Raw genomic sequence first — 72089 nt, forward strand, 5'->3', positions numbered from 1 at the left:
CAAAACTGAAGAAGAGCTTTGTGTTAGTTTTTGGTCATATTGTCTTCATATTGGAAAATTCTTTCCGGAGTTGGACTCGGGCGTCCAAATCAAAGCAGAGGTTTGGGAAGTTTGGATTTAGAACCTGCGGTAATGCCCATTCTTAATGTTTATGTAGATAAAACATTCTTAAAAATGAAATAAATGTAATGACATTTGAACAGCCTCATAGAAACATTTTTCTCCTTTTATATATTTAATATAATTCCCAAACTAGCACCCTCCCCCCCCCCAGGCTAGTTTTGGTTCGGAGATTGACCTCTTAATTTTTAACAAGTAACGTTTGCTTAATAGCTCTTAACAAATGCAGATTTATTTTCATAATGTTTCTTTTTGGTGTAAATACCACCATTTCACCTTGTCAAAAAGCACAAGCCCAAGGCAGGACCAAAAGGAGCCACACTAAAAAATACTCATCCGTTATTTCATAACTGAATAATTTTCTACCCAACTATCACATCTCCGGCGGGACAAACGTTTTCTATCTTCTTTGTTTTATGTGGCAGGAAATCGTGTTTTACCCCCGAAGCTATTAGAAAAATGATTTTGACATTTTTAGCTAAGTTAACAAGCGTGTGAGAATGGAGTTACCTAGGTTAAACACAATTATCTTTTGTTCTCCAACGTAATTGTACATGATGCAATCATGCCTAAGAAATATATCAAGAACTGTGGTGTGTGGCCTGAGAAAAGCAGAGTTCACACTACGTAATGGGGCATGATTCACATGGGCATTTAACACCTCAGAAGTGCCCTCATCTGAAACCATATATCCTATTTCAAAGTGCCCATTTGCATTCATATTATAGATGGCAATTTCCTAAATGTAAAATGAGTATTTCATGTTTCTATTACTAGAGAAATAAATTACTTGCATTTGTACTAGTTTAAGAAAAAAATATGTTAGCTACTCCACTTCTAGAATGGATAACAGGTCTCTTCAACACTCAGAGAGTTAATTGTGCGAGCAGTCTAAGGGCCACATATATGAAGAAGTGCAGAGCTATAAAACATTTTACCATGATTTCCCTGGAATTGGTTGTAAGGTGTTTGTAGGGTTATCATTAAGGTTGCAAGGTGGCTTCTCCAAAAATACAGGACACAATAGTGAAAGGTCTGACGTGCTCAAGACAAGTACACACCCCTCTCACCTCTCTCAACTCCATGCAGTTTCCTCCTCCCCTTGGTCCCACCCTCAGACTCCTGACATCTCCTCCTGATTGACGGCTGCAGGGTAATGCAGCCAATCAGAATGGAGGTAGCTGCCAAGCCCCCTAGCAACAGCCCTGCTCTGGGAAATCCCACGGCCCCCCAAGCCGGTCAGCTCACAATGTCCAGAGAGGTAATACCAGACACGAACATGGAATAGAGGACTTGTAGTATGCTTGAGGGGAGTGTGGGTGAGAGAAGCGGCTGTAGGCATGAAAGACATGAGAGAGAGGAGTGTGAGTGGGCATGAGAGGACTGGCTGTGGGAGTGTGAGAACAGGAGGAGGAGTGGAGGGCTGAGAGGTGAGGTCAGGAGATCGGGAGAAAGTTAAAAGGCCTAGAGGGGCTCAGGCAAAGCCAGAGGTAGGGGGGTCCAGTAGGGGCTTGCGGGACAGGGTCCAGATAGAGGGTTCAAAGAGGAGAATGCAGGGAGCACAAGACAGTCAGCAGCACAATTCTGGAGGCTCAGCTCTGCAGTCTTCTTCTGCTGCATTACCAGCTGTGTCACATCAGGGTCTGTCAGGGGTGCACAACATCAGATTCACTGCGGAAGAGAATGAGACCCTTGTGGAGCATGTGGTCCAACATTATGACCGCCTGTTTGGGCGTCTCTCAGGTAATAACAGCAATAACAAAAGTACACTGTTTAAAATATGCTTGACATACAAAATAAAAATAAAATATTTGTTTGTAAATCTTTTTGATGTTGCAGTGGTGCTGAGAAAGCTGTACTCATATGACTTTTAAACTGCATGGAGACTGAAACTGTAAATATATGATTAAACTTATTGCAAACAGTATTGATAAACCGTTATCTTAACAACCTTGTTTTATTCTGGACAGTCATATCAACATTGTAGAACTTATCATTCTATCATATATTTACCTTGCTCAATGGTGTACAAAATGTATGTATTGGAATAGGTTTTTTCCCAAATTTCCACAAAATTGTTTAATAATCTAAACCTATAGTAACATCGTATCTACACTTATGCTCCTCTTTGCAGCGAGGACAAGAAGCTCAGAGAAGATTCAGATCTGTGGCCAGATCTGCTATTACTTCTCCAGCCTGGGAGTGGCCCTGAGAATTGTAAGAAATGATTTTCCAACATCAAAAGTAAGGGCAAGGAGAAAAAGGCATGCTGATGGGACAGGAGGAGGTCCACCAAGACCACTGCAGCTGACCCCCATGGAGGAGAGGTTGAGTTCTATCTGTCTCGGGAGACCAGGAGAATTACACCAATCAATCCCCTAGACCAGGGGTGCGCAAACTTTTTCCCCTGTGCCCCCCTGCCTTTTGTCCTCCGGTGCTCGCACCTCCCCACCCACCCCTTCGCTCTGTATGGCATCAAATGACGCTCGGGTCATGTCGACGTCACGTGACCCGCCTTGTCATTTGATGCAGCATTGTTATGGCAACGCACATGTGACATCATGCCGCATGACCCCGTGGCATCATTTGATGCTGTGTTGTCATGGAGACGCTTCCAGATGCCGGCTGAAGCAAGGAAAATTTAGGTTCCAGAGACCTCACGCGATCCCCCGTCATTTAATTTTAATGCCTTGGGGAAGAGCGCGTTGCCTCTGCAACCGCCCGCGGTTCCCAGTTTGCGTACCCCTGCCCTAGATAGAACTGCAGAGTTGAACAAAAGTGAATTTATTGGAAAACATATTCCACTAACCTCCAGTATGTAAGACCCACACAAACTCACCAGATGCCCTGCATTTGGTTCTTGAAAATAAAAAATCTGCTGGAAGTTCCGGAGAGACAGACCTCAGCAACAGGGAAAATTGCTACCACTAACAGAGATGAGCACCATTTTAAAAGATGGCAATGTTGTAATTAGTGAAGACGCTCCATGCTGGCAAGAAACCACAACGAGTTACCGAAATGCTGGAAATAGCTATGCAGAACATAACACTCCCATCTACTTCCAGATTGGAACCATGTACATGAGGAGGAGCCAGGCAAACACCAAGATTGCAATCAAGAGTCCCACCACCAGCTCCCCCATCAGCACCCAAAAGGAGTAGGAAAAAATAATACAATTCAATACTGGAAGTAACATGATTACAGTAAATAATTAGGTAAAGATTTTGCGTTTGTATTATATTTAGCCAAACAAGCCATTGATTAAAAACAAAACAACTGTTAAACAACATAAACTGCTGCATATTTTTATTAAATTATAATCCTCAAATCACATTCATATTGAGTCTTAAATTGTGTCCAAAAATGTCAACCTGACAATCAAACTGAAAAAGGTAAATTAAGTAATTGGTGATCCCCTCTCCCCCCCCTCATGTTCTCTAAATATGTTATTACATTTAAAGAGATTGCTTCCATCACCTACAACATTACAGAATAACACAACATTATGAACTGAAATAGCAACACATTTTACACTTACGTTTAAATGGAGCATGTCAATTGATAATGATGTGCAAAGATGTGGTCAGTAGGTTCTTCATAGCTAATCTGCAACCTGAAATATATCATAACTATATATATTTATATACATGTATGCACAAAATATGGATGAGTAATATAGCTAAATAGATGCTTTTAACAATCTAATCTACAGTATTATAGACTCCTAAAAAATGCATTATTATCCAAAAAGAAACAGTTTACAATTATGTTCATTATTACTTCATGATGCCGCATATATCGCAAGTTACAGCTCCAAAAAGAATAGCTGTTAAAAATTCTTTGGTGTTTTAGTGCACCAAGGGGATGAGGTGACTATTGATAAATCATGTCAGACCATCAGACTAGGGCCTTAAGCTTTGGTAATAATACATGGCAGTGATTGAGTGAGTCTCTGTAGGTGTTTTTTTGCATAGAAATAACACATACAGTAAATACTGGGCTTTCTATCCTTTCAACACATACATGTGTCAAACATTGTTTTTAATACCTATTGATAATGACATACAATGGTTACCAATGTCCTTGATGGATTACTGTACATTGTGTGTACTTTCTAAAGTGTGCAGTATTCCTTGCAGAAGGTGATTATTTCAGTTATGCCCTTAAATATTTTAATAATGAAAATTGAGGTAACATGAAGCCCTCACATTCTATTGCAAGATGGTGGATATGATCGAGTTCTTAGAAAAGGAAATTGTACAGGGCAGAAAATGTACTGCCTGTGCAGTAGCTATAGCATAGACTGCAGTGTCCTCTATGAGGAAAGAACATATACATAAGTGTTATATACATCCATTGTAATGACCCAACTATTTTAATTTTGAATTGGCAACATAACTTAAATGCAATGAATTGCTACATCACATGGTTCCGTGCCTGCTACCCGTTGGGTGTGTGCTCCATAACCCATGCAGCGGGTACGTGAAGATCGACTTCCAGATTCTCGTCTATGTGGTTTAGGTACAGTGCAATGCTGTGCAGAATGCATCATGAAAGGACTATGTCGGCAACCTGACCTCTCAGGTTTTGTATTTTATTTAAGCTGTCATTTCATAGTAAGGGAATCAAATAATACTCTGAGATGACATCTCATCTAAAATAAAAAAAAAAAAGGTTTCTTGATGTACCATGTGATTCCCACACTTTAGTCTGAGAAGTCATTTTCAGACAAAAGTGAGAGACCACATGGTACATTAACCAATAGGATTTAATGTTTACCATAGAATTGAATGTTTACCATGTGACTGACTTGTGACGTCCCTGGCCCTATATAAAGCTTGGGACATTTCAGAAGACCTAAAGAGGTACACCACTTCCTGTGGCTGAAAAAAGAAGAAATATCACTTGAGACTGCTCTTCTAGCAATGGAGGATCCATGGCATCGGGTTAGGTTGATCAACCAAACTTCCTACAGCCAGGGTGGACATGGAATAGAAATAGGCCACCGGGCTTGGATTCATTTTTACTGCTTTTGTGTTTGGTTGTTTTCAACTTTGCCATATGACTTGGAATCATTATGCTTTTCGGTGGGCAAAAGCCCTATTAGCCACATTTGGCAAATAGGGATATTGCCATTAAACTAGTGTAGGTAGGGGGTAGGTTTACTCGGGGGGGGGGTAGAGGCAGGTGAGGTGGGTTATGGGGGTATGTGCCCAGGGAAGGGAGGTTAGGCCACCTGGGGGGGGGGAGTTACATAGAGGGGGGGGGGCTGTTAACCACTTGTATGCCACATTGGTTGTTCTGCTATGACATACAATGGATTGCATGATAGTTAGCGCATTTGTTGTAACCTCTTGTTTACCTTGCCCTGATGGCCACTATTGCTTCCTAAGGGGTTAATAAGCATATTTGTATTGTGAAGGCAGATGGCAGGTGTTTATTGCCTTGCAATATATACCTGGCATCTTCATAGCATATGGCGAGCCAGCCTAACAGTCAGTTAGTGCCGGAACTGTCTTATCCCGGGTTTAGCTGGCTAAAGCTGGTCAGCCATATACAAATAAGCTTTTGCATGTATATAGCTCTGAGGATACCCATTAAACCCAGGGAAACTAATGGATGTAACCTATCTACTGTAGGTAACATCCCATAAGTAGCCCAGATTTAACGGGCTTGAGGATCTACCCCTTAAGTCTTAACAGTTCTTTTTTGTTGGAAGTAGTTATAAAGAAAGCTATCACTATATCCAATGTTTCTATTTCTCACCGTTACACCACTGGTCTCCTGACACACAAACAGCCGTTTTAGAATATATTGCGTAGATGATAACAAGGTTTATTTATGGCTAATTTATGTTTAAAAAGAGCAGATACAAATGATGGCACAATGACAGATTTTTTTTTTTACTTGTAAAAATCTACAACTCTTTACCAAAAAAGCTTTATACTGTACACAGCCTAATGTGCAATTGCTTGAGGCATAATTATATTCAGGCACATTTGTCTATTGAAGAGGAAATGGACAATGTTTCAGCAGTCACTAACTCAACGCTGGCACTTTGATGAATTGTACCCCTAGTTTCCTAGGTTTTCTGATTGAAGGTGCATGTGAGCTGTTTGTAATTGGTATTAACAAGATTGGGGAATGCTATTCCGGTGCATAGAACAGCTGTGATTCAAAAACACAACACAGATCATGCTTAGCGCTGAAATGTAATAAAAACATCAAATTAATTTCAGGAATGTTTACCTTAATATGCAGCTATAACAAATTCTTATTTTTAACATGTTTTTATAGATCTCTCTTGATGGAAAACAAATAGTAAGTTTGCCAACGCAGCAGAATAAAATGATACGTTTTAAAATGATAGTTCAGTGAATGAACAAATAAATGTGTGATTGACACACTGAACAGTGTTTCTAACCTTTTTTTGTTTGAGCAACCCTATAATTATATTGTGACCTTCTGAGGAACCCCAACACTCTCTAATAGCGAATCTGAGATCAGATGCATTGTCAGGGACCCCAACCCTCTCAAATAGTGCGTCTGAGATCAGATGAATTGTAAGGAACTCCAACCCTCTCTAATAATACTTCTGAGATCTGATGAATTGTAAGGAACCCCAACCCTCTCTAATAACGTGTCTGAGATTATATGCATTGTAAATTATTGTGTATTTGGTACTATTTTCAAATGACCTGAAGATTGCTGGTAACCCTCTAGGGATGCTTAGGAGAAACCAAGGATTCCTAGGAATCCCTCTTGAAAAACACTGTTTTAGAGTATTGCATGTGTACATACTATAGCCTTATTTGAGGCTTGTAACAAAAGATTTGCTGGGACTATTTACAGATTCTACCATGTCCACCAATTCTCATATGTTGTGCTCTAAAATGTGATTACAATGTAATTGGAAAAACTGCTCAATATCAATGCTTTATATTTATTTTTATTATATAGTCACAGAGCTTTAATCGCTTTACTTAAAGCATTAATCATAGGGGGTGTAAGGGAGTTAAACTCCCTTTTACAGGGCAGGAGACTGAACTAGGTGTCGGGTTTCCTGCAGGTGATATGCAAAACTCCTTATTGAACAGGGGATAAAAGGCAGGAAGTAAGTGCTTTTCAGAGTCCCTGTTGGAGGCTCTGTAAGAGGATCACAAACAACAGAGCTCCCGCCTGCATGGATCCAGGCTTGTTGACCAGAGGATTTTGCCTGGCAACAGTGGGGAACTCAAAGCCCCACATAGCAGAGAAGTCTGCATGGATAGGGAAAAATACGTTCCTGGGAGCAGCAAGACTTCAAAGCTTGCAGCTGGAGAAATCGGAGACGCAGGACCAGCATCAGTCAGATAAGACTATATATTGTTCCCTAATATTGTGTTTATAAGTTTTGGACTGGGAACTGGCCTACCCAGCCAGTCAGATAGAAAGGGCCGGGGTAATGTTTATTTAGTCTCACAATATGGAGTAGGTGTTTGTTTTATGATTTTGCCTTAAAAGGGCAGTAGCCCCAATGTTTTAGTTGCTGTTTTGTGGAGAAATAAAACCACTCAATGTTTGGTTTACCCTAAAAATTGCATGTGTGTAATCTTGTCTGACCTCACCTACAGGCCTCTCCATCACAGGGGTTATTCATTAAACTCTAATGGTGCCGATCAGGGCACAATCACAAATAAACGTACATTGACTTAAATGACCCAAGAGTGTGGTATCACCATTCATCACATTCAAATTGCTGCATACTGGCCCTTTACCTGAGACAGAAGTTGTGCTTCTGATTTTCTCTTTAATGTCAGTAACGAGACTGCTGTTATCCTAGATGCGAAGTCATTATTCGCTAGCGAACTTTGGGAATTTGACCTTTTTTTGTTGAAAAAAATAACAGTTTGCTGTGATCCAAAGTTTCCATTACGCTACTAGTTAATAGGCATTGCATGTCGGAGTCATTTAGATTATTTTCGCTTTCGAATCTCAATAGAACTTAAAAAAACAAATACAATTAAGCCACAGGGATTCTATTGCGCCATTTTAAAAGCAAAATAGGGAATTTTGAACAACTGGAACATTTTCCTAGAAACTTTAGCGCCAAAAGATTGATCAAAATTGTCATGGGTTTTGATATTTTTGGAAAGTTCGATCGAAAGAGAATCAATTTTATAACTGACATAACCTGTGTAAAAGTCACATTATCTTAGTGCCTTGGGAAGCTTGGAAATGTTGTTAAATGTTACCCATTTTATTGTATTTAGAGTTAAACTGCTGTATTTAGAGGGGGTTCTGGCTGTCATTATGTTACAGTTTAGCATATTATGTGTCAATATTATAGTATTATAGTCCAACTTATTTTTATGTTCTTTGCTTCATAATGGAACTGAGTTTTTCCAGTCTGTTTTTACATCTCCTATCAGTATTGAGCATTTCTCTGGCTGTGGTCATGTGATGGTGGCAGGTTTTTAATTTGCAATGTAGTCTGGGAGAATGCAGTGTGTCTGGGACAGCTACGATTGGACAATGGGACATTCTTTATTGTGGCACACTTAAAAGAGTAGCTCCACTTACTCCATCCTGGTTTACCTGCAGTTAATTTCCCATTTATAATTTGTTCAATGCTTTTTAATTCAGTCATCATAGCTACACTATTTCCAGTACAATTTTGCTTATTGTTGAAAATGTATTAACCATATTTAGTTTGGTAGATAAAATGTTACATGATTGAATGCCTACATTTAATTGCTGCTGAGTTACTACAGTATGTGGAATGGTACCCTGGAAGGTTGTAGCTAGAGAGGATGGTATATAAGGTGATAAGTTTTAAAGGAAAATCAATAGTGACATTTTAAGATGAGGACTTGTTGAAGAGTTTGAGAGAATTTCAATGCTTGTCTTTAACTTTATTGGATTAGTGAACATGTACAAAGCAGACCTCTTCTTACAACAGCCTCTTTGCAGGAATTATCCATTTATTAAGGAACAGTGCAGTCTGCAATGTTTCAGGTCCAACATGGACCTTCCATTAAGTGATGAAAGGTCCATGTTGGACCTGAAACATTGACCTAAACTATTCCTTAATAAGTGAAATTACTGCAAAAAGGCTGTTGTAAGTAGAGATGAGCAAAACTGTCAAAATCCATTTCCCAGAACTACCTGAGCTTTCCATTCAAAATCTGTTCCGCGGTGTAAAACCCATCAACGGATTGTTCCAGTTTTGATCCGTGTGGATTCATCCAAAATCACCATTGGATACAATCCGCTAGTGGATTTGACCAATATAATCAGTGGATTTCCGCAATCCCCTGTTGGATTTTAAGAATGCAATCTGCTGATTGGATTATCATTGATAAAAAGAAAATCGCCCTTTTTGAGACTGATTCATGGAAATCCGCCGACCAAAGGAACCGGCGGATCCGATGCAGATCAAATCAGCAAAAATAATTTGCCCATCTCTAGTTGTAAGTAGAGCTTTACTTTGTACATTTTGTGAGGAATCCTGTTTTCATTGTTGACTGTGTTTATTGTGTTGACCACATTGCAGGTTGGTCCACCAATTTTTGTCCTCATATTTTCGGTGTAAATTAGTGAATATTTTCCACATGTACTGTAAGCCTCGGTACCTTCCTTCTCCTGGATGAAAAAGATAGTGAATAAGAATTAAGAGATGTAACAATTAGAGGTGGGCAATTTTAGGGGGCGAATTCAGATCCGCAGTCGATCAACCGGTCCCTTTGGTCCGCCGATTTCAGCGGATCAATCTCAAACAGGGTGATTTGCGTTTTGGGGATTTTTTTATTATTATTGCCAATACACTCCGCAGATTCCGCAACTTGTCAACGGATTTGTAGAATCCAATCTGTGGAGTCAGCAATACGTTGGCAGATTCTCAACAGATCGCGGATTGGATTCTACAAATCCGTCCATGGGTTTTATCCGATGGCAGGATTCGCCAATCTCTATTAATAATCAGTTGCTAGTAAGTGCAAATCTACATACACTACTTACCAATTTGTCACAATCTACTTTTGACAATAAGTCACTGATCTGTCACCCTTTCTCAAAGTATATCTCTTGGTTTTCCCTCTGGCAAGGTCTTTCTACTACAACCACTAAATTCATACTGTAACATGAATGCTAAACACCCATTATTTTATACTTATTTTTGTACATTTTTCATACATAGTTCATTGTCTTCTTGATTGTTTTTTTTATATACAGTATAAAATTCATATTTTATTTTTATTGTGGCAAACATTGAAATCTTTACCACTGAATATAACTTGCCAATTAAGTAGAAAAAATAGAATTAGAGTCATATAATATTTCTGCCCCAATACAATTCTTAGAGTTCCTGGTTGAACTTAACTTAAGGTTTTGTTGTTGTTGTTAAATTGAGCAGAGTGAAATTGACAGGTAGTTAAATGCATCTTTTTGAAAGCTCGATTTCATAACAATAGAAGGAATAAAATTATATCAATCCAAAATGAAAGGGTTCCTGTTGAGAAAATAGGTTAATTTATTCATATATTCAGTAATACTGCAAAAAATGACAATTGCTTTGTTTGCATTGCTTTCATTAAACACTGAAAAGTAGTCATTATCCAAAAGATATATTTAGCTGACAACAGAAAGTTTGAATAAAGTGGGCTGTAAATGATTTAGAACTATAAATCTTCAATTCAAAGTCGTATATGTATAAAGGCAGGAGTTTTTAAGCTTTATAATATGTCTGAGAGAACAATGGGCCTTAAATGTTTTGCAGTGCTACACTGCATTAAAAAAAAATTGTCCTCTCGCTATCTCTCTTGTTAAAGTAGTGTCAGTAAAATCATTTGTTCCTCAATTTTGCAGTGAATCTGTTCACTTCAGGTTGTGAGAGTAATCTTTATCTGACACTAGAAGTACATATTGCTCTTAACATGAATCACAGCAGGAAATTGAAGAATGTTTTTCTTCTCAGTGTACAGAAACTGTGAAACTGTGAAACTGTGAAACTGTGATTGGTTTCAGTCTTTGTCATTTCTACAGTATCTTGTTTTACTTGGAAAGGGAAATACACATGACTGGTTCTCTAATGAGCGTGAGATTGTGTTAAGGCTTAGTAAATGTTCATGTACCCTTGTTTGTAAAACAGTGAATAGTTCTATGAAATGGGTTTGTAGAATAAACTGTATTATACCTGTTCACTGTGTTTATAACAGTGCTGTTGTTGCTCTGTTTCTAGAGAGAGACCCCTCCACTTCAATTCACTGGGGTCTAATTGCGATCATGTGGTCCAGTAGTGAAAGGGTTAAAAGATGTAAAGGACATCTGTTCCCACTCTTTACAAATCGAATCATACTTCTGGGCACTCATTATTCTTGAAGGGGTTTTGGTTTTTATTGTGAAAACTTGGATGGGTTTAGAACAGCTTGAATGAGTTTGAGTTACAGAATCTTGTGTTAACACACTTGTGGCAAAGCTTGCACTTTCATTTCTTCCAAGGATACTGTGCTATACATCAGAAGAACTGACAATGAACTGGCTAGCATACAATTAAAAAAATAGAGGAGGGTTAAGACAGTGATTGTATGTTCTTAATTACTGGTCGAATCAGACCTATTGATATGCATTTAATAAATCATGTATTTAAAGAGTTAAACAAATCATTAATGTGAATCAATGGATGTGAGTGACATAATTAAACTAGTGAATGCTGATCTATCTATCTACGCTCTCCTTCTAATACAGATATTGTTTTGAAATACTGTATTTCTACTTTAAACATTAGGAAGTTTACTTGGCTTAAAAAAACAAGAAACCCAACAGGATGGTTCCTCGTCTCCCACCTAGAAGGGGTACTAGCTTGTGGTGTTGGGGGAAATACTCTACCCAAGAAGAGTCTTTCATCAGAGACTGGACTAGGATGATCCTTTCTTAGGTTAAGATAACGGGGAGCTATCTCCTTATGGAATCTCTCTGGTCCCCTGCTGTCCTGTCCACCTGATGTATGGCTAGTCTTCTGGCCAGATTGACCTTGACTACCTCATGGAGGAACTGCTCTGGCTGGTCTGGTCCCTAGTTCATCTTCCAGGATCATAAACACTGCCAGAACTCTCTCTACTAAAGAGGTACTTCACTTTTTTACATACTGTATACAGGATGCTTTGTGCACACTTATTCAAAAATGTGACAATGACAGTTATTTTTCAATTCATTTGCACTTTCGACAATTGCACTGTGAAATCAATAGAATTTGTATCATTATACATTATATTTTTCTATTATATATTTTGTGCTCTTGTTTTTTTTTAATTACACTGTAAAACAAAGATATTAAAAACAAAATATAAATATTTTTTCCGTGTATTGTTGTGCATTAATAGTTGAGAATTGGCAGTCTTGTTATGCTTTATTTAAGCAGAAACAAACATGAATAGTTAGGATGATGGCTTTAACAATTAACTGTCTAGATTGTTGCACCTATTACTTTGTATTCACTGCAGCCTTAATGTTTTATAATGTTTGTTTTACTGAAAATGAAATTAGCATGACAGAGAACATTCAACACAGAATGTTGTGTTTGCAGATATAATAGCATATAATTTAACAGTGAAAGAATGCTAGACATTATTATGATTCCAGAGAGGAGAAATTATAAATCAAAGAAGGCATGTTAAGCTGTCCACTAAACAGCAGTAACTTTTTTGGTAAACTATGTCACGTGATTTAGATCAATGGATTCCAACTACTGGTGCATAGACTAGTTAGAAACTCAATTCTGTTCTGCTCTGATATTGTGAACAAAAAATAAAAATACCACTTGTGGTGCATTTGCATGTCTCAGATAGGTCAGCCACCCTGTCTTTCCCCCCCATTATTGCTTAGCAAACAGTGCTTCCACTGCAGCCAGGGATTCTGGGTAATGGCATGCAAATAAGCTCACATTGTCACTCTTTACTTGTCATCCATTTTAACATGGATCCTACGATCTTATGCCTGCCGCATTACACAGCTTTTCAGCACAGTCTGGGTTTAAGAAGTAAAGTACATAGGAATTCTGCAGTTTATCTTAGAGTAAGACTTGGGGGAGAGGGGCTGTAGTTTCTAGAATTCCTCGAGCTCACAAATTTGTCAATATGAGCAACGGCTTTTTTAAAGCAGCACTACACCCCCCCCCCTTTTTCCCCCCACCTTTTTATATGTAAAGCATGTGACAATGTATAATTTTACATTCTTATCTACACTGGCAATCGTTGGGTGCTCATGTTACAAATCAATAAAAATCCTGATTGTGCGCCTAACATAATGGCAACCTTCGGGGATGAAGAGACCCGTTACTGTGAGTTTCAAAAAGCATAGGACTTGTGGCACAGCGCGGACACCGTAGTAGTTGTGGTGACGTAAGCAGAGGTGCCGAGCGGAGCGGATTCAGAGGAGTCCAGATGGCAAGGCATCCCGAGAGGACTGATATCCAATACCTACCAAAGAGCGGTGAAAGGCGCCAGTGAAACCCATGCTAAGGCTCATGTCCTATTCACCTGTTGTGAGTAGGATTCCAATTTTTACATACCGGCGGAGCAGATATCCATTGAGTGCACTGAGCATTTGGTTTTATATTTTAATATTGTCATGTACTCATGCACATATTTTATGTAGATTGATGTTCAATCTTATTTCCATATGGAATATTAAATAGTTTCTGCCAGTAACGCTGCTAATCATTCAGTCAATTTGCCACTTGGGTAATACACTATAGTAGTGTTTTCCATGTTTTTGTCTCCCTTTTCCTTGAGGTTAATGGTCATCTGAAGATTTGGATTCATCGCTAGAGACATTCATTATATATTGCACATAGGTTGTGCATGTTTCTTCCAACCACAGCACCAGAAAGGTCTATTTAACATTATCTATTGTTACAGTTTACAGCTCAAATTTCTGGGAACATTGGCAACAAATGATCATAATCAGGAAAGTGTTGCAATCATCAAAGGATGCTTTAAAACTCATTAAAATGGCATTAAGAGTTGAATAATAATAATAATAATAATAATAGTCACTATCTAATACTACAGAACTGATTTTTTTTTTAATCCGTAAGATTTCACATTTTTGCTGCCTTAAATTATCAGAAAGGTTAGTTTTAATTATTTTAACATGCACATTTTGGCATCAAACGCTTTCAAAACTTGTTTTAGGTATCAGATGGATTTATTTTGGTCTGAAGGAGGACATTGTAGAGGAGAAACAGGGATATTTAAGGCTTGAAAGGAAAGGTTTGATTTATTGTTTAATAAATATATATGTAGAATATCCTCTTTGTAATACATTCAGTGATATAACATTTGTGTTAGGTCATCAAGTATTATATAAAACTGGGATATTAGTTTAGAAACTGTGTATAAATGGGGAACTTGCTTTTATATAATGGAGAACTAATGGCAAATTGTGGATGCAACATAGCAAAAGCAGTTTGCAAATTTTCACCCCCAAAAATGCAACAATTAGGTTATGGTACTTTGGGTAAAAGTGGGACAAACCCTCCTACTATTCACTGTGCAGCATGGAAAACCATGAATGTGTCTGCAAATCTTCCACCTGCTACATTCACCCTACTATCCCATGTCATCAGTGGTGAAGCTACAGTACTGTACAGTGAAGAATTATGGCCAGTGAAATGCAAATGAACCCACTGAAGGTGTAACTTTTAGATCAGATTTGATTTCAGTTCCTAGAGCTCTTGTGTACTGCATTATAAAGCCTTTACAGCTAAATCTTGGTAAAAGCAGTACAAAATCAGTGCTCCGATTTAAGGAAAAACAAATTATTCCTTTTGGAAACACCCCCAAATTGATTTTGGTCATTGAATGTAGATTGTTAAGCTGCTAGGAGTAATACAGCCAGGATATTTCCTCTGATTTGTAGTATAGGGGTGGGGTTTGGCCACTATTATGGCCACTATAGGGTAAATTTGATATAGCCATAATTTGCCATTTTGTGTCATTTTCAGACAAAAATCGACATAGACCTGTATGGGAATTGGAGCCGAAAATGGCCCTTAAACTGTTCTAAACTTTTGAGCTGTGGTGTAGTTCACGAAGTTTGAAGCTTTTCAATATTCTTGGCTACTGGCCTCCTCAATTAAATGAAACCATCTGCTCATCAAATCTATCTATATAATTCTTGAGCTGAGGAAACAAAGTAACAATTTCCTGAGGGCAACATTCTTGGGGGAAACATAACTGGAGAAGCATGACCAATCATTTAGCAACCACCAAATCTCAAGTGTTAACAGCAGCTGAGGTTCAGAAGAGAAGGATTTATTATATGGAGGACACGACTTGTTAAGAATGTTTTGTTAAATGGATACTAAAACTGATTGAGAAGAATTTTGGCAGGTGCATAAAATAGAAATAGGACATAAAAGCGGTTACTTTGTTATTTCAGCAAGGTCTAAAATTATTATGGGTGGGCAGCTTTGTTGGTGTTTTGGTTATAGTTAGAGATGGGTGAGGTTGGCACAATCTTGTTTTAGATTCTCATTTAGGTAGGAACACCTTCAGTTCTCGAGGGGGGGGGGGGGTTGATGGGGAGATTACTAGTTTTCCAAGTGCTCTCCTCATCAGCAAAATCCATATTTCAGGGACTGTTGGGAGCGAACACCACCTCTAGGTATGACCTAAATAACACCAGGAGAGAGATAATGTTGTTATTAGCTGTGTAAGAGACCTGTGCTGAGGTACACACAGGGAGCCAGTTTTGGGGGAAATTAAAACATTGCTATATTCAGCCTGTCACTTTAAACAAGGCAAAGCATACAAAAATAAACAAAATAAACAAACAGCCTATCCCTGTGTAAAGGCTAACACACTTCCCCAGTCCCTCTCTGCAAGACTGGGAGGAAAAGCCCCATACCAGCCTATCACCCCCAAATCTCCAGAGGTACCTCAATTCAGATGGCTTTTCATGTCAGTCTCTGGTACCGGGTGTGGCTAGTTGTCTGCTTGAGGGTCCAGCCTCTGCCAGGTTCCTGGGTCCTCTGTGTCCAGGCCCCTTGGTGTCTTGCTGTAAGCACACCGCCCTTCTGTGTGCTCACGACTCTCTTTGGGAGTCCCCAGCAATAGGTTTTTACCCTTGTCTGATTAGCTACTGTAGGTGGAGCTGGTTAATTGTCTAGCTGCAATTAACCAGCTCTCTGCTGGATTCCTCAGACCAGTAGAGGCTTATTTTGCAGCCTTATTTAAACAGGGATAAGTCCCTGTTACAAGCTGTTTATCACATTAGATCATGAATACACCATACAGTAGGTTGCAATGCTTTTTTGTTTTTACAGTTATTAAAGGGTTTAATTAACCATTAACAAGTGACAATAGCTATTATCAACCTGTGATTCAACTAATATAAAGAATGTGATATTAATGAGCAATAAGAGTCATAGCGTAGGCCCTGATATACAATTCCAGTCCAGTATTGGAAACAGTCCTTGGATAAATAGTAGATTGAGACAGTCCTCTGTTGAAACAGCACACTGACTCTGTGATGTTCACTAGAACTTCATGCTGTGTAGAGAATGAAAAACAAGAACAACATTGCGCAGTACATCTAGAATTAAGAGGCTCCCTCACCCCTGCTAACTACTTACAATGTATTGGTAGTCAGCATACATCAATTGGTATCTTTGGGGACTGGTCTCAGGGGTCTTCTAATGCTTCCTTCAGATGTGGTATGATTGTGTTGGGGAATGAAGACGCAACGTCGGTGGATCGGTGACAGGGGGGTGTGCAGCAGTGCAGCGGCTCCATCTGTCGTGGACTCCATGAACTTAAGTCTCATCAAGGACCAATGTGAACTAATTGCACTCTCAAGTTTGACAGGTTGCGGACGGCACATAGTAAGACGCGCCTTCATTCCCCAACACGTGAGTGCATTGTTTGGGGTTGTATTGTTGTTTTTTAATAAATTTTGTATTCGGTACCGCACATGGTGTTCTATATCATTAATTGTGAGGTACACCAGCGGAGACCAAGAACAGAGGTTACATTAGTGAACACGGGACCCCGCACTGGTGAAATCATACCACATCTGAAGGAAGCATTAGAAGACCCCTGAGACCAGCATGAAGTTCTAGTGAACATCACAGAGTCAGTGTGCTGTTTCAACAGAGGACTGTCTCAATCTACTATTTATCCAAGGACTGTTTCCAATACTGGACTGGTATTGTATATCAGGGCCTGCGCCTATGACTCTTATTGCTCATTAATATCATTGTCATTATTAGATTCTAGTGGAAGGATCTTTATTACATTGTTTGTAGGCTGCCATTCTGTTGCCTCTGATTTGTAGTTGGTCAGGATACTGATTGTGTTTAATTCCATGTATTAACCACACAGTTTTATTTTTATTTGTATCACTTTATTAGTTAGAGTGATTCACGGAGGTCACTGTTGATTATTCCACATATATGTTGTGTAGTCACCAATGTTAATTAAGGCGTCACTGTAAGCACAGTTAGTCACAATTTTGTTATATTAGTTGAGCGCTTTTCCAGTATTAGTTTTAGCTCTTTTAATCACAATATAAAGAATGTATTTTAAGCTACAATTACTTATTTTTTCCTCCACAGAATATCAGGATGTAATGTAACAACTTGTTGCGATTCCATTTTTTCATTTCATATGAAAGGAATACGCACATTACAGTGGCATGCAAATTAGTGAGAATATAAGTTATATTTATTTTCTTTTGATCACACCGGATAAAAAGGATATTAGAATTTGTACAGTGAGTGGATTTATTTATGATATGTTGCAGTAACTCCTTTTATCAGTTAAGTAGAAGTAGATATTTACTGAATTCTACAAGACTACCTTTCACATATAAAATGGTATTTTCCATTCTTACAGTATTATTAGTTAGATTTCTAAATTTGTATTTAACTTAACTAAATTATTCCAGTCAAAGTTGCCCTCGCCAGTAATACATTTGTCAGCAGCAGGGGCGAAGATATAGCCCGGGCAAAGTCCGGGGGCCCACACCTTGGGGTCTCGCTCTACCCCACCACCCCCCACCCCATCAGTGGTCCTGCTGACCATCTCTCTCTTCTCCCCCAGATAGAGGCAGGCGGGGTGAGATGATGGTACGCATCGGTGGCAGGCAGCCAGAGTGAAGCAGAGGAGCAGCTGGCAGAGGAGTTAGGAGTTGCATGGAGGCAGAGCAGGACGGCTGGTGAGGAACGCACTCCAGCGGTCCGACTTGAAGTCTTTCTTACTTCCAGTGTCTATGCTGCAATAGCGTTCTCCTCCCCGGCCGTCATGCTTTGCCTCTGAGCAACTCCTAACTCCTCTGCCGGCTGCTCGTCTGCTTAACTCTGCCACCGCCGTGTACCATCATTCCCCCCTGCCTGCCTCTATTACCACCCTGTACCACAGGTAGGCATGGACGAGGAGGAAGGGGAGAGCTGGAGGAGGGGGAGAGATGATGAGGAGAGATATCCTTCAATTTACATTGAGACAAAATTTTCTTCTGAATCTACAGAATACATTAACTTATAATGGGGCCCTGAACATTTTTTTGCCCGGAGGCCTGCGCTTTGCCCTGGACAGCAGCCATTTTTCTTTCCCCAACGCATTGGTACCAGATACCACAATAATTTAGTGAATGTAAGAACAGCGAGATCTTGATTATAGTTTGGATGAGTTGAGGAAAAACTTTAGGAGGTTGAACTTCTGCATGAAATCTGGAAATTAACTTTTTACACCAAATTTGCGACTGTGAGATACATGCTAACTGTATGTTGTAACTTTCTGTTCATGTGCAGAAGGTTTTTGCTGAGCATGTCATTTCATTTATACCAACTCAACATACAGTTGGCAGCATTCATGTTTTTTTCAATAAGGGCACGGCGCCTGTTCAAATAACTTAGTACAGATGCCGTGATAATGATGTTTTCTTTACGCTTTTTTGCACTCCAGGTGAAGGTGAGCATGAAAACCAGATGTTTCTACTAAAAATGAAATTCTAGTTATATGAACTAAAAAAATGCCATTTCGACATAACTTGAAAATCCATTGTGTGTTATACAGAAAAGAATATAAAGACATGGCAATAACTTATTTGTTGCTTCGGCAGATAAAGTGATCCTTTATTTCCCAATTTCACCAATTTCTTTGGTGTGCATTGTGTTAGTTCTTTGGGCTGACTATTAAAGAATGAGAGCTTTATCATGAATAGATGTCTTTGTCAGGACTGCTACAGTAAAAAGAAGAATCTCTTGGACATAACACTGAGTCGCCCCAAAATCGTCTGCCTCCCAATATGCTTTCACTGCCCCTGTCCACTAAACCAGCATGGGTGCGGTTAAGAGTATGAGGCAAAGAGACACTTCAAAGACCACCTGGAGCCCATTAGTCCCTTCCCCCTGCATTTCTGCCGTGGGGTGCAATACTGTGCTAGGCTACTGTTTCATTCTACATAAAAATCTGTGGGACATAACACCCGAGTCGCCCCAAAGGCGGCAGCCAAAGGGTGTCACTGTTTTCTGCTGTTACAGCTGCTTGATTATTGGATTGGGTAAAGTATTTCAGTTGCATATTGCATAATTTCCAGTCACACATCACCTGCTCTCACAGCCCTACCTCCTCATAATCTCACTTACTTCTTCCCCAACTCCAACTCCTTCAATTAACATGCAGTTGTCAGACATGCACCAACCTTCTCACCCCCCTATACCCAATGTTTTCACTTACCCTTCCTTATAGATTGTAAGCTCATTGGGACAGAGCCCTCCTTACCTACTGTAACAATGTATGTTAATGTTTGTTACTTATTGTTTTGTTGTCCTCCAACCCTATTGTACAGCGCTACAGAATACGTTGGAACATTATAAATAGATGATGATGATGATGATGATGATGATGATGATGATGATGATGATGATGATGATGATGATGATGATGATGATGATGATGATGATGATGATGATGATGATAATGATGATGATGATACTACCGTGTTTTCAAAATTGCAGCTGGAGTTCCATGTCACTTGGAGCCACTGGTCAAAATGTGTTCGTATTCACTCATCACTTTGGCAGAATGGGAATTGAATGGGATGTTTACTATCATAGAAGGTAAATCGTTCATTATTGTTTGCTATGTTTTGGGAAACACGAGCTCCACACAACATATAATGTGGAGAACACATCATGTATGTATCTGTCTCACCGTGGTATTAAAAGCAAGGGCTAGAGTGCAAGTCCTGAGTCCCAAAGATGTTTAGGGGAGAAGAACATGCTACACTTCTGCCACTTTTAATATAAACAAAGAATTTGATGGAAAATTAGAACAACTTTTCAGCACAGCCCCTGTTAACGAAATGCATAGCCCGTACACCCACTTATAGACAGCTGTCTAACCCTTTGAGTACCATAAGTGTAAGGTTGATTATACTGGCTTTGCAATTTGAAGCTGTAATAGGTGTCAGATTTAGGAGTGCCTTATGTCTATTCCAAGCCTTTTTTCATTCACTTGCTGCAGGGGTGGTCACCTCCAGTCCTCAAGAGCCATCAACATGTCAGGTTTTAAGGATATCCCTGCTTCAGCACAGGTGGCTCAATCGGTGGCTCAGTCATTCTGATTGAGTCACATGTGCTGAAGCAGGGATATCCTTAAAACCTGACCTGTTGGTGGCCCTTGAAGGCTGGAGTTGCACCTCCACCCCCTGCCTTACTGCGTTAGCCTTGGCCACCTATGCTGCAAAGCTTTTTCACAGATCCACTACGCTTTCCGTAAAGTACTTACTCACATTACCTGAGCCTGTCACCCTCCAGCTGCAGAGTATGACCTCTTGTTCTAGCACTTCTCTTTCTCCTGCTTTCCTCTTGTTGAAAGCCTTTAATGGTTTCTATCACATCACCCCTCTCACTTCTCTCCTCCAAACTGTATACAGTATATTGACTAGGTCCTTAAACTTTTCTGATAAGTTTTGATGTTGTCAATACACTATTTTAAGGCAGATCTCTAATTGCCAATATATCCTGTACAGTTCAAATGATGGTATAATATAATAACACCTAGCAATTTAATATTTTCTTTATTATTCTTAATGGCAGAGAGTACATTTTAAAACTTGTAATGCAGGCCACAAGTATTTGACCTCTACTCTGTCCTTGAAACTTTCGGATATTTCTGTTTAGTTTGTGTATATAGTGTGATGTAATGCAGTTATTTATTTCAATACGATGATGCTTATTATCAGTATCTTAAATTGAGTACACTATTGCCAGATCCACAGAGCACTTAACCACAATCCACAGTGCTAATAACAGGCAATTATTAAAATCATTAATGGACATTATTTTCCCTGAGGTCAACACATATCCATAAAGCAAATTATATGCAAAAACAATGGTCGTCATTTACGTTAGTTTCAAATAACATGACTTGTGTTAAGCCTGTCTTACCTATAGGTGGCGCTGCTCGCATCCAGACTATGAACTATGGGGAGAGGAGGGGGTGAGCTCTAATGTGTAAAGTCCCAAGTGAGTAATATACCTATACAATCACACCTTTAAACAATACTTGGAGAGATACCTGTGCACTAAAAGGAACACATCTGGGATATATACAAATTTAAATCACTTGAATATACTTTGCATATCCAAAATGATGATTGCATGAACTGGATACATACTGCAGAAGTCTAAAGTTTTGGGCCACAGTACAGTATGCATGGAGTTGATTTTTTATGAAGATTTTGTTAACATAAGGGTCGTTGAAAACCACTGATCTTTTTCATAGAAAAGGAAACTGATTTATAACTACACAAGAGCCAAGTCAAAATAAAGCAAAAAGAAGGTATATAGCTCATGGTGTATACAGAAACACAAAGTAAGATCAACATAATAGCACAACAATGTTACAATACACTATGGAAGCTTACACTCAGAGACAAAGCTAACTAATCCAAATGAGTTTCTTTCCGCACTTGTGTGGTGGTTTATTTATGCTTTGCAATCAGTATCCTCTTTGCCTCCTTATGTGTACCGCTCCTGTATACCAGCTTTAAATCCTGTATCTTCTATTTTTCTTTCAGTAATGCAGAGCTCACTGATAAGTATCTTCTTTGTTTCAGTTAGCTTTGTCTCGAGTGTAAGCTTCCATAGTGTATTGTAGTGTTGGTGTCTAAGGCCTCGGCCATGTTAAGTGCTTGCTGGCGGAAGCGCGCTGAGGCGCGCTACCGCTCAGCACTGAGCCCCTACAGCCGCAATTAGAGCGGCTTTAGTAGGGGCTCACCTGCGCTTCCGCGCGCTTGCGGAAGCGCAGGTCTTAGGGGAATTTACAATTCCCCCGCTTGCCGGCGAGACAGGCCGGTCACGTGAGCGGTTCGCCCAATGAGGGCGAACCAGCTCTGTGACGTTACTGGCCCACCCCCGGCCAGTGACGCGCCCGCCCCCGGCCCGCCCCCTGCAGGCCCGCTGATGGCACATGCGGTAAGCAACCGCAAGGCCAGGGAAAGCACCCGCTTTCCCTGAGCCTCAGCGCGCCTCAGCACGCCAGCAGGGAGCATGGACTCAGCCTTATGTTTATATTACTTCGGGTTTCTGTATACACCGTGAGCTAATATACCTTTCTTTTGCTTTATTTTGTCTTGGCTCTTGTGTAGTTATTCTCTATATGAGTGCGGGCTACTCATTTTGATTATTTTCATGGAATTTAGGGATTGAGGAGTCCCTCTGGTTGCCCTGCACCTTATCTCACACTATTCACTGCTACATCTAGATTGGAGGGCTGATTCTAATGTTGTGTAGCGGTCATGTAAAATGCCTACAGTCATCTCTCCTGTTGGCAGTAAGGCCTGGTAAGTGTGGGCATGCCAGCAGTAATTATGGAGGTTTCCCCTCACACCCTGGTGGGGTGCTCTGTGTATGGCTGGGACTGGTCACATGCTCTGACTCCATGGTTAGTGATGTCAGAGATGTGTCAGCCTCAGAAGCTTACATAAGGCACAGCACTGTGTTTAAAAGTTAGTTGCTGGAAAGTTCTACCTGAGTTGCTGAAAGAGTTGAGTCAGTTATGTTGTAATAACTCCATGGGAGGCTGTGTCCAGGGACCTGGCACAGGACAGTGATTCCTGCGGGAATAGTGAATCCCTGATCTAGGTGACATACCTAATTAAAGGGAGCACTGGCGAGATGAGCGGCTGAAGATACTCCTTGTGGAGGGCAGTTGCCCTGCCGTATCAATAAACATGAGTTCAGCCAGAAACCCTCTCGTGTATCTATCTGGAATGAGTGTACAGAGAGGAGCACCACGGAGGAGTTCCTCGCCAGGATCATCCCTTTGCGGACGCAGGGACCCTGGTGAGGTGGAGGCGCTGCACTGGAACTAGGTGAGACTCAGCACACTACCTCAGCTGCCTGTCTGACGGGTTCTCCCCACACACCATCATGCGGGAGACTCAGGAGTCCTGTAGCCAGCAGGTGCACCATATGACATATCCACACTGTAATGGGGTCCGGTTAGACCACAGGGGCCAATGTGAGATTGGGTGGGTCAGGCCGGGCCAGAAATACCGTTACAGTTGTATATATATATATATATATATATATATATATATATATATAATGAAACTGATTATGAAAAGTCCCATCATATTATTTATTATCATTGGAATTGTGCATGTGGATAGGGGGAAATGGAGAATATTAAAATAGTGTTGTCCTAAGTGATAAACTGGCTAGGCCTGAAAATGGACCATTTTAAGAGGGTTAGAATTGAAAATGGAATAGGGGAGGGTGGGGTCACTGACAAAACAAACAGACTGAGGTCCGGATGATATTCAAAGATATTGTTGTTGGGGTCTACAGCCACCTCCCCCCCCACTTACAATCTTAAGCCTTATTAGTTCATGAATGTGTTTGCCTTCCTCTGGATCAATATCTTGTAAATACAAATATAGGATAAAGCACCTGTCGTCTAAATTTAACATAGGTTGAACTCAATGGGTATATGTATTTTTTCAACCTCATCTGATACGTAACTATGTAGCAAATATTAATACTATCAATACATGTTTAGATTTATACTAAATAGTGTGTGTTAAAAGTCACTGGTATTTTAAGTAGAGATGGTCACATTTTTTTGGCAGATTTGGATCTGCCTCGGATAAACCGGTTTCTTTGTTGCGCGGATCAGTTTCAAAAAGGGAGATCCGCCTTTGGTTTTTCTATCATGGACAATCCACATGGTAGATTACTAATCCATGGTCAGATTGTTAAAAATTCTCACTCAGATCAAATCCTCTGCGTGGATTTATAACAATCCGGCAACGAATTGTGGAATTCGCATATTGGATTCTTTAACATGTGCCCGGATGGTATCCAAAGGCACTTTTCAATTCATTCGTACAGATTGAAACTGGAACAATTCGTCAACAGATTTTGAATAGAAAGCCCCTGAAACGGACCTTGAGAGTTTGGCCCATCCCTAATTTTAAATTGAATAGAAATGTTAGTAAACATGTTCTGAATGCCAAATCTTGTAGGGAATGAAACTTTTGCCAGAGTTTCTGAAACCTGAGTTTTCATGTCACTCGTATCATCAGAAGAAGTGTTCCAGCAAGGTTATCTTAAGGTCGAAGTGAAGGTTTTGTTTCTGTAATAAGATTAGCATATGAAGAAGGTATGTGGCATTGGGCTTTCCTGGCACATAATATCAAATATATGGTACCCTATTGCAGGGGTGCACAACTCCAGCCACCCCTCCTCCCCCCCCCCCCAACAGATCAGGTTTGCAGGATAACCCAGGTCGGGGCGGCCAACTCAAGTCCTTAAGGGCCACCAACTGGTCAGGTTTTAAGGAAATCCCAGCTTCAGCACAGGTGGCTCAATCGACTGAGCCTCTGATTGAGCCACCTGTGCTGAAGCAGGGACTGAGTGAGCTACCTGTGCTGAAGCAGGGATATCCTGAAAACCTGACCTGCTTGGGGGGCTGGAGTACAGCACCTCTGCCCTATTGCATGGTTTACCCTTGTAACAAATTGAGAGTTCCTTTTTTGTATTGTGCTGCTACAATGCTGCTCTTCCCTTTTCAATTGCCCAGAACACTTACAATAGGCCACGCTTAACTCTTTCTTGCCAGTTGAGTGCATCTGGCAGTAAAGGAGATTATATTTTTAATACAGGTTTCTTGTTCTTAAAAATAATAATAAAAAATAAATCAATGGGAGTTTACATTTGCAATTATAAACTCTGTGCTACAGTACCATGTACCATGTAACATCCAATTTGGCCTCTGCTGAAGGTGAATTCAGATAAAACAATCTACATACGAATTAGATGCTCCTTTGTTAATATCACGGATGCTGGAAATGTCTGTGAATAGGTTTTACTGAAATTGTGGCAAAAATACACTTGTATGTATATTGCATCCATTAATAATTAATATTGCTTTTTTACACTCAACATCTCTGCAATACCTTGGATATCAGACTTCTATTTAAATGCAATGTAATTATAAGCATACAGTTGAAGATTCAGGTTTATTGAGCAGCAAGAGACCCCTTATTCCCAATCAAACAACAGATAATGCTCTTATTCTATCCTCTAACTGTTACAGAAAGCAAATACAGTAGCTGAAAAGAATAAAATTAGATTTAAGATAATGCCTTGGAGAGGATAAAGAAAGTACATGAAGGGAACCAGAGGATACATGAGCTTATCGGGGAAAACTGAAGAAGGAAACTGAAGAAAACATCGTTTTTTTCACTCGTAGTTCAATATAAAATAATTTGGGAATGCGTGACACTGGTTTTTCTTTTGCTTTGCTGCTCTCGCTGTTGCAATTTCCCCAAATTATTTCCATACCGTGTTGCTCTTTTGTGAAGAATGTTTCCGTGAATACAAATAGAAATGTATACTGTATCTACAGCCTTTTTTGTGGCAATAATGTAAAAATATATATTTTTAGAGAACAGACGTGTAAACAAGTAAGGGCTTTGCATAATTCACATTTAGCTTCAGTAGAGTCTTTAGTGGTAATTGCATGCGTTGAATAGCTGAACAGTGATGGCGTCAATGTTGAAATCAGTTAGTTCCTCCTCCTGAGACTGCTATTCAGATCATTAAGCAAAGAGGGTGAAAATGAAGAGAAGAGCAAAAAGAAAATAGACATATGTTGGTTCATATGCCTGTACTTTCATTGCATAGAAGGAACTCGTATTGGGAGTCTGTTGTAATAGAATAAAAATACATTATAACACATTTCTGCTTTCCAGTTAAAATATATCTCCACTTATTTCAACTGTAGATTTTCATTGTATATTTTAATTTAATCACCAAGGCACTTGTAAATTATTTAGAGCTATACCGCTTCTATAGCATTGATTTGTGGCTGTATTTATTAAAGTCTCCTGATCACAAAACTGCAGAAATACTCATAAAAAAACATTACCAGATGTAGAAAAGTAAAGAACCACTTCTTTATAAGTCTTTTGCTGTTTTGTTATATACCAATGGACTCTGGCTTGTACATTTAATATATGTCACGTATTGTATATTTAACCTCCCCTGCCTTGCTCCATTAGAGCGGTGTGCACAGGTTGGCTACTCAACATGGATTACCTTGACTCAGGGTGCAGGATTCAGGTAACTGGGCGATGATGTAGCAAGGATGTAAAAAAATGGGTGCCAGGAACTTTTGTAGTAGAACTGTCATTTATTCGTGTCCCCAAGCACAGGGGCCGCTCATACACCTTTTGACCACATTGCACTGTATTTTATATCAGACATACATGAATATACTGTAGTTCTTCGATCAGTGCCTACTCTTAGCACTCAAATGGAGGTACATTGACTAAGTCACTCTATGTTGTTGTGGACCCAGCCCCCTTTGTTGCTTCGGGATTATAATCAGTAATAATCAGTTTTTTCTAGGCTTCTATGGAAGTCATGGTGGGTCCTTCTAATGAGACCCCATACCTAATGAGAACTGCCACTGCCATACAGATTGCTGAATAATATTAGCGCAGATCTGTGGTTAGAGCTGATCAGCCGACACCAGGGAGCCCTTTTCTCTGAGGCCCTCCGTGGTGTGTCGTATTCCTTTACTTTAAATATTCAGGACTTCATTCCTTCTTTCGGGGATCCTAATTTAAAGGTTACATGTTCCTATCTCCAACATAATAAACAGGAAGGCCTGGTCATGCTCTATTACTTTTTAAACATTACTTATTTACGCTCCCCGAGGCTCCTCTCCTCTTGTCCTCCTGGAACCTAACCTTCTCAAAATTTCCCCTCCACTTATGTACTTTCTACGATGTCATGATCCCATGACAACACACACACTAAACATACTAATAACCCTTTAGAGGGGGGTTTACATATATTTGATTCCTTAGTCATAAATGTTTGTTACATTTTATATACAGTAAAGTGCATGAATTAGTACCGATCACTTACCCCAATATGAGGAGAAATAGATGACCACAGCTACATTACAGATATTTCATTAAAAAAAACTTCCTTGGTTAGAACCATCCTGAATATTCTCCTTGTATTTTTGATATTAGTATTTTTCTTTTCCCTTGCTTCTTCTTGAATATATAAATGTGTAATGTGTGTTTTTAGGTGAACAATTTACCATTTAGATGTCAGATAGTGAAATAGTTGAAGCATTTGGAGTAAAACAAATGTCACAAGAAGAAATAAGATAATTTATAAATAAGTTAAAATGAGAAACAAACGCCATTAGAAATCCATTATACGTCTCGCATCTTAACAATGTTTCACTCAACCTTCATACATGTCATTGGTGCATGTCATACTTTGTGTTGGCGTATAATTATGTGGGCTATTTATTAAGCACTCCTGTCTGCAACAATAGGTTAACACTACTGCAATAAAAAAAGCACTATGTGCTGTATATCAATGAAAATAAATCCCTTTGCTTTTAAAGCAAATGTATTCTTTCATAAATCTGATGCTGGTCTTTGCTGATGAATTATGAATTCCTAAGGTACATGGTGTTGATTATTTTGTGGTCAGTAGCTGAGTCCTGGCCTTAGAGCAGGGGTGGCCAACTCAATCCTCTAGGGCCATCAACAGGCTAGGTGTTGGATATCCCTGCTTTAGCACAGGTGGTTCAATCAGTACCTCAGTCATTCTGATTGAGCCACCTGTGCTTAGGCAGGGGTATCTGTGATGGTAGGGGTAGCTGGCTGACCTAAGAAAGAGAAATCCCAGCTAGTTACCCCTAAAGAATGTATAACTTGGCTGGCTAGGTAATGTATATTTTATCCCAATGTATGTAATGTCTGTAGAACTACAGGGAATGTGGGCTAGCTGTGTGTAATTCTAAGTCCTGTCTTTTACATAAATACCTTATGTCTGTATTTATTCCTGTGTTAGCAATTCCCCGCAGCTTAGATTCTTGGGGAGCGATTCACTAAGCAGTGAGCTTTTGCGCGCGAGTATGAAATTTTGACTCGCACGTAACAAAGTGAAGCCAAATGTGGGATTCACTAAGAAGTGAAGCTCATCTTGGTACGTGCGATCAAAAATATGCCCGATCGTGCAACCTGGTTCCCCCCCCCCCCCTCTGCTATTGGGCTGTGAATTCTACAGCACGATAGCTGAAAAAAAAGCAGCCTGTAAGAGCTGCATGGAGATGCTGCGTTTACTGTACATACACGGCTCATACAGGCGATCGTACAGTATATAGTACAGTATAAATATACATTTTAATAATAGTGCAGTGGGTCTCTGAGCTGAAACACATTGGTTTCAGACTCGGGAAACCGGTACTTCATGAGATACAGGCCCCGTTATGGGGTGTCGGTAACCCCTGTGCTTTTCAATCTCCCGTGTCACGTGACCGGGGGATTTAAATCCTGCAGGGGGATAACGGCACCCCATAACGGGGACTGTATCTCATGAAGTAGGGGTCCCTGAGGCTGAAACAAATGTGGTTCAGCTCAGGAGACCCCTGCTCATCTACACTAGTATCAACACACATAACAATAAAAAATCATTCATTACGGTAGCGGCTAGCCGCTATAGTAATGAAGCTGCATTAATGGAATTTTTATTAATAGTGTACGGGAGAAGGGGGTCTCCTGAGATGAACCACATTGATTTCAGCCTCGGGAAGTTACAGGCCCAGATATGGATAATAGTGCATTTGCCCATTTAAAATAAAATATTAACAAGCAGAAATAAAGTAAATAAAGCTTGCACTCACCCCTGCCAGGCTGCCACGATGACGGCCGTCCTCATTCTCATCACCATCCATCTCTGTTGCATCAAACAATGAAATGAAAAATTACAATCTAATGTCCCATAACCCCTTAATCACCTTAGCGGTTAATAACCACTAGAGTAATTAAGGAGTTAACCCGCTGGCCTCTTCTATTAATTATGTGCTTGAAAAAACTTAAACAATGCTTTAATTCATATCTCCATCTCTTTTGCGTTAGCCTTTAGCTGGTGCAAAAATCTGACGTGCTTTTCAAGTACGATTCACTTATTACTGCTTAGTGAATCGCGTTGTCTGACGGCACGTTTGACGTTTTTTGCCTGATCGGCTGCGTTTTTTTTCCAAGTTTTTTTTGTGGAAAAAATGCCTTTTAAGGCCAATTTATCTCACTTAAAAGCAGTTATCACTGCTTAGTGCATAACCCCCTTGGTATTGTGTGGTGCTGAAATTAACATGTCAGCCCTGCAAATGTAAATATGTGCCTGTTCCTATCATTTCTATGGAGGGGGTTTCTGTAATCCACTTAGCTGAGCTGTTCCAAAGAAAAGATATGATCAGGACAAAGGTAGGGGACTAGTTAATAGAATCAGTTATGAGGTCTGAGCCCCAGGCACTGTTTCTCTTGGCCTTTGCTCAATGTTAAAGGATAGCCACCAAGGGATATATAAGGGACACTGCTGATCAGAGCACTAGTCCATCTGAGATACTCTGGGAAGGAGTGTGAGTTTGACTGTGAGCAGCTGGAGATACATCTCCGAGTGGCTACTGTTTGTTCAGCACTCTGATATCCTGGAAGAGAAGCGGACAGGGTAAACCTATTTGAAGTGGGTCCCTGCATCTAGTCGAGGCTAGAGACGTCCCCTCAGGTCCCCAGTGGGGTGAGTGTATGCAATTTCTGTATATGTTGCGTATTTGCTGGTTCTGCAAGAATAAACCCCATTTATTCAATTACTTTGTCATGTGCTTGGTGATAGTGATCCCAGAAGGTTTTCTGTGTTAAAAGTGCTGGTCTCCTGTGACAGTATCCTTAGAATCTGGCTCATCTGGTATGGCTTGTCTGAGATGGGGAGAAGCTAACCTTAGGGCTGGCTAATTGAGAATACAAGAGCGCGTGGGTGACCTCTTTCGTGCTCTCCTGACGAAGCACGTGGTTGCGAAACGCGTAGAGGTCACATGAGGTCACCATACGCGCTTGCTGTCTGGCTGGGTGGTTACTTTTCCGGGTAGCTCTTGCTGTGTTGCCATCTCCGCCACTGGTGCAGTCTGGACCAGTGGTGTCAGCATGCGGTTTCAGCTAGCACTACCTGGGGTAAGTGCCCGACCCCCCGTCAGCCTGTACCTGGCAGCAGGTCTTGTTTTAGTCTGCCGCATTGGGTATTCCTTACATGTTGTGACCAGAGTGTCTGTATGTGTTTGTATTGTGCTTGCACAGTGTGCACTATCCTGCTAGTTATTCATTTGGCTTTATTTAATGTTAGAGCAGCGGTCTAGGAACCGCTTGCCTTGACTGTATTGTGGTCTGTTGTGGACCTTCTAATGTTAACTTTTTACTCTATGTTTTTAATATACTGATTAAATTTGCCACTATACACTTAGAAGGTGTTGTGTCTTCACATTGCCTGTTTGCAATTATCTATATACTTTAGAGCATACAGTAGCTCTGCATATCTGGTTATTAACCCCGATGCGCTCTGTGCGCTTTTCTGTTTTTGTGCTGGGGACTCCTTTATTGGAGCCCACTTTAGGAGCATTTAGAGGGGACGCTCAAGCACGGATAGCAGCAAGAGGGGACCTTTATCTTCGGACGGCTCGAGCACGGAAGTTCATCTACATTTTGTTGACTCACAGTAGTGAGACTGGGCGCAGGAGCCCAAGACGGCATGTTAGCAGCGGGGACCCCCTCTGTAAAAAGCAGCCCTCCTCCGGCGGTGTCACAGCATGCTGTGATGCTGCATTGTTATGGCAATGTGACGCTGCAGGAGGCAGCCCACTGCAGAGAAGGTAAGGCAGCGATTATCGTGTCAGCGGCGATGTATCTAAAAAAAAAATATTCTGTCATCTCTGGATACAGCCGCTCCGTCGCGCCCACGATGCGCATCATCACTGGACACCAGGTATTTGATCGCGCGCCGCCTCCGGCACTATAACTGCGGCCTAAGAGTGTGCATGTATACATACATGGCCACACCCCAGTACCCACCTCTCAGACAGTCCGGTGTTTCTGCGCTCTCTCCCCTCTCTCCTCCTGTCAGCACCGGAATCCAACTTCTGACAAGAGGGGTTAGCTGGCGGAGAGAGGGCCCCGCACTCCATCCTGCAGCTTCCCCTCTGGTCGGATGAAAGTTGGATCCCGGCGTGGAGAGGTCTCAAGGCAGCCGCCTTGATTATTATTTATTATTTATTTATAAAATATTTTACCAGGAAGTAATACATTGAGAGTTACCTCTCGTTTTCAAGTATGTCCTGGGCACAGAGTAAAAAAAATAACACTTGGTTACAAATACAGTTACATAAATTAACAGGGTATACATTATATACAAGACATTGCATGCACAGTTAGAGATAATATATATTATGGGCGTATGAAACAGTTACAGACCAGATTAAAATGTGAGACAGCCTTAGATTTGAAAGAACTTAAACTGGTGCTGGATGTGAGAGTCTCTGGTAGATTGATGCGATGACAGGATAAGGAGGAGGGGGTAGAATTCTGGTAACAAACAAATATCTTAATTGTCTATTTAAAGCTGCAGTTCAGTCAATATCCTGCATGTGTGTTTTTTTTTAATAAATCAGTTCTGTAGTAAGAAAAAATACTTTTAGCATTTTCTGTTTTTAAAAAAACAACTTTGAAAGACAAATTTTCTTGTATTCTATTTTAATAGCCATTTGCTAAGGCACAGCCCCTTCATGTCCTGTCACAAGCCCTGGCACACCCCTTTGTCAGCCCTGCCCTCCCTCTAGCACTTGTCAGTGCAGGATTGCTCATGAATATTCATGAGCTTCCACTGACAGACAAGCAGAATATAAACAGATCCCTTCACTAATTATGTCACCAAATTTCGACCTATCAATACATGGAGAACAAATTGACTGACAGCTATACAGTTCTTTAGGTAATTAGAGATTGCACACATGAAACTATTGAAGTAAAAAAATAAATTAAAAAAAAAAAAAAAAGACTGAACTGCAGCTTTAATGCTTCCAGCTTTTTCCATATCTTCCATGGCAAGAAAATAATATCTGTAGACTTATTAAGATTATGAACAGCTTTTCAAACTTTTCTATCCCTTGTGTGGAATTAAACATAGATGACATTTGACATTCATGAAAAATGTGTATTTCGATGGCACAAAATGGGAGAAAAGTAAGAAAAAGGTAATCAAAGACAAAAACATTGTTTCTTTCGTTTTTGACTTTGCAGGAAGGACATTTTAATAAATAGAGACAGACGTGTTTAATTTGCAAGTAAAATATTCCTAATGCATTATTACTTAATTCATCTATTATACCAGTTCCTATTTGTTACTGTACAACGAACTACAAGTAATGTAATCTTTATGTCTTTAAAATAACCTGGTAAAGAAAAAAAAGATTTAATAAAAAATATAAGTCGAAAATGAGTTATCATGTTACAATATTAATTTGGGGAGCTCAGTACAAATAACCTCTCACTATAACCACTGCTTTTTGATGCCACAATACAAAATGCACATGCTTTGTAAAAATGCTATCATCTGCCTTGTAATTTTAGTAAAATGACAGTTTGATGCAAGTAATGGTCGTGGGAAAAGACTATTAGAAGGCAATGAAAATGTAAATTGTTCTATTTTTGTAGTCTATTTTGGTATGGAAAAGGATGATGAAGGCTTTCTGCCTGACAAGGTGATCGTTTGATGTGAACAGCACAGTGATGGGATTCAGAATCTTAATAACAAAACTGACAGTTTCCTTTTCAAGAAATATAATTTAATCGGTTCATTTTTCCTAACTACGCATTTGTGCAGGTTTAATATCTTGTGACCGCATAAACTGCGTTATCCTAATTATTATTAATTGCAGTCTTCATTATAAGGCTGAGGGGAAAAAAACGTATTTGTCAAGACTCAAGATCATATTGTGAAATATCTGCTGTATGTCCTTTGACTTTGTTAGTACATCATAACAATGTGTTTTATAAAATCGGATAACCATGTTGAAATGATTTAATAGGGTGTCACTCAATATATGAAACCAAGGTATTAGCCCCTACTTAATATGCTGTCAAGTAGTCCTCCCACAGCAGTACTGTACCATTTTGCAGTCATCTCTTCCAAACCCTGTCCCCTTCACGTGCAGCCTTGATCCAAATACCAACTCTATTCATGTGTAATCATTGTCCACCTAATAGTCCAAAATGGGCGCACTATTGATAAAAGGGTAACAAATCGGCATGGAACAATGGTCCAGCTAGATGAGGAACCACAAGTAGATAAAAAAAGGGAATGTATTTCTTTCATAAATGGCACTCCACTTGTCTGCCAAAGATTATAAAATGTATTGCACAAGCATCAACGTTTCAGGTCCGCTTGCCAAAGGTTCGCAAGCAGGACCGAAACATTGATGCTTGGGCAATAAATGTTATGATCTTTGGAAGACCAGTGGAGTGCCTCCATTTTTCTTTTTTTTTTGATCATTGTCCACCTGATTTAATTTCTAAGATCACTTCTAGATATTAGTACATGGATTTGAGATAATGGAATTGCACCATTTTTTCAATGTTTCATTTGGATCTTTTTAGTGGTGCTGTAATTGAAAGCTGATGCATTTCACAACTTATAGCGGGGGTTGGCCGATTCCTGTCCTCAAGGGTGACCAACAGGTCAGGTTTTAAGGATATCTCTGCTTCAGCGCAGGTGGCTCAATCAGTTGGTCAGTCGTTGACTAGCCAACTCAGTCCTCAAAGGCCACCAACAGATCAGTGTTTACGGACATCTCTGCTTCAGCCCAGGTGGCTCAATCAGTGGCTCAGTCTAAGACTGAGCCACTGATTGAGCCACCTTGGATGAAGCAAGGATATCCTTAAAACCTGACCTGTTGGTGGCCCTTGAGGACTGGAGTTGGCCACCCCTGACCTAGATCTTCCACAAAACGATCAGAAGTATTTTAAAATACAAAGGCCTGTGAGGTTTAGCCTCATGGTTTGCGACTGGTAATGAAACATCTAAGATGGTTGAATTGAATCTCCCAACATGCGAAGTATGCCAACAAACACACCAGTCCAATTACTGCTTTTCTAAAGTGCACTAAATCTGTCAACAAGCAAAAGCACCGGTTATAATAGAGAATCTGAGAAGGTGACCCAGCTGTTGTGATAGGACGTTTTGTTACTATGCTGAAAGAAATATAAACGTGCTGATTGACTGCAAAATGAATCAAAAGGAAACCGCATACTGTAACAGGGAGATCATGTGGCATAATAATGACAAAATCCTGCATATTGGCACTCACTATACAAAATAACTTGTGGTCACATATTTGGGAAAGTAATATTTCCCTTTTATACATTTGTTTTTTAAAGCGTGCTCACAAAAACCTGTTTAATACTTTTTGATCATGTTTACAAATTGAATTCATTTTAATTCCTTTGCCAGACTTATTTGTCCTCCTATGCCACCAAACTAGTAATTTTGCACATAATCTTTAATCAACCCATGGCAAAGAGGGGACTTTGCAAGTGCTGATGTTCTAGTTAGTACGTACGCACTTAACAGACGCTTGCTTATTGATTGCTAAGCAGGTTGCTCTGTGTGTGACTGTGTGCTGTGAGCCTGTTTGCAGGTGCACACAGTATGTCTATACTATTTTATCATTTATTTCTGGTAAAAACATAAATAAATACATAACTATTCGTCAATTGGGAGCACCAGAAATAGAAGTCATTTTTCAGCATTGTAATATATGTTTTGCAAATAACATATATTTAATATTATAAAATGTAGTCCCATAACATACATTTGAATTACATTGCTACAAAATGATACAATACTTATCGGTTATACGGTTATTATTAAATGCTTCTGTGAATTGCATCATTGGTGTGTTTTTACTATCATTTAGTAACTGATAAAATGACAGTTTTCATCCTATAGGGAGAAAGCAACTTTTCCGTTGAATATGTATTGTGTGTAATTACAGTGGGGAACAGAGTGCTTTTTAGAAATATCTTTAGAATAGAATTAAGAATTCTTTCTTTCAACATGGCTTAGTAAAAGCTTGTTGTAATTTGCCTGTCATTTTCCCCAAAGCTCACTGGCATTGTCAGGTCATGTTTGACTCAGTAAGAAAATTTTAATTTCTTACTGAGGGACTTCATGAAGCATTTAAAAAGCCTTTGGGATCCATAAACACTAAACACTATCCATATTTGTTGTTGTTGTCGCAATTAATGTGTATTATCTTGTATTTGTGACAATAATTTAGTGCCCCTCCTTTAGAAATATCCCTCAAACAGGAAACAGCCATGGGGAGGAGTGGGCATTCTGTTCCCATCGATTAACTTTCCGAGTGATACCCCCTTGTCCTTCACTCTCATTTTCCTCATTTGAAGAACACACCATCAATATTTTCTCCCTGCCTATTTCTGTGTTGCGGTCACGTACCCCCTTATGCATTTATTCTCCTGCTGGCTTCCACACTTTTTCTGTTCGACCACTCTCATTCTAGGTCTTTAATAATTCCATAATGCTCTAGCTGCCTCGCATCAAGCTGTTTAACTTCCTCCGTTGATTTGTCTCTGTGGACCAGCTCTCCTATGCATCGTACTGGTTACACACTTTACATTGTGTACTCTTGCTCCCGCTCTAATTTCCCTAACTCACCGTACCCTCTCTCTGATCACTATCTTCTCTCATTCTCCCTCACTCCTCCCTCTTACCAAGCTTATCTCCCACCTATCAGAACTTACATAGACCTTTCAAAGCTCTATGTAAGACCTCATCTCACAACCTTATCCTGCCCAGACTGGGCCACCTCCCTATACAATAGTTCTCTCTCATCTACCCTTGCCAAATTACTCCTGCCACCACTCACAACACCCGTAGTGCACAAACAAACACGATACCTGAGAGATGTTCCCACAGTGCTGAATGTCAATCACGCTTGAAAGTAGATTTCATATGTTGCAAGTTCTTTATCTCTGGATTTTATGCCGCTTTATCCATTTCTAAACAAAACTAATTTTACTCCCTCATATCTAGTCTGACCTCCATTTCACAATGCCTGTTTACCACTTTCAACTCTTGCCTTTGCGCATTCACTCCAGTCCCCTTATACAGGTGCCTTAAACTTGCCTTGGAAAATCTGGGGCTATCACCAACAAGACCCAGGTACATGCTGCAACATTTCAGTGACATTTCTGTACAGACTAATGGCCCATCGGATTAATACAGCAGGGGTCCTTGCAGTCCCATTCAGTTTGAATGGGACTGCCAGGGACCCCCGCTGTTAATCTGAAGGGCCATTACTCTGTCTGCAGAAATGTCACTGAAATGTTGCAGCATGTACCCAGAATGTATCTTGTTGGTGATTACCCCAGATTTGTTTTAGAATAATCATCGGCACTACAGTAACTCAATGAAAAAAAGGGGGAACGAACCCCGTGCCGGTGCTCTAGAGACTATAGGTAGGAACTTGAAGACTGTGAAAGTCCATAATTGCAAATAATGATGACATTATAAAAAACAGGAAATATATAGCTGCTGCACCAAAACTGCTATGTTCTGTGGCCCATATATGTGTGGACAATGCAGCAGGTAGGGTCGTGACCAAACGTCCCAGACTGTTGCTGTCCTGCCTCAAATAGAATGTTCAGGATCATTTTAGCAATCTCTGGGAACAAGTCGTTTCAGTTCCACATTTAACATTTCTATGATGTCACAGTTCAAACCGCAACATACATCTTATAGAGGATAACCATGGAAAGCGACATTTAAGAAAACTCATCTAAATAATGTACCATTTTAATCATGTAAATGACTCGATAAATGCAAAATAGAAAATCACTGACACGTTCCACTTGTTTTTTATGTTTACGAGTGTTACACAGCCTGATGAAAAATAGAAACTATAACGAGACAAAAAACTGACAAAGAACATTAGACAGTGAATAGATTGCCTTCTGTCACAAGCAGATTTATTTATAATCCAATTTCAATGTATTACTTGTTTTACAGTAAGATTTTTCTTTTTAAGATGAATGTAACCCCTGGTAAGATGTATGCAGCTGGCACACTTACACTGCCCCTTTCCTGCAATAGGAAACTACAACTCCCAGCATGCTGTGCTGAACCAGGGAGACAGTTCCGATGCAGGGAGATGGAGAGGCCCTCACTCATGAGATTGGACTCTGGAGAGGTGGGACTAAGGGAAGAGATCTTTAAGGGTCCCTGGTAGAGACGCAAAGGGAGAGCTCCGGGTTCCTGATTACAGATGGGCGAATTCTTTTGGTGGATTTGGATCCGCAGAGGATCGGCCGGTTCCTTTGGTCCGCGGATTTCAGTGGATCAATCTCAAAAAGGGCGATTCGTGTTTTGCAGAATTTTTATTATTATTAATAATACACCGTGGATTCTGCAATACATTGAAGGATTTTTAGAATCAAATCGGCGGATTCAGCAATCCGTTGACAGATTAAGAATCCACCAACGAATTGCTGAATCCGCGGATTGGATTCTACAAATCCATCAATGGATTGTATGAAATGGCGATTATTGATGATCCACGCGGATTAAAATCGACCAAATCGTTTTTTTTTTTGTAACAACTGGTAGCTTGACAATGCAAAAGCAGTAATTAAACTGAAGCTGGTGATTATAACGATTAGAATAGCTGTCTTTGAGTGGGGCTTGACTCTGTAGTTTCTTGAAACCGAACAAAGCTGTATAGTGCAAAAGCTCCAGGGAAATATGAATGTTTAAAATGACTAGAAAGTAATTAAAAGTAATGCTGATTTCTTTCATGTCTATGTTATTACCCAGTTACCTTCAGGTTAACTACTGTATGTAGTAACAATATATAATATGCACAGGCATAAGGGACTTGTGAATGATATGCAGATAACACGAGAAGCTTCTTATCTTTTTGTAGTACCAAAGGAGGGAGAGAGAGTAGGGGGCATGATACCTTTTTATTACACCAACAAGTAGTTGATATGTTACAAGTTTTCGAATCTCTCATCATCAGGGTAACCCAGTGAAGAACCCTGAGAGGTTGAAAAGCTTGTAACATATCAACTACTTGTTGGTCCAATAAAAGGTATCATACCACGTACTCTCTCTCCCTCCTATGTTACTTCATGGAAGTAATGATCAACATGGCTACCCACCCTTTTCTTTTTGCTGTACTTTGCAAGGTAGAGTGTTTTTGTCACCCACGCATAGCCTTATGAGATGCGGTCTCCAGCATTACAAATTCTCTTCTACCATAGCTGGGTCTTTTTGTTTACATCCTCTGCAATTTTTATATTATTAATTATCTTTCTGTAATTTGACAAAGAGCATGTGTTTCCTAGTTCCTACCTTTGTTTTACCACTGATGGATCCACCCCTCCATTTTCATTTAACCCTCGCTTCTTATCTGTGTTGCTTTCCATCGTATTCTCCTACACAAAACCACACAAGCAGTGGTGGGTCATGATGTGGACAGCACTCACCAACGCGTTCTAGATGAAGGATGATGTCATGATGTGAGAGTGCACCAGCGCTCCACTCAAAAGATTCTTGTGCATAAAAGGTGGCCACAACCCTCCAAAGTAGGGTACAAGGAAAAAAAATTGCAAAATTGTCCTTGGATAAACAATACAGAAGATATATGAACCCATAAAGTAAACAATATTTCAGGCCAATGTGGCTCTTCATCTGGTAGACCCTAGAGAAACTTGATCCTTTTAATCCTACTTTGGAGTGCTGTGACCACCTATATACAAGTATTGCTTGGGAAGTCCCTTTTACCCTGGTCTCTTTCTATTCTTTTCAGCCTTCCCACTCGGTCTTACCTTTTTTTTTTTTTCCCCTTTCTCCTTTTACTTGTGAATCTGAACATATTGTCCCATCTTTGATACATATTTATTATTATGTTATATGCACGCATGAATACTTTAAATGGCCCAAAGATGGTGGGCACACTCCACCTTTTAGTAATGGAGGTTGGTGCTCTGGTAGCGAGAATCCCAGCAGAAATTGCTCCATATTAATATTTAATTTATTTTATTTATAAAAATGTTTTACCAGGAAGTAATACATTGAGAGTTACCTCTCGTTTTCAAGTATGTCCTGGGCACAGAGTTATAAAAAATACATGGTTACAATAAAAGAACAGGGTTATACAGTCATTTCACAGACATTTCATGGACAGATAAAGTAGGAACATTGGGTACAGGGGATAAAGGGCTTGTGAGTTTCAGATAGAAATAGAGCAGCTTTAACATCAACTAACATCAGCGAACGGCAGCAACCTACCTGAAGAAGGGATTTCCTGAAATGTTGGTCATTATGTCAGCATACTTAAAAATACTTTAATTGTCCATTTTACTTTTGTCACAGAGTTCGAGTGCCACAGGATTCTATTCTCTATTGTGTGAATACCTCCTTGTTTGAAATTCTTGCGTTTGAATCTCATTTTCAAACCTCACCTGTCTGCCGTTGGCTTCTTGGTTACTATTATGTGTGATGTTTCTATTTAACATATTTTGGTTTCTCCCTTCATTCTTCTTTACCATATCTTCAAGTCTTCTCCACAGTGTATAGTTGTTTAAATCTGAGCTCATCTTTACGTTAAAATATCACATTTGTTATTTATTAAGCCCGAGGGATAAAAAACATTACAGAATTTAATCCAACCCTATTTCATTTCTTATGATGTAATCCATCAGTTCTTTTCTTTTAAGGTCTCACTTGTACTTCCTGATGACTTCTGTTGTTATAAATGTATTATGTAGGAAATCTGTCCAATTTGGTTACTTCTGCTTTCTCATAGGATCATGATAACCAGGTTAAAAACTAATGAAAAGCAGTTTTTTAGTAGGATAGATGATCTACATTATTAACCTATCACCATGACAGATTATCCAAATTGTACATCTGGAATGCCCCATTATGTTACGACTAGCTAAGAATAGAAGTCCCTTGAGTAACTCATGATAATATATAAGCAACTGCTTTATTTAATTCCTCTCTTGTTGTATGTTCTGTTCAATAACCTTTTAGTAATCTACTTTCATTTATTTAAATGTTCTGTGATATCTGCAGTTATTCTTGTATCTTTATTTTTATGTTGCAATCCAGATATTGTTTTGTTTCTCTAATTATCTGTTTAAAAGATGTATATGAAAAACAAAGCCATTGAATATAGCGTTCCCTTTAATTGATGTCATGGTAAGATTTTACTGGAGTTCTTACACAACCACTTGCAAGGGAATTGGTCACTTGTTCATACAAGAGCAGATCAAGACATTTATATTTGTTTGCTCATACAGCAAAAGTCTGTAAAGAACTGGGCTATGTGCCATTTATGTCCACAATCTCATTTTTACCACAATGGACAAGGTGACTAGCAATGCACTAACGTTGCCAAATAGTATTTCTCTTTAATGTTTGTGGTGACTAGAGATGTGCAAATGTCTTTAAAATTGGTTTGCATTTTTATTTTAATACATTTCACATTGTGGTAAAGCTCAATTTGCTTGGGAATCAATCAGTATTTGGTGTTCCTTTAGCAATCCAGGGGAATCAAGGGAGAAAATCAACAAAGAATAACATCTGAGTGCAGATGCTTGTAGTAAATTCTGAAAAATAATTTGAGTCTTGGATCATAGAGTGCCTACTCAGTCTGTGGAAAATTAAAGCGTGACTCAAACTGTGGCAACATCTGTGCAGATCCTTAGGAGAGATGTACCGCAGGGCAGGAGAGAGAATGCTGGAAAGAAAATGCACCCATAACGCAGATCAGAAAATAAAAATATTTAATATTATAAAATTAATTAAGAATCGCACTTACAATATGTACGATATTAAAAGCAAATACCACATAAATCTTGACGCCGCTCACCACCTCCGTCTCCGCTGTGACACCACTGGTCTGGGGAACGCTCCCCAGCTGGTAGCCTCCTTGCTGGTATCGATCCCAGGCTCCACTACGTCAGTTCCGGTCAACCCGGCGTCACATCTGGTTTCGGTCTACAGCTTGGGAATGCGTCTGTGAATGCTCTGCCAGCAGATACGTCCCACTCAACGCGTTTCGCCAATGTTTCAGGATCAGGATGAAGCCAAAGCAGGAAGATGAAACTTTATTTCTTTGTTTGTTTTTATTACGTCATTTTTTTGCACAATACAGCTAAACCCCGTTATAACGCGATCCGTTAAAACGCGAATCCGCTTATAACGCGATGCAAGGGTGGCTCCCAATTTTCATATTTATGAATACTTTACAACACGATTATTGGTATCTTAAATACTTTATTGTACGTTGCATACAATTGTACATTATTTCTAACGCGATGTGATTCTTTGGACCCCAAGCACAGCGTTATAAGGGGGTTGAGCTGTACATATATATATATATATATATATATATATATATTCTCACTTTATTGTTAGTGACCACTCTGTAATGGGTGCTCGCCACAGACAGGACAGCGAGGCCAAGATGGGATGTTAGTGTACACTGACCTCCAGCCGCATGAGCGCGTCCGGAGTGCAGAGTGATAGTCGAATAGCCAGGTCAGGGTTGGAGAAGTGAGGATAGGCATAATACTCATCGTGGTCAGGGGTTTTCACATGACTGTGTGTGTGTGTATATATATATATAGAAAAAGAAAAGAAGGTAGCGACAATAAATTAACAAAAGTCTATGTGATTAACAAAAATGATACAGATTACCCTAAAATGATAAAACCATTAATGATATAATATTATATACTAGAATAAACTAGAATCTAACTTGGGAGGAACACAAAAGTATTAAACAACTAAAGTCCAATCCAAATATTGTACTAAGGTCAGCCGACAAAGGGGGTGGAATAGTTCTCTTAAACACTGAGGACTATTTTAGGGAAGCTCATCGCCTTTTACAGGATCCCATCTCATATGTTACACTAAAGAGGGACCCCACAAAGGAATATTTGAGTCTAATTAAAACGCACTTATATGGGGCTTTGGAAGTTGGAATAATATCAAAGTCAGAGTATCAATATCTGTTCACTGAGACTCCCACTGTCCCTATATTTTATTACATCCCCAAGATACACAAATCTCTTATTTCCCCACCTGGACACCCTATTATTTCATGGATTAATTCACTCACTTCTAATTTGTCCACTTATATTGATTTTTTCTTACAACCAATGGTCACTTCACTACCGTCTCACTTCAAAGACACCACTATGGTTTTACAATTGTTTGATGGTTTTGTCTGGCAAGATAACTATAGATTAGCCACTTTAGACGTTCAATCATTATACACCAGTATCCCTCACCAAAAAGCAGTAGAAGCAATTAGACACTTTCTTTTGACACCACAAACACTACCCATTACACAGGTTGAATTCATTTTATCTTCAATTGAGTTTATCCTTGGTCACAATTATTTTTTGTTTGATTCCCTTTATTTTTTGCAAATCTTGGGGACAGCGATGGGCACAACATTTGCCCCATCATTCGCCAATTTGTATATGGGACAGTGGGAGTCTTCAGTGATCTTTAGATGTACTCCTCCGCAGCTCAAGCTGTGGAGGAGATACATCGATGATATTATTATTGTGTGGGAAGGGACAGAGGACTCTTACCTCGATTTTGTTGCACTTCTGAACAATAATGATTTTAACTTAAAATTTAGTGGTGAAAATAGCTCAGCAAGTATTCATTAGCTCGATCTAGAGATCTACATTGAGGCCAATACTGTACATACCAAAACGCATTTCAAGGCCAAAAATGTAAATTCGTATTTAGACCCATTTAGTTGTCATGATAAGAGATGGGTCCAAAATATTCCCTTTAATCAATTTCTCAGGTTGAAGAGAAATGATTCTAAGGCTGTGGATTTTGAAGAACAATCTTTCTTTCTAAAGAAAAGATTCCTAGACAAAGAATATGACAGCGATTTAATACATTCTTCGCTTAAAAAACTGGAAAGGATTCCTAGGAAATCTTTGATGAAATACCATCATAAAAAGATTGATAAGAGACAAAATCAAATCCCAGCATTCATTACTCAATTTAGTGATACACATTATAATGTTAGAAAAATTCTGCAAAAACATTGGGGTATACTAAAAGCAGATCCCATTTTGGGTCCCCAATTAAAGTCCAAGCCTGGGATAGTGTTCAAACGTGCACCTAACCTTAAACATATATTGGCCCCGAGTCAAGTCTCCAGAGAAGTCACCACATCTGGAGACATTAAAACACGTTTGGGAATTAAGGGCACTTATAAATGTGGAAAGTGTAAAGCGTGTAACCATATCTGTCAAGGGAAAATGGTTACGTCAGGAGTTACTAAAAATATCTACAATATAAAGAGCTTTATTAATTGTCAGACGACGCATGTGGTCTATGTCTTACAGTGTAGCTGTAATTTACAGTACATTGGTAAGACCAAAAGATCCCTTAAAATGCGCATGTTAGAACACCTGAGAAATGTTAAAAACATACCAAAAATAATAGCAAAAGGTATGCCACTAACTCCGCTTTTAAAACACTTTAAAGAAGTGCATAATAATGAAAAAGGCTGTATTACATTTAAGGGACTTGAGAGTGTATCACTAGGTAGTAGATAGGGAAATAGAGAGAATCATTTATTGAAACGTGAGCAATTTTGGATCTATGAAATGCTTACTAGACATCCAAATGGTTTCAATGAACTAATTGAATTAACTCCCTTTTTAAGATAATGAATTTATTAATATTAATTTGTATTAGCATTGCATTTCTGTATGTTTTTACACATTTTTGTTGGTCATTTTGTCATTTTTTCTTTTTCTTTTTCCCTCTTTTAATATACATAAATCACCATGTTCTGTTAATATTGTTAATATAGTATGTATATAGACATGGGGTTAGAGGTCACATTTTTGTATATTCTCATAATGGTGTATGTAATGATGAATTTTATACTATGTATGCATCCCCTATATGAGTATCATTACACCCTGTTGCCCAGTATCCTTCATTAGATGTTACTCTAAGATCGTAGCTATCAGGCATACAAAGGGTGTCTTTTTCAGGGGGCCGTCCTATTCGATTAGCTGCCGCCCATAAATGCACGCGGATGACGCTGTACGTGACCTCCTGACAAAGCACGTGGTGCAAAACGCATAGAGGTCACGACAGGTCATCCTGCGCGTGTTTGCTGGCAAGCTGTGACAGAGCCTACAGGGGACAGCAGCTGTGTTTTCCATCTTCGCGGTGCCGAGATCCGGATCCTCTGCAGTCACCGCGACCCTGCTGCCTGTCTCAGTGTGAGTGTCCGTTTCCCCTTGCCAGTTGTTCTTTCCTATGGCGGTTTCATTATAAATCGTTAGATAGGTTGTTTTCATGGTTTTTTTCATGTTTTATTTCTTATGCATTTTTATTGTAAACTGTATGCTGTGCAGCTTAGGGTTTAGTTACAATTAGAGGTTCTCTCTGGTGTTACTGTGCTATTTAGCTGCTTAGCCTTCTTCTGAGGTGGGGTTGGATCCCCTCAGTATTTGTGTACATTTTTAATAAATTACCTTTCATTAATCCCTGGTGCGCATCTGTGCATTTTTTATACTTTGTTTTTCAGGGTGCCCTCCCCCCTTTTCAGGGGGGTTCACCTTGAAGTAGGAGCCTCCGGGGAGATGCTCTATGTACATGCTGCAAAGGGACTATCCACATTTCTATACAGCACGGGCGCTGAATATCCTGCTTTTTCTACTAGAATAAACAATTACATAAAAAATAAATGATATATCAAATTCAAAGTCCAATGTCCAAACCCTAGGGTGAGTCCTGATAGGTAACAACAGGACAATGTACAGGATCCAGGGGTCCACGGCAGCTCTCACATGGAAAAACCAATTCCACAGCAGAATCTATGAGAAAAACAAAACAGAGAGTGCACGCCCCATAGTGTAACACTGTAACATTTAATGTAGGGAAAAATGGATGGGGGCATTAAAAACACTCACAATGTGCAAGTTAAAATATAGCAATTTGTGATTTATAATCACCACCAAGGCAGGTACAATCCGCGACACGTAGAGAGTCCAAGATCAGCTGGATTCAAGTTCCCAAACAGCGTCGTCTCTCCGGTTTCACTTGAAATCCTCCAAATCGGTAAGGTAGCAGAGTAAGCCTCATTACAGCTCCATGTGCTCCTCGGCCGTAAAGGATGCTCACAACGTGATGACGTAATGTCGCAAGGTACGTCCCTGACGCGTTTCGTCACAACAAATGCAACTTTATCAAAGGGAATGTCCCTGAACAGAAATGGCAGTGTATAAGTACTAGAGTGTCTCGATCGTGATTGGTGGGTAAACTAAATGAAATTACCTCCCCTAAAAACCAGCATCCTTACTGATTTGGAGGATTTCAAGTGGTACCGGAGAGAAAGCGCTGTTTGGGAGCTTGATTCCAGCTGATCTTGGACTCTCTACTTGTTGCAGATTGTACCTGCCTTAGTGGTGATTATAAATCACATATTGCTATATTTTAACTTGCACATTGTGAGTGTTTTTAATCCCCCCATCCATTCTTCCCTACATTAAATGTTACAGTGTTACACTATGGGGCGTGCGCTCTCTGTTTTGTTTTTCTCATATATATATGTAGAGGTATCAGTATCGTGTTAGCCGAGCTTCAATAATCATAAGATGAACGATCTGAGGGTTGCCATACTCAAAGGTAATCTTATAACACCGAAAGAGAGACGGTTGCATGAATACAAATTTATGCAACTGTTCGGGACACTTAGCGGTGGCCTAAACAGAGATCGAAATGTTATGAGTCATTACTGACACACGTGAACTCTCTTCCCATGAGTGCTAAAGGCCATGTCTGTACATACTGTGCTATATGTATGCACACACAGCTGTCTCTTACACATACAAATACTCCTTGTTTTTCCATCCCTATACTCCAATAGGGACCACATAGTATCTACACACACTTTTAGTTATGCTACAATCTCTCACATTTCCACACCTACCCACACCATTAATATTAACTCCCACTCCACACACACCTTTTGTAAAGCACTGTATACACTGTGGGCTCTCCATTCATTTATATTCACACAGATACACACACACACACTCTTATATCACTAACTTTCAGGAACCATTTAACACCTCCAGCCATAAATCACATCCACACACGGGGGAGGGACAAGCACAGATAGCATTCCAAGAGACACTGTTTTTAAGTATACCCTTTGCTTGCTTCATTCATTGTAACATAGCCTGAAGAAGAGATCAGTGTATCTCGAAAGCTCGCAAAAATAAAAGCATTTCGTTAGCCACAGAACGGTATCGTCTATTTATTTTTTTATTTTATATATATATATTACTGTATGTTCATTTGCATGTCTTAAAAAGGTCTGCAACCCTGTCTTTCACCATTATCGCCCAGCACACAGCACTTCCACTGCAGCAAGGGATTCTGGGAAATGACATGCAAATGAGCACACAGTGCCACCTTTTGTCTCAAGCTCACATTTACACGAGCAACCAATAAGCCAATGCATGCTGCTTTAAACGCAGCTTTTAAGCAAAGGCTGGGGTGAGATGCAAAGCCAGTAAACCCACATGTGAGTTTCATATATCATGTCATAATTCAGTAGATTATTTTTTTTATTGCCAAAACAGTTTTTTATGATGTGTGTGAACTATAAATACAAACCTTTATAAAATGCATCATCTTTAATTGCATTTTGTGGTCTCTTTTCCCCAACATTACACCTGAAATATCTGGATGACTGCTTATTATCTCAGCCAAGGGTTCTATGAGCAGAGCAAAAATATAAGGGGATAATGGACAGCCTTGTTATGTTCGTTTAGCATTTGGGAGGAGTCCAAGACAGCCCTTGACCCTAGCCTTGGGGTCCGTAGATAGTGTTTTGATATACTGTATTGCATTATTCCAAAACCCATCCGCTCTAACAGACCAAACATACATAGGCCCTCAGGAAGACAGTGCGCCTCAGACATTTGCTGTGAAAGCCTCCCATACATTGTGAACTAGTTAAACATGTTTGGAGGTATGGCAATACTATTTGGGCGTATGCCTTGTAATAATTATGCAGAAACCAGTCTGGTCCCGGGCACTTCCCTGAAGGCAACTCAATAATGACTCTCAATCTCTTCTATGGTGAAATGGTATTCAAAAGATTGCTTTGTATACAAATTAAATGTTTTAAGTTTTACACCATTCAAAAAGGTACAGTACTAATTTCAATTTGATCTTCATCCATATCTTGGTTTGATGCAAGATTGTATTGTTCGCATAGAACAGTCAAAACGCCTCTCTGATTAATTTAAAATGAAATGAAATACTGCCATCTTGAACCCGTAAGCAATTAATATTGAATGGACTTCAATTACACTCAAGTTGATTAACCAAGACTCTGTCTATTTTGTTTCTTTTTTCATAGAATTTATGTTTTCACCATAATAATATTTTTTCTATTTTATAGGGATTTAGTAAAGTTTACCTCTTGCTGTTAGAAGCTCTGCCAAAATCGCCTTGTCTGCAGTATGCTTATGGCTAGTTTACAAAACTTGAATTGTTCGACTTCGGATCAATATTTCTCTCTCTCTCTCTCTTTTTTTTAGGGTAGCTTCCCACAATGGATATATCTTTCACATCATTTTCTTTAAAGTAATTCAAGAAATCTTTTTCTATAATCAATACAATGTCCGGTTTAATAAAATCTCCACGATCATTTCCCTACACAAGATAAATTAAAGTCAATATCTATGTCTAAATTCCACCGGAGCGTGGTCTGACCACGTGATGTTCCCAATATTTACCCTTTTGATTCAACCGATACTACACTGTTCTATAAACATATAGTCTATCCTGGTATAATGGTCATGTGGGTGTGAATAAAACGTGTAATCCTTCCTGGACAAGTTGAGTACTCTCCATGTGTTTATCAGCAAACTGGTTCAAAAGTTTGGTAATATAGTTTGTCTGGTTTTTGATGGTTCAGGTGATCCCACTGGAAATATACTATTGTAGAATTGAGTGCTAGGTGGAAATCCTCTACTTGATAGAGGGCACCTTCTTGAAATACATTTAATCGTATTTTAATCTTATAATCCATAAATTCTATCTGACCGACATTGGGGTATATACATTTGCAAAAGTGAGGAATTTCACCTATACTTTCCCTTAACAAAAATATATCTACCTTCAGTGTCTCTTCCAGTGTCAATGTCTTGCAATTGAAAACTATATATATATATATATATACTGTATTACTCTCTCTTAGAAGCCTTCTTCCAGAACAAAAAAAAAACAACAGACTGTTCATCTTCTTTAGTAAAAGTTTTCAATTGCAAGACATTGACACTGGAAGAGACACTGAAGGTAGATATATTTTTGTATGTATATATATATATATATTACAGTTTGTTAGATTACAGAAAGAGACAATTACAATAACATCCATTTACAGTAAATAAAATAACAGGATAAAACATGAAACATAGGTTTTCCCCCAGAGAGGTCACTGGCGCAGAAATATGAAAATTCACGGGTTTGGTCCAAAACACACCTCTACTGAATTCTGATTTTCATAATACCTTGCTAAGACTTATGTACTTTTTTTCCCCATTGAAACAACATAAACCCACCCCTGTCATAAATCAGCTGCTACTGTAGGTTGATGGTTTTATAACTTAGAAAACATAGCACTAAAAAGACATTTGAAAAGGTGCCTAGATATAAAAATACACCCATAACATCCTTTCTCTAATACCTAGACACACGTGAGTCATATCAATAGATCCAGGCGACTATGATGGACATTACGAGACTAATTATAACGATCTTGCTCCTAAATTTGTGTGACAAATGGATATCTGTCCTTAGCACCTCTTTCCAATTTATTGTGTGATAACGTTTGATTTGTCATGTTGCCACAATACTGAATATGTACTTTATAATATGCAGAGTAGATGACGTCACAATATATTCTAATTTTTAATAAAGTCCTCCAACTAAGCGTTGACCTATGGATCATCTTCCTCTACTTTGCACAAGGGATTTCTAAGGAATTTTAATTTCCTTTGAGGCTGACAGAATAATATCTGGCTATCATTTTTTGCCTTCTAAACTACACATATGTCACTTTTAGTGGGCCATCCCCAATTAAGTCCTTTTTGAAGACCAGCACAGACCCAGGAAAAGTCTTGACCTATCATAAATCCAATATATTGTATTTTTAAAATGACACTGCAGCTACCTTAACCCCTGAACCATCAGACTGATATTATCATGACACCATCTAAGGCAGATGATGCAGAGAAAGAATAAACAGAAAGGGCAATAAATGGAAACACAGGACCATACATCCATCAGCAGTGTGCAGGGGGTGGGAATGCAGGTGAAGGGGTTAATAGCAAAATTCACTGAGAGGCAGGGAGAAACATTACAAAAAATTATAGTTGTGGGTTAAACTTTCCCATACCAGCATTAAGTTATCTTGTTTTAGTGCCAAAGTGTATTATCATTTTGAGTTCAAATGATTTACGTTCTTTAGTGCTTTTAAACATACCATTAAGGATTTGAATTTTTAAGTCATTTATGGAATTATCTGACTGTGAGAAGTGGTGTCCCACTGGAATGCAATATATTCCTTCTTCATGGTGTGTTATTGTGTCTCTATGTAGGTTCATTCTAGTTTGAAGTTCTTGGCTGGTTTAACCAATATAGCATCCTTGGTTACATTTGCACTAAATTATATATACCACATTCCTTGATGTGCAGCAAAATTTTCCTTTGGCATTGAATGTTCTATCTTTGTGACTGGCTGTGGGGTTTTGGCATATGTTTGTAAAGTTTGCAGCATGTGTTGTGACATGGTCTTGTGCCATTAACAGTGTAATTTAGTTCATTATGAAGTTTTCTATTGATTAAATCTGTCTGAGGTTTGGTGGTTGCCGGAATGCAAGGATGGGAGGTTTAAGAAAAAATGTATTTTAATGTTTCATCCTCTGTCAGCATAGGTTGCAGATCTTTGATTATTTTTCGCATTCACGTATGTAGCCACTAGTGGTATGCGTGTGGTTACTACATTATTACATTGTACATCCAAGGATGCTACATTAGTGAAACCAGCCAAAAACTTAAAACCAGGGCAACCCTACACACACACAATAACACACCATGAAGAACGAAGATATTGCACTCCAGTGGGACCCCACTTCTTAACTCTGATTACATCTTTTCTATTGATTTTTATTGATTACATATTGCCCCACTCACTGGTTTAAGATGGTGGTTTTACCTATTCTGGCACCTCTTTACCAAAATATATTGTTCAACAAAAACCAAAAAAAATAAATCACAACTCGTACAATAGGATGTCCTATTTTTATCTGCCTCCGCAATGATTGATTATCTCCTGTGAAGTGCTTTGCATCTTACTGGCTTTGAATGTTTCCTAGATCACAACCTGCACATAGTAAAATTTGGATGTGGAAAAATTTATATGACCCTTCTCACACCTCATTTTCTGGTTTGAAATGATAATGTGTAGCTGGCTCATCTCGATGACTTCAGTAATTTGCATTTGAATGACCTTTACTCGGGGCTCTCTTCTCAAGAAGTAACCTCAAAACTGTGCGAGCGACATTTTTAAATCTTGGTCTCATTATCATTCTCTAATGTAGATGACACATTTCACCTCATTCACCCCAGACACATTCACTGTCCTTTTAAATGTAACATGAACTTTCTGAGCCCTCGTGTGAGTTTTTATGCCACAAAGTTCCTTTTATTAGAAATGTGCATTATGCTGTCTGAGAAAAACAGATCCTGTCACTGCACTGCAACCCAGTATTACATTCCAACATAACCTTTATTGATATAAATAAAGTAGTCTCAGCACACAATAAAAGCAGAGTGTCCCCTGTGAACTTGTAATGTAAGCACAGTGGATAGCAGAAATCCCCCCGCCCCCCAGCCTGTCACGTACGGCCCACCTGTGAGCATATGGGACAAGGGTTAATATACCGCTCTCTAGCTGGCCCACTTTTCACCTTCGCAAAGGTCCCTCAAATTAACAATCTCCCCTCAATCCATCCCCATATGCCATCTGTCATGGACAGCACGCTTGTGAGCCCGTGACTTAGATATGCATCCAGGGTTATTACACACGTCCCACCTGTGAGCAGGAAGGAGTAGGATGCTTCAGTGTCATCTGGGTCCCAGTGGGACTGTGCCTCGAACCTCCTCTTCCTCCCTCCCTCTCCTGGTGGATTCAATACAACTTGAACTGTTACCTTATGCTTGCATATACAAGCGACTTGTTAAACGCGTTATCTTTCATCCTAATAGAGGGACTTCACACAAATACAAACACCCCATCCCCAAATACAAACACCTCATCCCCAAATACAAACACCTCATCCCCAAATACAAACACACCATCCCCAAATACACACACCATCCCCAAATACAAACACACCATCCTATCCCCAAATACAAACAACCCATCCCCAAATACAAACACCCCAACCCCAAATACAAACACCCCACCTCATCCCCAAATACAAACACCCCCCATACCCAAATACAAACACAGCCCCATCCACAAATACAAACACCCCACCCCATCCACAAATACAAAAACCCTCCTTCCCCAAATACAAACACCACCCACTTACCTTTGTATAGTCTCAGTCCGCTTGTGCTCCCGCTTTCCTCAACTGCTGCTGACCTCTCGCTCCCACACCGGGCCTGCTTCTCTCCCCCGCACAGAGCATCTCTTGCTGGTGCGCTTAGGAAGCTGGGCCCGACTGGAAGTTTGCCTCAGCTTCTGGCAGGAGAGAGATGTCTGTAACAGGGGAGAGAGGCAGGCCTGCAAGGAGGCCCGCAGCAGCTGGGGAGAGCCGGGGCCCTGCGGCAGCAACCAGAGGCACAGCAGCCATACGTAGAAGTTGGAGATGTGGGTAACTGATGCATCAAAAAATTCATACACCTTGATAAAGGGCGCACGGCCCGAAACGCGTAGGTGTGCGTTTTCTGTGTTGTCCAGGGGTTATGTTTGATCCCCTTATTCAATAAAGGAAATCTTTTTGCCACCATAAGCCTCCTCCACTATTTTTAGGCAGTGCACTGCCTTTGTTCACCCACCTTATACGTAGAAGTTGGGCTTCATTCTGACCGGGCCCAACTTTCAGTGCATGCCTGCTGGGCACCCCACAGCCACCGGGTCCTGGCTATCTCCCGCCCCCCCCCCTGCAGGCAGCCCTGTCTGTGATGCATAAAGTAAATTCAAGAATGCTTTGGTTTTCTGTGAGGCTGAAAGCCCAGGATCAGGTTATTGTCTCCAGCCTTCTAATCAACACACATTTCCCTTTTAGTGGGACATCAGCGACCCCCACACACAATTAAGTTCTCTTTGAAGATCAGCACAGACAAAATAAGGATTTTAAGCTGTCATAAAAGCATTTTTTTATTTTTAAGACAAACTGCAACCACATTAACTCCTGAAGCACCAGATTGATTAAAATACTTAATATTTTCTGCCATTTGTATTACAACACCCATTTTGCAACCCAGAACTACAGTAATAGTGATGAGTGTGGGCTTGGCAAGGGGAAAGTCCTGTGATTTCCCTAAAGAATGCCAGTAGGGATAAGGCAAAGTGTCCTGCTTGTTGCCCTAAGGCCTACAGAAATTTCATGTTACTTTTAAAATTACAGTGAATATGTGTCTGCGGTGAATGAGGGGAAATAGTCATCTATATGAAAATCAAAACAGCCCTACACTGTTAAAATACTCAGGGGAACCATCTTGCTCCATTGCAAGGCCGCTACACATGGATCTCAGTTGCCCTCAATTTACCAGGTCATGTTTCTTGTGACATCACAAGTAGTGACATCACATACTAATATCCTACAACAGGGGTGCTCAACTCCAGTCCTCAACCCCCCCTCCCCCCCCAATCGGTCAGGTTTTCAGTATATCCCATTAATTAATGGGCAAGAAACCATATTTAAAAATGAAGAAGGATCTATATAAGGCTAATTTGCAGTTAGGGTACTTCACCACATCAGAGAAGGCTTTTCGTTTCTTTCAAGAAAATTAAGTTACTGTAAGAGGCTTCCCTGAGATTGAAAACTGCCACAATTAAGTAAGATTATTTATTATTGAATCAAACGGGATGCATTCAAATACATTCATTTAGAAAGGTGCTGTCACAGTAGAATAAACTCAGATTAAAAAATATTGTATATTGGGTTTCACTAAAATTGTATTTGATACAAAAATTATATTTGTTTTGAAATGATAAACTTGGTAAGCACTAGGTCTGCTCTTTTTATGAAACATTTCTGGTGAGGGACTTAGCTGCTTCTCAAGAAGCATCCAAACAAAAAGAAAATTGTAAGCTGTTGACATGTATACTGATTCCATGTTATAAATGTAAGTGAAGCCTCAAATCACTCACATCATATAATGACAAATGATAGGTATACATTTGTTATGAGATAATACTGTATATTTGTTCTTGGTACCCTTTTATTTCAGATGTCAGATGCAGGCATTGCTTGCGAACATCATAGGGCAACTGTGGAGCACCTTACTGAATGCTTTGTATAGTGTCAAAATAACAATGATTTACAAATTGCAGAGCAAATTTAGTGTGGTGGTGTACAAGAAAAGCAGCACAGTCTGCAATGACAAGGCTTCCAACAAGCAGATGCCTTTGACAGATTATTTCTTGCTTCAACATAGAAACTTTAATCCAGTGAGTGGAAGTGCTGTTGTAGAAGGGTGAATGTTGGTTTGAAGGGTGTTGGTAGATGGCACGCCATGCAGCTGCTGTGTGTGTGGGAGCCCTCCCAGTTAAATGAAGCACCACCGAAGAAAATCCTTGAGGATCAAACAGGAAAAAGAAACACGAGTGCAGCAGAGGTAAATAAATGGTATATTTAAATGAGTAAAATAAGTAAGTTGCAATTTACAATTAAGTAAAAGGGAGTGAGTGAATCACAATACACTGTGCCTTCTGTCGGACGAGATGCCAGGGGAGTGTTGCATTTGCCGGCTTCAAGTCCCCCACGCTGGAATTAGCTTGATAGTGCCGGTGATCCTGCACTAACAGATTGCGTCTCACTGAAGGAACTCGGCATACAGCAGGCTCTGTTAGGCACTGCGACAAACACCGATAGGAAATCAGCTGTGCCAGTACCGTTATAATAGCCAAGTACATGTGTGTTTTAAACCTTAACACTACTAGTGTGAGTCCGCTGTGAGCTGAGGTGAAGCACTCCTCAGCATCTACTGAGCTTTTTCCATGAAAAACCTGAATGATGCTGGCATGTATGTGACAGAAAAGGGCCCAAAACCTAGACCAAATCCAGAGTAGAAGGAAAATAAAAAGGGAACTAGCAAAAATAGGAAAACTAGTGGTCTACACGTTCAATTTCTCCCCTCCACCCCTCCTCCCCCTTCCCCCTCCTCTTTCTCTATTCTTCTCTCTTACTCTATCACTCAACATCAAATTGACGAACCCTAAGAGTGGTCAAAACCATAGACATATATATGCCTGAGGTCACCCTCATTCAACCCACAAAGGTATGGGGAGCCATACAGTTAAAACGGATGTATAAATTACGACAAGTTAAATCTTATTAGTTATGTGAATTTATGTGCCTACATGTGTGTTTGTATTTCCACTCTTACTGGAATAGACCGAAATGTATATTGTGATATTATATGTGAAAAAACAATAAAAAAATTGAAACAAAAAAGAAAAAGGCCCAGTGACCAGTATACTAAAGGTTAAGCCTTACCTGGGGCTCATCTGGTCAACCAGACCCCGGTGCTTTACTATACCATGTAGCCCCCTGCATTCCTGTACCCTGATTCTTTTACTCCTGTTGTGTAAGTTGAATAAAGTATAAGAATGTGATTTGTGCCACAATAAAACAAAGCCCGAGTCTCTGGACATTCAGGGCTGAGAAACCCTTTTTGCAGCACGCATGTGCAGAGAAAATGGCTGCTGCTGGGTATGGAGGGGGAGGAGAGGGGCAGGGGACAAATGCAATGGTGTCCACTGGCAGAGATAGGGTCGTGGGGCCATCCACCCGAAGACCGGAGCCATTGGCTGCCTCCCAGCCAAAATGGTGCCAGCCCAACGGGAGATAGCCTGACGCTTGGGAGAGCCCCGAGTTGCTGAGTCCCCCTGGTAGGCGCTGCGCTCATTGGCCCATTTAAAGTATCCTCCACAAAGCCTTTTAACTCAAAAAAGCCGCCTCCAGCCTTGATTGGCCCATGGAGGCGAGTCTTGGCTTCCTTATTGGTCCGGGAGCTGAATCCGCACTCAGATTGGGCGCCAGCCTATATACTATACCATGCTGTCCTATGGCAGAGGGGAAAATAGAAAAGGAGGATGCAATCAGCACTCCAGAGGTTGATGCTGAGTCTGTCGTGTAGACTAACTAAGCGTTGTGCTCCGAGGATGTGCCAGAGACACCCAATGACAAATCGGAGAGCTCTGCAAAGCGGGGAATTTGAACTTGCTTTGCGATCCCGTACTGTAGCTGAGCCAGAGAAGTGGAGAGCAGGACTTTCACTGGGTGATTTGAAAGTTCTCTACCGTAAATAGCACCAGCGAGGTCCGAACAGTCTCTAACCCCACAGGACTAGAAGTGGAACCCGGGTAAGCTTTGGAAGTGTTGCCTGGAACCTAGGTAGCTAGAATTTCCCCTGTATTCCCTGTGTTGGTGAGTGTAAACTCTGTGTGTGATTTTGTGCTGTATTGGCTGGCTCCTGCTAGAATAAATACTGTTTATTGAACTGCTTTGTCCTGTCTGGTGACTTGATCCTGAGATTAGCAAACATGCGCCTATTGTTTGTGTGAAAACTGGCAAGCTTTGATAAAGAAATTTGCAAAGCATTAAAAGTCAATGTACACAGTTACGTGGTCCTTTTATGTTGGCTTTTTTGTTGTTGCCATTTTTGCTAAAAATTCTGCCAAAATTGGCAACATTCCGAACAATATAAACTTATGAAAATTTAGCGGAAGGCGAAATATGACAACTGCAGAAAAGTTTGCAAAGCAAGTTAGAAGAGACTTGCATGTACGTAGAGAGAAAATAAAGTCTGGCATGAAAAGGAAACATACAAAACAGACAGTTACTGTCTTGCAATTATGTTTGTGATTTCCATTATGGCTCTTTGCCCTTGTTTTGTAATTGGTCCATCATTACAGCCCCAAGGCATCTAGTTTATGTCCAAATCATCAACTTTTTTTGTAGTGTTGGATTATGAAACTCCCTTGTTTAATAAAGAATTGCAGAGACTATCAGTATGCGGGTGCAGGATTGTTCCTGAGTCGGAATTTTGAGATTTTGTTTTTAAGCCCCAATTTGTGTAGAATAAGAACTATTTTGCCTTCCAGAGTTTCAGTGTGTTTAATGTATGCTGGAAGTCAATGGAAAGTTCAAAGGCTGTTTGTTTGCATTAATTACTGCTCGCCTGAAGTAATCTCTCAATTTTGCTTGCAGAGAAGGTCAGTACTAGAGAGAATACACCGGATAGATATTTATCTGGAGCGTGGTACCTTAATATTTGTTTTACAGTGATTTGCATACTGTACAGTATAAGCACTGGCAATTTGGCCAATGACATCGACCTGCAAAAAAGAGTGCTCACAGGAAACTGAGAAATTATCGGCAAGTATGAGATTTATCTGCAATTCCTTACTTGTCTCGCTGGTAGCAAAGGGGGGGGGGGGGGGATAGGTGGTGTAATATAGGAATATAGTGCCTGACAGCAGAACGTAGTTACTTTCTTAGTCTTCCCGTTTTCGTGTTGGTTGCAAAACGTCTAACCCTATTCAATCCTTGTCTTTTCTTTTATATTTTGAATAGCCTCATTTCTTTTCCAAGCATTTTTAAATTCTCTTACTGTCGTTGCCTCAACTACCTCTGTGTGGAGGCTATTCGAAAAATCCCCCCACCCCCTTCTCAGAAGATACACTGCACTTCCTCACATTCCCATTAAAGCAACAGTCCAAGCTGCTGTTTTTCCCCCATTTAATATGTGCATCAATACAATCCACACAATGATAAGTAATTAGCTAAGTTTGCTGATCGATCCGTTCTCCTGTGATCGATCAGCGAAGATTCTGCGTTTGGGTTCACTAAATGGCTGCATAGGAGTATTCTGCAGTCAGTGTAATGTATATTAATAAGACAAATAAGTCCAAGCTGCTGTTTTTCCCCCATTTAATATGTGCATCAATACAATCCACACAATGATAAGTAATTAGCTAAGTTTGCTGATCGATCCGTTCTCCTGTGATCGATCAGCGAAGATTCGGCGTTTGGGTTCACTAAATGGCTGCATAGGAGTATTCTGCAGTCAGTGTAATGTATATTAATAAGACAAAGTTCTGTGGGGAAGATCATGTGACCAGGCAATCACTAGATACAATTGGTGCACTGCTAGAGAGAGGGCAGGGCTTAAAAAGGGGTGTGCCAGAGCCTGTTTTAGAAGAGGAAGGCGAAATGACGTTGTAAATGGTTGCTATAGAAACAAAAAGGCTTGTTACATTATAATACATTAAAATGTAATTCAGTGTGGTTTAAAAAAAAAATGCTCCAAGTATTTTCTCATAGTACAGAACTGATTTATTAAAAACAAAACAAAAAAACACACACATAGGATATTGCTTGGTCTGCAGCTTTAAGTCTGCCACCCTCCAGCTACAGAGTAGGACCTCTTATTCTAGCACTTCTTTTTCTGAAATGTGCTTCCCCTCTTGTATTTTGTTGAAACTGTTTATATACTGGTAGGAATATATTAACGAGAATAACTATAAGTATACCGCTCACCAAATAGCAATAGTAGTAGCCGGTGCAAAGGGATAGTACTGGCATAGCAAGTAGAAAGGGGGACAACAGAGTGATCTCCCGCAGATCCCTTTTGTCACTGCACAGTCTGGCTAGTGGAGTATATAGCAAGGAATGGGTACTTCTTGAAGGAATAGGGAGTGAGCAATAGGGGAGACCCTGGTAATCGCACCCAGTGCTAGGAGTAAACAATTACCTAAAACTGCCTAATGGGCAAAACAATAAACTTTTATTAAACATCTATATATACACACAATATAACGGCGCAAGAATGAATAGTAAAAACAACTAAAACACAGGTACGGGTGTATGCAGGAGGTGCGTATGCAGTGGATAACTATAATACAAATATATTGATAAACCCTCCTGGTAGAGTCGCAAGGTGGAGAGGATATATAGTAAAGGTGGTAGTAACTGGTATAGTCACTAGAGCTGATAGTACTCGCTAATAAGCAAGCAAGATATACCACCTAAATGTAGGGAGGGGTGTGTTGGGAGTATAACTGTTGCTCAGAGTGTATAGATCAGGCAGTGTCAGGCGTCACAATCATAGATACTGTAATACAAGTCGTGCTGTAGTTAGTGTAGCTGCTGCTGTGGCAGTATTAGTATAATAACAGTCTCACCACTCTGAGCAACAGTTATACTCCCAACTACACCAGTTACTACCACCTTTACTATATATCCTCTCCACCTTGCGACTCTACCAGGAGGGTTTATCAATATATTTGTATTATAGTTATCCACTGCATACGCACCTCCTGCATACACCCGTACCTGTGTTTTAGTTGTTTTTACTATTCATTCTTGCGCCGTTATATTGTGTGTATATATAGATGTTTAATAAAAGTTTATTGTTTTGCCCATTAGGCAGTTTTAGGTAATTGTTTACTCCTAGCACTGGGTGCGATTACCAGGGTCTCCCCTATTGCTCACTCCCTATTCCTTCAAGAAGTACCCATTCCTTGCTATATACTCCACTAGCCAGACTGTGCAGTGACAAAAGGGATCTGTGGGAGATCACTCTGTTGTCCCCCTTTCTACTTGCTAGGAATATATTAACCACTTATTACACCTTAGTGGCCTGCAACCATGGGTTTTCTCTGACTAGCTGGCCACCTTGGGCTACTAAGGGGTTAATATATTAAGAAGTAGTTAACTGTTTATGTAATATTTTATCCTCTATTCCAGGTTGGGTTAGGATGTTAGGTTACCTTGCATATGTGTATTTAATGACCATTATACATAGGAAAGGTAAGCCTGGGATGGTTCATTTTTAGCAGTAGCCTGATATCTACTGATATCAGAATTGTGCTCACGAATTATCCATTAGAAATTAAATCCTCATTTGTACGCTTTTGCGTTAGCACGGCCTCCAAAATACCGCGGCAGCAAAATGCATGTTCTTACTGCTTTGCTGCCTGTGATTTGGCTTTAGTAAATAGCCGGGTAAAAGGAATGGCGCTAATGCAAATTTTCCATGTATGAGAACTTTGGGAATCTAACATTGGCCCCCGTGAGGAGTAAAGAAAGCACTTTCAGCTCAATGGCATCAGCATCAGCACAGAAACAATGATTGGGGGTGGGACAAAAAACAGCTGCAGATGACAGCATATAGGTAGTGAGGCTGCTGGTGAAATCCTTGCTTACACTTAGGGATAAGCAAAACTGTCAAAATCCCAACCCTCCCTCCTCCACCTCCCGCCTCCGGTCGGGTGCAAGTTGGATCCTGGTGCCGACAGGAGGGAGAGGATAAGAAGTAAAGACTCACTGTGAGTGCTCATTTGCATGTCATTACCCAGACTCCATGGCTGCAGAGAAAGCATTGTATGCTAAGTAGAGATGGCAAAATATTTTTCAGACCTGACATGCAAATGCACCTCGAGTAGTATTATTTCATTTACTGTACTGTACTCTGAAAACATACTAATATTGCAACATTATTGCAACATTGAGGTTTGGCGAAACGTTTTGTAGGGAATTAAAATGTGAAAAATGTTCTTAAAATGTTGCGGATGCATTTCGGACAGTTTCACCCATCTCTCCTCGCTATGCTTTCTCTCTCCCACATACAGTAGAGGCAACTCTTATACTAACAAAAACCAGTGGCAATTCCCCAAAAAACCCAGGAAACACCCAGGTACATTCTGAATACAAGCCTTAAACTTTCCTTAAACTAGCCCCAGCATTTCTGCATTGATTAATGGCCTATCAGATTAACAGCGGGGGTCCCTGGCAGTTCCATTCAAACTGAATTGGAATGCCAGGGATCCCTGCTGTGTTAATCCTATGGGTCGTTAGTCAATGCAGAGATGCCTTAAACGTGCCTCAAACTAGCCCAGAACATACCCAGCACATACCCAGCACATACCCAGAATGTAACCCGGCTAGTTTACGGCAAATGTTAGAATAAACGTTGCCTCTACTGTACACAGATTCTCCTTCCCTCCCTCCTTTATTTTTCCCCACTCTATTAGTATCTAAGATTCTATTTTTTCCTTGTACGGTCACCATTGTTATTTTTTATTGTTACCATCACTTTCCTCTATACATCACAGTAGTCTTAGTCTTCCATTTATGAATACACATTCCTTTATTTTATATCAATAACTGCTATGCTCAAGATGTTTGCTTTATAGTGATAGTGAAATAATAACTTTCACATATTTGTTAAAAGATGCCAAACAAATCATTTAGATTTGGACCTGCAGATCCTTATTATTTAACATAAAATACTGTATCTTACTATAGTGTAGCTTTCGGAATGATTAAGTATGAATGAAATATATACAAAATTACAAAAATTAGAAATTACGTTTCACCTTTGTCTAATGCCCTTTATAAGTTTAAGAAACATTGTTCAGTCGCTGGGAGACCACACTTATTTAAATCAATATCTAATTACATTTCCTAATATATTACCTTTCATTTTATAAATGTATAAACCAATTAAGTTTTTTTTTCACCAGCATCCAATAATAATTATTATTTTTTTACCCTTTGTATGTTATTGATTAGCGCTATATCCTTGGTCTCTCGTTTACTTTGAAATCTTTATGAAATGGTAGATTTATATTTACAAAATAAAAGACCTTTTATGAATTTGTTTTTTTTTTCTTTTATGTAGATGAACAAATAATCGACTTGTTAAAATATTTCCCAAATTCTTGCACATTGCTATTTGACTCTGGGGCAGTTAGCGCACTGTTTCTATGGGAGAGGGACACTTACACTAGCGTTTTGGTTCTAACAAAAACACATTTTAGTGGTAGTCTTTGTTCTATAAAAGCTTATTTTCATCACTAAAAATATTAATAAGTCCGTGCCTGCTGGAATTTGAATCCTCTTTAAATTGTTTTTTTTTTTGACGTCATCTTTATAAAAAATGCTGTGTTTGATCTTAATAATTACCAAGTTCTCCAGCTTTTTGGACAATATCGTCCTGTAATGCTAACTAACAATGCTACCAGTAGAACTGACAATTCTTTTAGAGTACAGTACTACTGCAGCGGCCGTTATTCAAACAAATCACGCGTTGTGTACAACGGAATACCGATGTCGTGACGCAGGATGTCTTCCAGCCTTACCGCCTTAAGACGTGAGTGCGGCGAGTGCAGAAATGGCATTTTAGAGTTATGGTTTTTAAACACCTTAAATTGGCACAGTAGCATAGCAGCACAGTACTGTACACATTGCAATTCATTCATTTCAATGCACCCAAAGAAACAGAATCCATGAAATTCAAGAAAGCAATCGCGATAAGCGCGGGTGCCTGGGGCGATTGGCCGCGTTCATGCTGTGTGGAGTATAGCAGAGTACACGAAATCGGCGCCGTGATTTGTTTGAATAATGGCCGCTGTAGATACGGGAATGTGGACCGCTTAAATAGTGCACAACTCTAAAAGAGGATTTTTTTTCCAACCCAGTATGTGTAAGGACTGTCCCTGATGTCAAAGCTTATTTTATCTTTAAAATAGTCCTCCACCATACCAGAAGCAGTGTAGGCACAAGGACAATCTAATTCCATGTCCTTAAAAACTGTCAAGATGTTCTGATGTCATAATGTCACTACTTAAAATGAAGAGGTTTTTTTTAGCTTCTTGCTGACTGGCAGAAGGAGATGGAGTAGAAACAGCTGCAGCAGCTAGAGAAGCAGAAAGCCTGGGTGGTACAGCCTCTGCAAGTTCTATGTACTGTATGTATATCTTTATTTACATACAGTGCCATCTATGTACATCGTGCTTTATAATACCCATGGCATAATATTATAACACCATTGTAACAAGCACTTCAGACAAAACAATACAAAATTCCATTTTGGCCGACACTTGGCTAGTAAGTTGTTCTTTATAGGAATTGATGCCTTCGCCTTGTGGGAGAGAAAACAGCAGCTCATTTTTAAATCGTGGATTTAGCATTGTATCTAGATGCCAAATTGGTCCTGTAGGAATGCAAATTATTTGCAGCTTGTGATACCATTTGGTGGAGCTTTGAAAACCTTGCAGGTTTCTTCTTCAAGTGTAGTCACTTCACTTGAAGAAACCTATGACATTAGAAAACTCTGTATGTTTTAATTTATTTACAAAGAACTCTTCTGTTGGTCCGCTAAAATTATCATAACCTACAATGAATCTATTCAGATTTTAAAATGCATGTGAGTTGGTTCCTGAAGGGCAGTAGACAGATTGTTGATGAGACTGACACATCTTATATATTCCTGCTGGAAATGCTCTTTATGTATCTCTAGATTTTTTGGTTGGATGAGTATGACTTGACTTGGGCTAGCATTTTCGCAACTGACTTCCTGTGTGACTTGGCTATTTCAAATGGTTGTAATACAGTGCTTAATACATATGGTCATGTGTTTTCAGAGTATGCTGTGGCAGAAAGACAGAATTGCTACAGATAATGCGTGCCACTCTCAGCCTCTTCTATACAGTACTGTCATTTGTAATCAAACTCTGTTTAATCAGGTTGGTGGTGTGCATGAACCAAAGCATCTGCAAGATGGAGTGTACATACAATGTTGGTACCATTATCAGAAACTACAAAACTTGGGGAAAGTTCGAAAAGAGGGTCAGGCATTTTTCAATGTATTTTTCTAGTACGTTCAAAAGATTGACTCCAGTAGTATGCTTCCTGGTGAAGCCAGTGCCAAACAGAGAAACTTGCCTGGGAGTGGGAATTGCATCTGATTCATCAAATTATGCTAAATAGTAGGAGATTGTCATGTAATCCTCCTTAGTTTAGCCAGGGCTAATTGTCCATGTACCTGATGTCATGGTGGAAGCTGACTTTACTTCTCCCTATATAGCCCTTGAAATGGCTTTTCTGCAAAAACGTTTCTGGGTGGAATTTTGTAGCATGGGCTTGGGATAACTTCAAAAAGTAACCCCCATAGACATTTCCTCCAGTGAGTCCCTACAGTACCTCCTCTAGTTCAGCTGTAGGGTTTGCAGGGAGGGGGGTTAACTGGTGATTGGAGGTTACCAGTCTCCTTTTGATCTTATCCCCAGTGAAACTGAAGACCTCATCAACAGAGGAGGCATGGCCAACCGAGGAGAGAGCCTCTGATCAGCCATTAACATCTTGCAAGTCTTAAAGCTGCACCAGAAGAGGTAGGGGCACTCCCTACCCCAGGTCACTCTTTCCACCCATGCCACCCATTCCTAGCGTGATGTCACCAACTTTGCCCCTCGTCACTCACTTCCTCCCCATGTCACTCACTCCATCCTTGTCAGCTAAGTCACTCTCTCCCCTCACACTTCTCACATTCTTCCACCCATGTCACACTCTATTCCCCCATGTCACACTCTTCCCACCTCATATCACTCTCTTCCTCCTTTGACACTCACTCTGTTTCTTCCTCCCCCCAATTATGTTACCAACTTCCTCCACACCCACTCCCCCATGTAACTCTCTCTTCCCACCCAAGTCCCTCACTCGTCTAATACAAGTAACTCTCACTCCCATGTCACTCTCTTCTCCCCATGTCGCCCAATCTCTCTTGCTTCCCATCTCCCACAGACCTTCACGTTGTGTATACATATCAAAGAAGAAGTATGAGGTCTACAGCTCTCACAGATGAAGATAAAAATTGTATTTATTTAAATCATCAAATCAATTAAAAAAAACAACTAAAACGACAACATTTCTGGCCCACCTGTCCCTTTGTGAAGCTCCTATATAATATACGTGCTTGACAAAGGGCCAGATGGGTATATAATTGTATAGTATGTAACACTATTCTACTCCCTCAAGCTCACCCTATCCTTAATGTTGTGAAATGGCAGCAAGGGAAGTGAGGTGCAACTTTAGGGAGGGAAATGCTGTGAGATCCGAGCCTGAGCAGGAAACTCAAAGCAATTTTTTGTTTCTATTCAGCTTGGGCATGGATATCTGAACCTGTGGTTCAGAGTTGTCTGAATGGCAGATGTCCCACTTATACGGATTCACAAAATCCTGAATCTCCCAAGTTTTTCATGGCACTTTATGATAATATGGTCTTAAAATATGTGATAGTATGACTTCTACCACCCTTAGGGATACATAAACCATCATCGTGGTACTCATTTTTGGTTGATTGTTATAATACCATCCTCCACTTTATATCCGCTGAACTGTTTGATTTATATTGACGGTAATTAACCGCTTAATTAATAGGGCAGTTAAAGAACAGTGGTTTACAGTAACTGAAAATCTAATTTTAAGATGCAAGTCATTCTTCTCTAAAAATAAAGTAGGTTCGATTCTTCAACAATTTTTCCCCAGTATGAAATACCTATTTTAAACAATTTGGTAATAAAATGTCCACTTTTTCTTTCTTAAATTCACAAATTGTACACATGCAAAATGGAACTTGCATATTTATGGAGTCACACATTAAATATACAAAAACATACACCCTCCGATAATATTAATAGAATAGATTAAAATTATATTCTACAGTATAAAGATTGAGCTGATAAAGCCCAAATTAGTCTTATTTATTTAAAGGTGCAGTTCTGCCTAGGTTTTTTTGGAGGAGATAAGGTGGGAAGTAGGGGGTCTGGAGCTGAACCCATTAATTTCAGCTCTGCAGACCCACTGCCTCCTGACATACTTACCTCCATAGGCCATACCTTTAGTAGCCTCGACTGGGCATGCAATATGGCATTTTAATGGTCCTGCATCACGTAGGAAACCACTACATTATCCGTTGAGGCTTCCTATTGGCCCGTGTGACATGGGACCTTTAAACTTGCAGGAGGTACAATCATGACCTACGGAGGTAAGTATTTCGGGAAACAGGGGATCTCCGGAACTGAAATGAACGCGGTTCCGCTCCGGAGCACCCCGTGCTTCCCACACTTGCCATTATTTGCCAAGACTTCTGGAAAGCCGGTTCTTCCTATTTTAGGATTTAATTTACACTGGATTACCAGGGTGTTATTGTGCACCTGCGGCTGTATACATCATATTTGTGAGTCCACCTACTTTTAAACTTCCCACCTAGAGGAACTTTTTTTTCTCGTTTAAAGGAAACGCTCCTTTAAATTATTTTTTAACCATTGTGCTTTTTAGTATGAGGAATAGCATTTAAATGTGATCTATGAATTCATTAGTTATCTGTGATTATTTAGCATTATAGTCCTAATTTAAATTGACTGCAAGTTTATTTAGCATTATAGTCCTAAGTTAAGTTGATTGCAAGTGGCACATTGCATAGTGTGGTACAGTAATGTGACAATAAAGCAAACACTTCAGTCTTTCATGGCTTTGGTTCAAGTGGCTTCGATACATTATACAGCAATCATCAATTATCTTTCCACACAAAAGTTTGATGAAAATTGTAGAGGCTGCTATTATTATTATTATTACAAGTTAGACCAGATAAATGTATATTTACTTGAGTTCTAATTGCATTCTGTGTTGGACAAATTAAACTCACTACATTACCTGAAAACAAACACATCTAATGTTCAATTAAGCTTCAGATAAAATGCACAACAGTATCTCTGATACAGATGATCTCAGGTTCAATTTTGATTGAACTGCTGTTGGAAGTAAGAAAGTAATGAAAAATGCCTGTATGTTTTCTATACAACAGACGTCTTCCACCAAGGTCATTCCACCTTTCAATCTTTCAACATCTCCAGGTAAGGAGTGTGAATGCTGAAGTGCTTTGACATTTCATGTCATTTGAGGTAGCCTCTTGTTTAAAGAAGGATATTGCTTTTTCTCCAGCGACTCTGTTAGAAATGGAAACACAGAATCTCTTTGAATGCTACTGGTTAAGTAACAGCCCTCCTGTGTACATGGAGTAAAGTGTTTCAGTGGAAAAATTAGGTTCATTTTTAGCCACAAACATTGCTTCGCTTAAGAGACACCAAACAGATCTAGTGCGCTCAGAAACAGAGAGTGTTAAGTATTCGATGTTGAGGTGTCAAGGAACCAAATATTTGTCTTGTGCCGATGCTGAATATGCTGCAAAGTTGATCACACCTCATTAGAGAAGTGTTAGCTTTAGTTTAAGTGCATAGAGACTAAGCTTTCAATAACAACTGTTCAGCAAGTTGCACTTAAGTGGTAAAAGGGAGGAAGTTAATAATGGTCTGTTACAAATGCATGCAAAATATCTGTATCGCACAAAGTGGGAGATGTAATGCAATTTCACTGATAGAAACGAGTACAATATTACTACCAAAATAGCACCATATTTATCTAAGGACATATCTGCACTGGTCCAGGACATGTGGCCGTTTTGTCATGACCAAATCCACTGGCTGCTTTGCCACCAAGGTAAGCCCCTTACCCTAAAACCCCCTAATCTTATCTCCTAATGCTAACACTACCCCATACCCTAAAAACATTAACCCTTTACATTAAAACCCCTTAACCTAAGCCCCTTATCCTAAACCCTTTACCATAAAATCCTTTTTTACTAAACTCCTTACCCTAATCCCCTTAACCACCTAAAAAACTAACCCCCTATCCTTAACCCCCTATCTTCAACCCCCTATCCTAACCACTAAAACCCCTTTAAATGAACTTGCCTTATTGGCTAAATGGCCAACGACGGAGTGGCCGGTGGCAGAGCGGCTCCGGCGAAGGGTCCCTCGGTTGTTAAACTCTGGTGGAGACTTGGTCGTGGAGAGACTTCCTCCCTTTTACCACTTAAGTGCAACTTAAATGTGAGATTCCATATCCGTGCTGCTTTATGTAGGCAGGTATCGTCGCAATATTGCATCTGGGAAACTTTTTTATGGTACATGATCAATAAGTTATTTTTTTGCATCAGATTCAGAACCAAGATCAATAAATGCTAAAACTTGTGTAGTATCCTGCATAATATATTTAACTTAGGGGTTTTCTTTTTGCAGAGTTGGAGCGGCGGTTCCGTTGGTCCGCTGATCAGTCTCAAACTGGCAAATCCACAGTTTTGGATATTTAGAGCAACCCCAAATCCGTGGTTGGATTGTTAACAATCTGGATACAGATTAATCAGTTGAAGGTCTGATCTCACCTAATTCTGTATTACTAAATAGTTTCAGATTCTGCGCTACTTGTCATTTTTCCAATTGGCTATTAAACAATTCTACAACGTGGTCCTCTGAAGTTTCCTCTCTGCAGGAGAAGGTGGTAAGGGTCTGTGATAGACATAGAAGTGTGTATAAACATATATTATTACTTTTCACTAAGGACCTTGTGCACTCACAATTTTTCCTTCATAATGATGTATATGTAACCTTAAATAAATGGTTATCTTTTTGTCTGTGTTAACAAATTCTTAAATGTAAACTATTCAACATATGTCAAGGCTATATGTGTACTGCAGCCATAAAGGGGAATAATATCATAATATTCAGATCTTCTCAATTTATTTGTCTTAGATGTCCAAGTGTCACCATATAGAAGTATGGATTTGCAGTATGAATTGTTCAGATATATTTTGAATGCTTTTAAAACAAAGCATATTTACAGCTTATTCTGATTTTGTTGCATTGGGACATCTGTTGCTTCAAGAACTCAATGTAGCCCCTGTTTCTCATGGCCAAGGGTCCGTACGCTGTGTAGATGGTGGAACTAGGTAACCAATGATACAGGTGTACCTCAAGGGTGAAGTTTTCCAATAGGGAAGGGGTGGCCAACACCAGTCCTCAAGGGCCAGCAATAGGTCAGGTTTTTAGGATATCCCTGCATCAGCACAGGTGGATCAATTAGTGTCTCAGTTGAAGAGCCTGCTTCAGTACAGGTGGCTAATCGGTGACTCAGTATAAGCCACTGATTGAGCGACCTGTGCTGGAGCAGGGATATCCTGAAAACCTGACCTGTTGGTGACCCTTGAAGACTGGCGTTGGCCAACTCTGCTTTAACCCATGATTGGCATCACAACATTAGTAGCCCACAGAGGGGGAGCAACACCAATAATAGTTTTTAGTGGATTAAATATGATGAAACAATAATGTTAGTATTACTATTATTATTATTATTATTATTATATATCATGTTTGAGATTTACCTTTAATTTTTATCGCTTTAAATTCCCATATAATATGAAATTGTATTCCCCTTTGTTCTAATGCCTCCAAATAATTTCCTTCAGGTATCTCTTAATGACTGCAGTAAATAAAGCGTGGGTTTTAAAATACTATTTGCCAAATGTTCAAAGAAGCCATAAACGTCAGAGGTGATTCATACAAATGAACAAATATCTGTTATTTTCAAGTGCTAATAATAGTACATTACAACTGTAGAAAGATATGTTTGATACAATCTTGGGATTAAACACCTCCAGGTTACAGTAATTCTGAAAATGACATAGAGGCAGTCAGATGGCATATCTGATGCATTAAGTAAGTCCCTGATGTATTGCTTGCTAGCGGCCATTCTCATGGAGAAGATTAAAAAAGTCGTGACATCAATCCATGAGGTACAGTATGCTGTGACATCAGAGACTACTAATTGAATCCATTAGGTGTTCTGGCTACCTGGCTGACATATAACATTTGATTGGGGTGTTGTGACAAAGCAAACCTAATTAACAAATACTGTGGATTCTACAGAGATTAAACTTTCCAGTGTTTAAGACTTTCCCCCACATATTTCCCTTGTGATTGAGATAAATGGTTAGATTTGTTCACCATTTTGTAGGGCAACACATATTTTTGGCTAATTAAAAACAGCATTTGGAATATGAAAGAGCATCATGGCTACATTCAAATAAAATTGAGCTTTAGAGGTATTTTATCCGAATATTTTTTCATCGTTCCAGTTGATTGGTACAAATTGTGCCGTATTTCTACATTGAATAAGGTTAATATTTCCGATAACTTAACAAAAATTTGGTGTCTTAAAGCAGGAATTGATCTGAATGTAAACCTGACTGGATCAATTATGAGGGAAAGTGCAAAGTTTTGCCTTTTAGATATAAAACTGATATTTTGCCCACTAACATGTTTGTTAAATATTGATTAATGAATGTTTCATTAAAATGTATTGTAAATACATATGAGGGATTCTTCCACATTATTTTTTGTAATACCATCATACAATAACATGTTTAATTTACTATATAATGGAAAAAAAATAGATTTAATTGAAATTATTTGTATCCTTTTTTTTTCTACTTTTCATATTGCACATTTTCCTAGGGCTAGATCCATGGAGCTTCATTAATTTAGGGGTCATAATGGGACGTTACCTAAAAGTCACGGTCGAAGAGTTAAAAAGCGAATTATATGTTAAAACAACGTCCATTTGCATAGGTTTTACAGTATATCACTTATACGTTATTGTAGCATAATTATGCGTTATCGTCTGATTATGACAGTCTTGGCGTTACTGCTATCAAGACCCTGAAATAGGGCTTATGCTGACATGGTAAGAGAGAGGAAAATAGCAGGAAATAATGTGATGTTATTTAAATTATGAAATTATGCCTAATTGTGGCATTGCTCCGATCCAGACACTGCAAAAGCCCTATTTATGTATCTGGTTAGGCGTTATGCCAAGTTTAGGTATAACGTCAACAACATAAAATGAAGTCCCTAAGACTTTGGTGAACATGCAATGTTAGGATAACAGTGTGAAGGGATTGGGGCACACACGTAACTACTATAAACCAGACTACTGGAGAGTTTGCTGCTATCAGAAAACATATAAAGTACTGTACAAAAATAACACAGGGACAGGCACACCATAAATATGAAAACAAAAGTATGTTATTGGCCCAAAGTTTTGGCTACCCTCTGGATAAAGCCTCCATTGGGTAGACGAAATGCTGTGCCAATAAAATCATTTTTTTTGCATATTTAGGGAATATCCCTTTAATATTTTGCAACATGGAACAGTTAGGCTGCGGTCCCAGTCATGTCTGTGACAAGCGCGCCCGGCGGGGGGAGGGAGCGGCCGTGCACAGCGCTAACCGCGATCTGTGGTCTGAGGGGAGAGAGGGAGCTTGCGACGGGAGGGGGCGTGGTCGGGGATTTGCGGGGGCGTGTCCATTACGTCACGCGGCTGGTTCGCCCTCATTGGGTGAACCACCGGTGGGGGCGTGGCCACGCCTCCGTCGCAAGTTTTAAACTCAATTTCATTGAGTTTAAAAAACCTTGCAGTACGGCGCGGCTGCACCTTCAGCGTGAAGGTGCGTACTGGGCCCTTCCCCATTCAGGGGCGGTGCTTACACGCACAGCGCAAGCCGCGCTGTGGCAGTGACTGGGACCGCAGCCTTATCTCCGTGTGTAGTATTTTGACTAAAAGATCAGATTATCAGGATAAAGAATGACATGGTCCTATTTAAGTCTAAATTAACCTTTTATATTGTAGGCAAACATTTGCAATGTTGCTTTCACAGGGGCACAGATTGGAATATCTGTAAATGACAAAGCAGACATTCCACTAAGGAATATTTTTGTTGTTGAGCTATGCTCTATTTATGTCCATAATTCACAGTATCTTTTACTAAGCTACCCTTCAGAAACTCACTGGAAATAATTCTGCCACAGTTAATGGCCAGCCAGCAGCCATCCATCCATCTAAAATCAATGTGCATCCACATTATTCCACAGTCTTACCATCCTTTGTGCCTACTCTATATAGGAGCATTGTAAAAGCAACATCAAAACCTGATAGTTACTGGAATTATTGGAGCAGCCAGTACAGCATGTACCTTATTGCCAGGCTTAATGACATGCACTTATTGTACATGTTCATAAATGATGTAACAAAATATAATATATTTATGTATGACATATTAACATTCATTACCTTGTGCTCTGCTGCTTCAATAAAGTCACATAAATAGAAATACACCTTGAAAATGTAGCATACAGCCCTACTATATCTTTAAACAATCACTTTGGTTATTGTTCTGTCACTTATTGATAGCCATGAAACTTAAAAACTGTATTTAATAAATGTTTATTATAATGTTTTCTCTTCCCATGTACCACATACTGTATAAATGTATTTTTGAAGTGTAGCCATGCCATATGTGGCTACTAGTCTGCTTTCCTCCTGGCAGTAAGCCCTGGTACAATCAGGCTGCCAGTAGTTGATATGGGATTTTCCACCTATGAGGAGCTGCACTTGAGTGACAGCTAGAGGCGGTGACATCAGGCCTGGTCATGACCAATCATGAGTCAGAACTGGTGCCCTCCTCCTGGCTGTACTTA

This window comes from Ascaphus truei, chromosome 14, assembly GCF_040206685.1.
Source record: "Ascaphus truei isolate aAscTru1 chromosome 14, aAscTru1.hap1, whole genome shotgun sequence".
NCBI lineage: Eukaryota > Metazoa > Chordata > Amphibia > Anura > Ascaphidae > Ascaphus > Ascaphus truei.